This window comes from Zea mays, chromosome 1 (assembly GCF_902167145.1).
Source record: "Zea mays cultivar B73 chromosome 1, Zm-B73-REFERENCE-NAM-5.0, whole genome shotgun sequence".
Lineage (NCBI taxonomy): Eukaryota > Viridiplantae > Streptophyta > Magnoliopsida > Poales > Poaceae > Zea > Zea mays.
Genome location: NC_050096.1, coordinates 175,787,569 through 175,858,973, shown reverse-complemented (window position 1 = coordinate 175,858,973; position 71,405 = coordinate 175,787,569). Strand labels below are relative to the sequence as shown.

Genomic DNA, 71,405 nt, shown 5'->3' with positions numbered 1-71,405 from the left:
TAGCAACAAAGGCTGCAACAAGCTTATCCCTTTCTTGCTAAGGCTATCTCCAACAACTCTCCTATCACATTCCTTATCTCACATCATATTTTAAACTCCTCTTTGCAAACAATTCTATCTATAGTGCAAAACATTGTTTTTGCACGATCTGTTAGACACAACCTGAGCCTTCTAAAGCTCAACTTGTAATTGTTGAAGTAACTGCTCTAGTTTTGGGTTAGGGTTTGGTTATGCCTCTTCATGTGTTGGATGGTTTGCCACATGTGCTTCCTTCTCTTTGACCTATTCTTCTTCATGCATTCCAAAAGCATTGACATACACACTGTGATTATCACGCCAGGACCTTTCCCTTATGAAGGCCTTTATTTTAGGTGTCATTATGGGTTTGCGTGGGATCTAGCATGGTCAGTGCCAAATGTTCGGAAAGTCAATCCCAACAATAGAGAGACTGAACATGGGAGCATTGAGCCTTCAACGGCGAAGGTCCTAGGGTCATTGATAGTTAGGTCCTTTGCATGGACATGATTATTGAGGCTAATGTCTCTTGGTTTTTAGCCATAAAGATCATTGATTTATTGGAGTTTGAGTACTCCCTTTGTAGTGTATGATTACACACTTTCACTTGTACACTTTTTCTGTCACTATCTAGGCTATATCCCTGAATATTCCATATTTACCTCATTAAATTTAGTGAGGGCATTGAAGACTTTTCTATTCTAGGACCATCTCTAGTCATGGGCCTTATTAGAGCCATAGTGAGGGACCATTAGGCCTCCTTGAGATCATTTGGGTTCTTTGCACTAGAGGCATTGCTTCACCGAAGGTCGTCCACGCCCACCAAAGGTGTTGATTTGGTGTCCGTAGTTGGTGACCTCAAAGGCTCTTCCTGGCATCAAATCTTTGATGTCTTGATCAGACCTTTGAGTGCTCGGGGTGATGCCTTCGTGTTTGGGTCTCTGCTGAAGGTTTGCCTCGATGAAGGCTCTTCCTGGCATCAAATCTTTGATGTTTTGATTAGACCTTCGAGTGCTCGGGGGTGATGCCTTCGTGTTTGGGCCTCTGCTCAAGGTTTGCCTGAACAAAGGCTCTTCCTCGATACTGCCCTTCGTAGCTAGGTTTTTGAAGTGCCTCCCCCATAGTAAGGCCCACACCACCAACCCTGCATTCTTGAAAAATTTAGAGATCCTCGATAGGGTTAGCCAGAGAACCATTGGTCTAAGTCTTTGCTCTCCAACAATTGACAGGCTTCTGCTTGATAAGCAACATCAACAATGGCAAAGCATCCACAAGAGGATCATTGTACGACATACAAAAGTGTTGACGGAAATGAAGTGTGCACAGGCACAACAACAAAGAGCTTGATAGCCAGACAAATGACGCGACAACAACAAGCACACACATCGCTGACCGAAAGGGTAGGTAGCCCTTGAGCACCATGGCAAGGAATCTTTCAAGGCAACATCTTTAGGGGGTGTTTGCTTTCTAAGGACTAATTTGTGTTCCTCCATTTTAGTCCCTTTTAGTTCCTAAATTACTAAACATATGAACTAAAATAGAGATAATCCTGTTTTAGTCCATGTGTTTGACAATTTAGGGACTAAAATGGAGAGACTAAAAATTAGTCTATATAAACCAAACACTTCTTTAATGAGGGCAGACGACAACACTGCTACTCGTTCAACAAAGACTGTTTTCAATGAAAATATCCACAGCAAAAGAATAAAAGGTGCATCGATAGATGTCTCCAAGGATAAAAACGAGGAACGTGTCATGTGCATTGGTGTAACCATGTAACCAAGACACAAAGATAGAGATAAGATAATCTTTTTAAAATATTTAGAGAGAAGTGGGATGATTGTTTTTTTAAAAGAATATTTTAGAAAAAAATTCTCTCATATCTATCCTTATGTCCTGGTTGCACGGTGCAAACGTAGTTGCACCTGGTACGTTCCTATAAAAATGACATTCAAAGATGTCACCATCGTCAACCTCACATGAATAATATAAATATATATCTGATTCAAGTGCCTTTCAATAGCTTATATTCCAAAAATTCAGGAGTATATGGAATTCCTATGATTCATTGTAATCATTGAAGGCTGAGAAATAGTGACTTAGTATATAGAAGGCCAAATTTTTATCTTCAGCTGGACGGTTGGTATTGCTTAATTCTGTGTTAAGTAGTCTACCTATGTTCATGATGTCTTTCTTTGAGATACCAGTGGACGTCTTGAGGAAACTGGATGCTATCCGATCCAGATTCTTTTGGCAGGGAGGAAGCGGTAAAAGAAAATATAGGTTGGCTAGGTGGAATATTCCTGTCAATCAAAAGCATTGGGAGGTTTGGGCGTCTCTAATATAGCTCTACAAATTACTTAATGAGGATGGAATGTGGCAACAATTACTCAAAAATAAATACCTAGGAGATAAATCCCTTACTCAAATATCCAGAAGATCAGGTGATTCACACTTCTGGTCAGGTCTAATGAACATTAAGGATCAATTTATTAAATGGGGTCACTTTCAAGTGGGGGATGGTCAAAATACCAAATTTTGGCGGGATAAATGGCTAACCAGCCGTCCCCTTAGTGAGCAATTCCCGAACCTTTTTAATACAGTGCGTAATAAATCGGCCTTGGTTGCAGAAATTTGTCTAGATACAAATTTTAATTTATCTTTTCGCCGAACAATTATGGGAAGTAAATTAGTGGAGTGAAAAAAATGTTACACTTGCTAACGACGGTTAGGTTCAGCCCATCTAAAGACAAATTTGTTTGGGATAGTCATAAGAATGGAATTTTCTCAGTCCAATCTATGTACCATTTGTTGATATACAATCCCAACAATAATCGGAACAAGATGATTTGGAAACTTAAACCCCCCTGAAAATAAAAATGTTTTTGTGGAATTTAGGTCGGGAAGCGATCCTCACTAAAGATAATTTAGCCAGAAGACAATGAAAACCACCTCTTTTTGATTGCTATATTGCCAAAAATGTTTGGAGGATAATTTATCTTGCTCTAAAAATAGAAACGCCAGTCAACATTAATCATATTATCGGGTCTTGGGCAAGTAATTGTGGTCTAGTATACAGAAAGTTACTACTTACTGGAATATCAACTTTATTTTGGTCTATGTGGCTTACTCGAAATGAGGTGGCTTTTAATCAAAAGCCAATACCATCAATTGTGCATGTCATTTTCAGAGGTACCCACTGGTTCAGGTTCTGAAGACTCCTACAAAAGGAGAATTCTTGTCGGCGTTTCGAAACCCGGGGGGTCCCTGGACCGACGAGTAAATTATCGCCGCGTGCCCCAGCCCAGATGGGTTGGCGCGAGACGGAGCGCGAAGGGGGGAAGAAGCCGGAGGGAGACGGGCGTGAGAGGTGGAATCCCGCGGCCTTCGTGTTTGTCCCGCGCCCAGGTCGGGTGCGCTTGCAGTAGGGGGTTACAAGCGTCCACGCGGGAGGGAGCGAGTGGCCTCACGCGAGCGCCGTCCCGTCCTTCCCCGCGCGGCCAACCCTCTGTAAGAGGGCCCTGGTCCTTCCTTTTATAGGCACAAGGAGAGGATCCAGGTGTACAATGGGGGGTGTAGCAGTGTGCTAACGTGTCTAGCGGAGGAGAGCTAGCGCCCTGAGTACATGCCATCGTGGCAGCCGGAGACGTTTTGGCACCCGGTTCGTGTGGTGTCGTGGCCGTCGGAGGAGCGCTGGAGCCCGGCGGAAGGACAGCTGTCGGGGCTGTCGAGTCCTTGCTGACGTCCTCTTGCTTCCGTAAGGGGGCTGAGAGCCGCCATCGTCATAGAGCGTGCGGGGCGCCATCATTACTTGTCTAGCGGAGCGAGCCAGATGGGACGTCGGTCTTGTTCCCCGTAGCCTGAGTCAGCTTGGGGCAGGGTAATGATGGCGCCTCCTGTTGACGTGGTCGGTCCATGCCCTAGTTTGGGCGAGGTGGAGGCTCCTCCGAGGTCGAGGTCGAGTCTGTCTTCCAAAGTCGAGGTCGAGTCCGAGCCCCCGGGTCGGACGAGGCGGAGACCGTCGGCTGATGCCAGGGCTGAGTCCGAGCCCTGGGGTCGGGCGAAGCGGAGTTCGTCGTCCTTCGGGGCTGAGTCCGAGTCCGAGCCCTGGGGTCGGGCGAAGCGGAGTTCGTCGTCTTCCGGGGCTGAGCCCGAGTCCGAGCCCTGGGGTCGGGCGGAGCGGAGTTCGTCGTCTTCCGGGGCTGAGCCCGAGTCCGAGCCCTGGGGTCGGGCGGAGCGGAGTTCGTCGTCTTCCGGGGCTGAGCCCGAGTCCGAACCCTGGGGTCGGGCGAAGCGGAGTTCGTCGTCTTCCGGGGCTGAGCCCGAGTCCGAGCCCTGGGGTCGGGCGAAGCGGAGTTTCCCATGGCGCCTAGGGCCGGACTTGGCTGCTGTCAGCCTCACTCTGTCGAGTGTCTCAGCAGTCAGTGCGGCGCAGGCGGCGCTGTCCTCTTGTCAGACCGGTCAGTGGAGCGGCGAAGTGACTGCGGTCACTTCGGCTCTGTCGACTGGAGGGCGTGCGTCAGGATAAAGGTGTCAGGCCACCTTTGCATTAAATGCCCCTGCGATTTGGTCGGTTGGCGTGGCGATTTGGCCTAGGTTGCTTCTTGGTGAAGACTGGGCCTCGGGCGAGCCGAAGGTGTGTCCGTTGCTGGAGGGGGGCCTCGGGCGAGACGTAGATCCTTCGGGGTCGACTGCCCTTGCCCGAGGCTGGGCTCGGGCGAGGCGTGATCGCGTCCCTCGAATGGACCGATCCTTGACTTAGTCGCACCCATCAGGCCTTTGCAGCTTTGTGCTGATGGGGGTTACCAGCTGAGATTTAGGAGTCTTGAGGGTACCCCTAATTATGGTCCCCGACAGTAGCCCCCGAGCCTCGAACGGAGTGTTAATACTCGCTTGGAGGCTTTTGTCGCACTTTTTTGCAAGGGACTCCTCCGAGGTCTTAATGCCTCGCGCAATGCTTCGGCTGGTTTGGTCGTTCTCTCATGCGAGCTGGCCGTAGCCCGGGTGCACGGTCGGGTCCCAAGTTCTCGGGCTGGTATGTTGACGCTGTCAACGGTTTGGCCGGAGCCGGGTTTGCGAGAGCAGCCCCCGAGCCTCTGCACAGGGCGAGAGGACGGTCAAGGACAGACTCGACTTTTTTTACATACGCCCCTGCGTCGCCTTTCCGCAAGGAGGAGGGGGGAAAAGTGCCATGTTGCCCTCGGAGGGTGCCGAACATGGTGTCTGCGGTGAGCTGCTGGCGGGTAATCCGAGTGGACGCCCGTGCCCCATTTGTTAGGGGTCGGCTAGAGGCCCGGAGGCGCGCTCCAAAAGTACCTGCGGGTGATCTGCCGGACCCGGTCCCCTTTCGACGGGGTCCGAGGGCTCGATGCCTCCCTCTGATGGGATTCCGTTACAAGATCGTTCCCGCTGGTCTCGAAAATGTCCTAGGGTACCTCGGGAGCGTAGCCCGAGCCTCGGTTATGTATCGAACGTACCCAGGGTCATCCCTCGCTCTGTGTCTGAGGCGGCTGTGAACCCTTCGAGGGCCAGCCTACGAACCCCTGATCAGTAGTGGGCGCGGAGCCCGAGTGGCCTGAGGCAGCCGTTGAACCCTTCCGAGGGGCCGGCCTTCGAACCTCTGACCAGTAGTGGGCGCAGAACCCAAGCACTCTGAGGCGGCTGTTGAACCCCTCCGAGGGGCCAGCCTTTGAACCTCTGATCAGTAGGGAGGCTCGGTGCCTGTTTCCTTCACGGAGAAGGATCCTTTTCGGGGTATCCCCCTTTCCCGGTCCCTGTTGTAAGAGAGAGAAAGAGGAAAAGGAAAAGGATACAAAATCGAATGACGTGGCGTACCTTTTTTGACGCGGTCATTATGGCAAAGGCGAAGCGTCGCTCGCTTCTCCTGCCAGAGGCGCCGCCTGTCCCGCCGCGGAGTTAATGCGACGGGGCGAGTGGTTCGCGAGGTGGCCGTTGCGCGTGCGCGAGCCGTTCGAGGAACGGTCGTTTCGCTTTGAGTCTTTGAATCCCGCGGCGGGTTCGGGCGATGCGTTGAACGGGTCTCGCCTTGGTCTTTATATACTCGGGGGAGGGTCTGGTGACGGTTCTTTGCTCCGCTTCTTGCTTCCTTCTTAGGTTTTCGCAACCTGAGAGTTTTAGCCAGAGAAAAGGAAACCGCCCACCCAGTCCTTTTCGCCGCCACCCCTTCTCCTCGGTGATGGCCGACCGGGTGACCATTGTCTCGCCGTGCGACCCATGGCCTTTCTCCACGGTCACGGCGGATGACCTGGAAGACCTCGTTGCTGAGGGTTTACTTCGCCCTCTCTCTGATGAGAGGCAGCCGGAGTGGATTCCCCCCCCCCCCCGAGCGGAGCCGCCCCGTCCCCGCCGCCGGGGTACGTCGTGAGCTTCGTCTCCTTCCACGAGCGGGGATTCGGTGTGCCTGCAAGCCGCTTCATGCGGGCGATCCTGCATAACTACGGGGTGGAGTTGCACAGCCTCAGCCCCAACTCCATCTCGCAAGCCGCCATCTTCGTAGCGGTGTGCGAAGGATACTTGGGGATCGACCCCCACTGGGACTTGTGGACTCATTTCTTCTCCGCGGAGCTTTTTGCTTCGCCGACGTGGGAGAGAAGGGTCCGCGCGGCAGTGCGGGCCGGCAGCTGCATCCTCCAGCTGAGGCAGTCGCGGGCGTCGCAGTATATTCCCGCCGTCCTTGCGTCCTCGAATAAAGGGTGGCAGCGCCGGTGGTTCTATCTCCGGAATGACGACGAGAGGCTCCCGTCGTTTTCTCAGCGAGTGGTCACCGTCGCCGCCGATGCTTGGAGCTACGGGACCCCGCACGACAGACAGAAGAATCTCGAGCCCCTTCTCAAGGCCCTGGAGGCGTTGCGGAAAGGAGGGCTCACTGCCGCGGGAGTGATTGCCGCCATTCATCGCCGGAGGGTGCTTCCCTTGGCGGAGCGGCGGTTGCCGCTTTGGGAGATGACATCGGAGGCTGACTTGCAGGGCTCGTAGATGTCCTCGGATCCCCTTCCCATCGACGTTCTCCACGGGCGGGTGGCCGTCGCGTTGGGAAAACCGGACGCCAGCGCCTTCTCTCAGCACTTGATGCGCCTCGACCACGGGTGTGTGTCCCTGGTGAGTGTCCGCTCCTTCTTTCTCCTTGCGTCGGATTGCCCTTGGTCCTTACGGTCGAGACTTTTCATCTGTCTCCAGGAGGTAGGGTGTCACAAGCCTTCCCGGCCACGGGTCCCGGAGGACGCGGTGGACCGAGCGGCGCGGAGGAGAAGAAGAAGAAAAAGGACGCGAAGAAGGCTTGGGCCCGCGAGCGGGCGCGGGCCCGAGACGCCTTGGAAAAGCTCCGTCGTCGGCAGGAGAGGGATGGACTCCCGAGGGAGCCGTCGCCGGAAACGCCTGACGACGACGACGATGATGAAGACGATGACAAGGATGACGACATGGCTGCCCGCCTTGGCCTCAGCCCGGGTTTGAGGCTAGGCCAGGAGTCGTCAAGCCAGCCCCCGAGCGGGCTGGCGCCGTCAATCCCCGGGGTCGGGACACCGAGGTCCCAGCCCGGAGAGCGGGGGCAGACCGAGGGGGTACTCGACCCCTCGGCTGGGGAAGTTGAGGTGACCCCGGGGAGTCAGGCCGAGGCGCCTGTTCCCCGAGAACCGTCGCCCACGCCGGCAGCGTAGGAGAGCGACCCTCAGGTCGCCGTGGCAGCGCCTGGGCAGTCCGTCTCTCGGGCGTCCAAGGTGCCCAAGGCGAGGATGGTACCGAAGCTGGCGGCGAGGCGGACCTCGGCGGTACCTTCGGGGGTCGAGATCCGAGAAACCTCTCCTCATGCACGGTGGATCATGGCCCGGAGCGGGTAAGTACCTTAGAACGTCTTCGTCCTGGCTCCTCATTTGTATGTCCCGACCGCGACTTTCCTTTCCTCCTCAGCAAGCGAAGCCATGGCCTGACCGATCTGGCTACCCGGAAAGTCCTTAAGACGGCGTCGGCTTCCGCAGCCGGTGCCGCGCCGGGCCTCGCCGTTAAGCTGACCTTCTCGCAAGGCGCCCCACAACGGGGGGGGCTCAAGCGGCACCAGTTGCCGTGGAGCGAGTTCCCAAGGCCCGGCTCTTCTGTCGAGGTGGCCGTCGCGCTCGGGGAGGCGGCTGGCGCGGACGTGGCCTCGGGCCCACCAGACATGCCGCCGGCGCTGGCGCCAGCTGCTGCCGAAGCCGCTGCCGTCCCGGTCGGGGAGCGACCTGACGCCGCCGACGCTGAGATGGCTGAGGCATCGGCACTCGGTGCCTCGGAGGAGGGGGGCGTGGAAACGCGGCCCGTCCTGCCGAGCGGCAGCCTTGTCCCTGCGCGGCGGAGCTCCGAGGGGCAGCGCCAGTTGCTCCGGATCCGGATCCGTGAGGCTTCGTATCCCTTCTTCGTTCTTGACGATGAGCGGGAGGAGCAGTCTTGGGACGAGCTCCGCGAGTGTGCCAAGTCGTCGTTCATCCGCCACGAGGTCAATGTCTGGGGCTCGCTGCGATCCCTGAGGACCTCGCTCGTCGGGGCTACCGCGCGCCTCTCCCAGCAGGGTGCCGAGGTGACGGACCTTCGGTTGCTCTGCGCCGATCTGAGAGCAGAGGCAGCGGCGGCACGCGCAGAGGTGCAGCGACGGCAGTCGGAGTTCGACCAGGTCGTCGATGAGCGAGATCAATCTCGGGGCCGGGCTGCCGAGGATGAAAGCCGGGCCGGAGCCCTTGAAGCAGACCTAGCCGTAGCCCAAGCCACAGCCTCGGAGCAGCGTGCCGGAGCCGGAGGTATGTCATGGTTGTTTTCGGTTTTCGTTCCAGCTTGTTTCCTCCACTTGTGTTTGAGGCCTTGCGCTCTGGCCGTTCGCAGAGCTCGAGTCTGCCCTTGATGAGTCCACCAGGGCGCTTGCCGAGGCGGCCGAGCAGAGGGAGGCCGACCACGCGGCCATGTTCGAGGCCATCTCGGACTTCTGCCGGGTCTTTGGCTTCGGCGACGTCCCCTCAGGAAGCTCCCCTCAAAGTCGCCTGCAGCCCTTGGGTGACCACGTGCGCGGCAGACTCCGTGAGGCGCTACACCACGGCGTCAGGCGGGCCTTCGCCGTGCTTGCTTCCCACTACGTCCTGGATCTGGAGCGGGTCAGCGAGGGGTATTGCCTTCCTGACGAAGATTAAGCCGCCCTGGCCGAAGTCCAGAGGCTCGACGCGGCCGCCGCGGGCCAGAGCACAGTGCTGGCGGCCACCTTCGAGGCGGAGATCCTCCCGCCTGCGCTGTCGTCCGAAACCGGGGTGGACTTTGCCGAAGGCGGGGACGAAGCCGAAGGCGCGGCTCCTTCCCCGGGCGACGCCTAACTCTGCCGGAGCAGTTTCCTTTGAATGCACGTGTGTCTTTTGCGGCCGCTGAGGCCCGAACACTTTATTATCGTAGTATAAAGTTGTGCCCCTTTTCCTTTCATTTTGCGTGTCCGGCCCCGTTCGTCAGTAGCAGGGTGGCTTGCCCAAGTAGGAGTCATTTTTCGTGGTAGGTGACGAGTGAGGTATCTGTAACCCAGAGGCGTAGGAGTCCCTCGGCTCGGTCAGCCTTGCCACTTACATGCACCCGCGTTCGCTTCTTGGGGTCCTGCTACCGACATAGCCGGGGGAACGCGGAAGCCTTTTTGATTGAAAATTTTGACGCAGAGGGGGTTCCCCCCTTTTAGCCCCCGAGGGAGGGTCGGGCTTTGCCGAGGCAAGGCTGACCCTTCCTTAATGACCAAACTTTGCGTGGGAACGAGGTATACGAACAACTTGAAAACATCTTAAGGGTAGAAGCGACGTAGCTGTTGGATGTTCCAAGCGTTGCTGTAGACCTCGCCTTGACTGTTGGCCAGCTTGTACGTTCCAGGCTTCAGAACTTTGGCGATGACGAACGGCCCTTCCCAGGGAGGCGCGAGCTTATGCCGCCCTCGGGCGTCTTGTCGCAGTCGAAGCACCAGGTCGCCCACCTGGAGGTCTCGGGACCAAACCCCTCGGGCGTGGTAGCGTCGCAGGGACTGCTGGTACCGCGCCGAGTGTAGTAAGGCCATGTCCCGAGCCTCTTCCAGCTGGTCCAGTGAGTCTTCTCGATTAGCTTGATTGCTTTGGTCGGCGTAGGCCCTCGTCCTCGGGGAACCGTATTCTAAGTCTGTGGGCAAGATGGCCTCGGCCCCATAGACTAGAAAGAACGGTGTGAAGCCCGTGGCTCGGCTCGGCGTTGTCCTCAGACTCCAGACCACCGAGGGGAGTTCCTTCATCCATCGCTTGCCAAACTTGTTGAGGTCGTTGTAGATCCGAGGCTTGAGTCCTTGTAGAATCATGCCGTTGGCATGCTCCACTTGCCCATTCGTCATGGGGTGAGCCACGGCGGCCCAGTCCACCCGGATATGGTGATCCTCGCAGAAGTCCAGGAACTTTCTGCTGGTGAACTGGGTGCCGTTGTCGGTGATGATGGAGTTCGGGATCCCAAAGCGATGGATAATGTTGGTGAAGAACGCCACCGCCTGTTCGGATCTGATGCTGTTTAGGGGTCGGACCTCGATCCACTTGGAGAATTTGTCGATGGCGACCAACAGGTGCGTGTAGCCCCCGAGTGCTTTCTGCAAGGGGCCGACGAGGTCCAGACCCCACACAGCAAAAGGCCAGGTGATGGGTATTGTCTGCAGGGCCTGAGCGGGCAGGTGGGTCTGCCTTGCGTAGAACTGACACCCTTCGCAGGTGCGGACAATTCTTGTGGCGTCGGCCACCACCGTCGGCCAGTAGAAACCTTGTCGGAAGGCGTTTCCAACAAGGGCTCGAGGTGCTGCGTGATGGCCGCAAGCCCCGAGTGTATCTCTTGTAGGAGCTCCTGACCTTCGGCGATGGGAATGCATCGCTGGAGGATGCCTGAGGGGCTGCGGTGGTAGAGCTCCTTCCCATCTCCCAGCAAGACGAACGACTTGGCGCGCCGCGCCAACCGCCGAGCCTCGGCTTGGTCGAGGGGTAGCTCTCCTCGGTGGAGATATTGCAGGTACGGGGTCTGCCAGTTTCGATCAGGCGTGACCCCGCTCCGCTCCTCCTCGACGCGCAGTGCCTCACCCTCGAGGGCCGAGGGTACCTCGGGCCGAGCCGAGGGTACCTCGGACTGAGCCGAGGGTGCCTCAGGCTGGGCCGAGGCCTTCTCAGGCTCGGGCGTGTCGTCGGTCTTGACGGAGGGTCGGTGCAGGTCTCGGGAGAAGACGTCCGGGGGAACCGTTGTTCGCCCCGAGGCTATTTTAGCTAGCTCGTCCGCAGTCTCGTTGTAGCGTCGGGCGATGTGGTTGAGTTCGGGCCCGTAGAACTTGTCTTCCAGGCGTCGAACCTCATCGCAGTAGGCTTCCATCTTCGGGTCGCAGCAGTGGGAGTTCTTCATGACTTGGTCGATAACGAGCTGCGAGTCACCGCGAGCATCGAGGCGTCGGACCCCTAGCTCGATGGCGATGCACAACCCGTTGACCAGAGCCTCGTACTCAGCCACATTGTTAGACGCCGGGAAATGGAGGCGTAGCACGTAGCGTAGGTGCTTTCCGAGGGGCGAGATGAAGAGCAGGACTGCGCCTGCTCCTGTCTTCATCAGCGACCCATCGAAAAACACGGTCCAGAGTTCCGGTTGGATCGGAGCTATTGGGAGCTGGGTGTCGACCCGTTCAGCCACGAAGTCCGCCAAGACCTAGGACTTGATGGCTTTCCGAGGGGCGAACGAGATCGTTTTGCCCATGATTTCCACCGCCCACTTTGCAATTCTACCCGAGGCCTCTCGGCACTGTATGATCTCCCCCAGGGGGAAGGATGACACCACAGTTACCGGATGAGACTCGAAGTAGTGTCGCAACTTCCGCCGCGTCAGGATCACCGCGTATAGTAGCTTCTGAATTTGTGGGTAGCGGATCTTGGTCTCGGACAGTACCTCGCTGATGAAGTAGACTGGCCTCTGGATGGGCAATGCATGCCCCTCTTCTCGTCTCTCAACCACAATCACGGCGCTAACCACCTGAGTGGTCGCGGCGACGTAGATCAAGAGGGCTTCTCCGGCAGCGGGGGGCACCAAGATGGGCGCGTTCGTGAGGAGCGCCTTCAGGTTCTCGAGGGCTTCCTCGGTCTCAGGAGTCCAAGTGAAGCACTCGGTCTTCCTTAAGAGGCGGTACAGAGGCAGGCCTCTTTCGCCGAGGCGCGAGATGAAGCGGCTCAGAGCCGCAAGGCATCCCATGACTCTCTGTACGCCTTTCAAGTCCTTGATGGGCCCCATGCTGGTGATGGCTGCGATCTTCTCTGGGTTGGCCTCGATGCCCCGCTCGGAGACGATGAACCCCAAGAGCATGCCTCGGGGAACCCCGAAGACACACTTTTCGGGATTGAGCTTCATGCCTTTCGCCTTGATACATCAGAATGTCACTTCAAGGTTGGAAAGGAGGTTAGAGGCTTTCCTCGTCTTGACTACGATGTCATCGACGTAAGCCTCGACTGTTCGGCCAATGTGTTCGCCGAACACATGGTTCATGCACCGTTGGTACGTCGCACCCGCATTCCTCAAACCAAACGACATGGTGACATAGCAGTACATGCCGAAAGGTGTGATGAAAGAAGTCGCGAGCTGGTCGGACTCTTTCATCCTAATTTGGTGATACCCTGAGTAGGCATCGAGGAATGACAGGGTTTCGCACCCAGCAGTGGAATCCACTATTTGATCGATGCGAGGCAGAGGGTAGGGAACTTTCGGACATGCTTTGTTTAGACCAGTGTAGTCTACACACATCCGCCATTTCCCTCCTTTCTTTCTCACAAGCACGGGGTTGGCAAGCCATTCGGGATGGAATACCTCTTTGATGAACTCTGCCGCCATTAGCTTGTGGATCTCCTCGCCTATGGCTCTGCGCTTTTCTTCGTCGAATCGGCGCAGAGGCTGCTTCACGGGTCGGGCTCCAGCTCGGATATCCAGCGAGTGCTCGGCGACATCCCTCGGTATGCCGGGCATGTCCGAGGGACTCCACGCGAAAACGTCGGTGTTCGTGCGGAGAAAGTCGACGAGCACTGCTTCCTATTTGGGATCGAGCTCGGAGCCGATCCGGATCTGCTTGGAGGCGTCGCTGGTGGGGTCGAGGGGGACGGATTTAACCGTCTTCGCTGGCTCGAAGTTGCCGGTGTGGCGCTTCACGTCTGGCACCTCCTTAGAGAGGCTCTCCAGGTCGGCGATGAGGGCCTCAGATTCGGCAAGGGCCTCGGCGTACTCCACGCACTCCACGTCGCATTCGAACGCGTGTCGGTACGTGGGGCCGACGGTGATGACCCCGTTGGGGCCCGACATCTTGAGCTTGAGGTAGGTGTAGTTGGGGACGACCATGAACTTCGCGTAGCATGGCCTCCCCAGTACTGCGTGGTAGGTTCCTCGGAACCCGACCACCTCGAACGTGAGGGTCTCCCTTCGGAAGTTGGAGGGCATCCCAAAGCAGACGGGAATATCGAGTTGTCCGAGGGGCTGGACGCGCTTCCCGGGGATGATCCCGTGGAAAGGCACAGCGCCTGCCCGGACCGAGGACAGATCAACACGCAGGAGCCCGAGGGTCTCGGCGTAGATGATGTTGAGGCTGCTGCCTCCGTCCATGAGGACCTTGGTGAGCCTGACGTCGCCGATGACGGGGTCGACAACGAGCGGGTATTTCCCCGGGCTCGGCACGCGGTCGGGGTGGTCGTCTTGGTCGAAGGTGATGGGCTTGTCGGACCAGTCTAGGTAGACTGGCACCGCCACCTTTACCGAACAGACCTCCCGACGCTCTTGCTTGCGGTGCCGAGCCGAGGCGTTCACCGCTTGCCCACCGTAGATCATGAAGCAGTCGTGGACCTCGGGGAACTCCCCTGCCTGGTGATCTTCCTTCTTATCGTCGTCGCGAGCCCTGCCACCCTCCGCGGGTGGCCCGGCCTTGTGAAAGTGGCGCCGAAGCATGGCGCACTCCTCAAGGGTGTGCTTGACGGGCCCCTGATGATAGGGGCACGGCTCCTTGAGCATCTTGTCGAAGAGGTTGGCACCTCCGGGGGGTTTCCGAGGGTTCTTGTACTCGGCGGCGGCGACAAGGTCCGCGTCGACGGCGTCGCGTTTCGCTTGCGACTTCTTCTTGCCTTTCTTCTTGGCGCCGCGCTGAGTTGATGCCTCGGGGACATCTTCCGGTGGGCGGCCCTGGGGCTGCTTGTCCTTCCGGAAGATAGCCTCAACCGCCTCCTGGCCAGAGGCAAACTTGGTGGCGATGTCCATCAGCTCGCTCGCCCTGGTGGGGGTTTTGCGACCCAGCTTTCTCACCAGGTCACGGTAGGTGGTGCCGGCAAGGAACGCGCCGATGACATCTGAATCGGTGATGTTGGGCAGCTCGGTGCGCTACTTCGAGAATCGTCGGATGTAGTCCCGGAGAGACTCTCCCGGCTGCTGTTGGCAGCTTCGGAGATCCCAGGAGTTCCCAGGGCGCACGTACGTGCCCTGGAAATTGCCGGCGAAGGCTTGGACCAGGTCGTCCCAGTTGGAGATCTGCCTCGGAGGCAGGTGCTCCAACCAGGCGCGAGCGGTGTCGGAGAGGAACAGGGGGGTGTTGCGGATGATGAGGTTGTCATCGTCCGTTCCACCCAGTTGGCAGGCCAGCCGGTAGTCCGCGAGCCACAGTTTCGGTCTCGTCTCCCCTGAGTACTTTGTGATGGTAGTCGGGGTTCGGAACCGGGTCGGGAACGGCGCCCGTCGTATGGCGCGGCTGAAGGCCTGCGGACCGAGTGGTTCAGGCGAGGGACTCCGATCCTCCCCGCTGTCGTAGCGTCCCCCACGCCTGGGGTGGTAGGCTCGGCGCACCCTCTCATCGAGGTGGGCCCGACGGTTGCGGTGGTGGTGCTCGTTGCCGAGGCGACCTGGGGCCGCAGGCGCTGTGTTGCGCGTGCGCCCGGTGCGGACCGAGGCTTCCCGCATGAATCGGAAAGTCGCGACGCGATGTTTCGAGGGGTACCCCTACCTTCGGAAGGCGGAGCTTTCGGCCCGTCGGACCGCGGCGTCCTCCAGGAGATTCTTGAGCTCTCCCTGGATACGCCGCCCCTCGGTGGTTGATGGCTCCGGCATCGCGCGGAGAAGCATTGCCGCTGCAGCCAGGTTCTGGCCGACTCCACTGGAAGTGGGTGGCGGCCTTACCCTGACATCGTCGGCGATGCAGTGCTGGATACCCTGGGGTAGATGACGCACTTCTCCGACCGGAGGTTGGCCCGCCCATTCCTGCTCGATGTCCCGGCGGATCGGCTCAAGTGTTCCTGCTCCCTCGTCGAGCCTGGCCTGCATCTCGCGGATTTGCTCGAGCTGTGGGTCATGACCCCCCGCCGGAACGGGGACCACAGCTAGCTCCCGTAGGATGTCAACGCGAGGCACAGGCCTAGGGAGATCACCGTTCTCCGGCATACCAAGATGGTTGCCTTCGGAGGGACCCCCTAGATCGACATGGAAACATTCACGACTTGGGCCGCAGTCCTCGTCGCCGAGGCTGCGGCTACCGTCAGAACAGTCGGAAAGGCAGTAGTCGCACGCGGTCATAAAGTCCCGCATGGCACTGGGGTTACCAAGTCCGGAGAAATCCCAACAGAAGTCGGGCTCGTCATCTTCCTCGGACCCCGAGGGCCCGTAGGTCGAGACGTCCGTCAGCCGGTCCCAGGGTGACCGCATACGATACCCCAGAGGGTTTGGACTCGCCTCTACGAGGGAGTCCACCAAAGCGAAGTCGCTTGGTGGGTCGAGGCTGAATCCAAAAGGCGTGAGATGGAAATCGGTTGGTACCTCTTGGTCGACGGGCGGTGACGAAGTCACGTCCGGAGCAGACTGCACCGCCGTCTCAGGTACGAGGGTGACGCCCAGCAAGTCCTTCGCGAGCGTGCTGGCGTCGTCCGTTTGCTTGGGATTGGCGTGTTGCGGGGAGACGGCGCTCGTCTTCGTCTCAGACGCGAGGTCGATGCCCGACGTGCCCCCCGTTGGGGCGCCGGCGCCGTCGACTCGCTCGACAGCCGACGAGGTGCCGCCTCCTGCTTGGCCTTGGTTGCCCTGCCTCCTCCTCCGTCGGCGGGGGAGGGGACGGGGCGAGCTCGAATGTTGTACTTCCACCACGCGGGGAAGACGTCGTCGATTCCGCCGCCGGCGGGCGGGCTGTCGGCCGCCATTGTCGCTGTCGCGCGGCGGGGGAAGGAGTATCATGTCGTAGCTGCCGTCGAGGGACATGAACTCAAGACTCCCGAAACGGAGTACCGTCCTCGGCTGGAAAGGTTGCTGGAGACTGCCCATCTGGAGCTTGACGGGAAGCTGTTCGTCAACACGTAGCAGGCCCCTACCTGGCGCGCCAACTGTCGGCGTTTCGAAACCCGGGGGGTCCCTAGACCGACGAGTAAATTATCGCCTCGTGCCCCAGCCCAGATGGGTCGGCGCGAGACGGAGCGCGAAGGGGGGAAGAAGCCGGAGGGAGACGAGCGTGAGAGGTGGAATCCCGCGGCCTTCGTGTTTGTCCCGCGCCCAGGTCGGGTGCGCTTGCAGTAGGGGGTTACAAGCGTCCACGCGGGAGGGAGCGAGCGGCCTCATGCGAGCGTCGTCCCGTCCTTCCCCGCGCAGCCAACCCTCTGTAAGAGGGCCCTGGTCCTTCCTTTTATAGGCGCAAGGAGAGGATCCAGGTGTACAATGAGGGTTGTAGCAGTGTGCTAACGTGTCTAGCGGAGGAGAGCTAGCGCCCTGAGTACATGCCATCGTGGCAGCCGGAGACGTTTTGGCACCCGGTTCGTGTGGTGTTGTGGCCGTCGGAGGAGCGCTGGAGCCCAGCGGAAGGACAGCTGTCGGGGCTGTCGAGTCCTTGCTGACGTCCTCTTGCTTCCGTAAGGGGGCTGAGAGCCGCCATCGTCATAGAGCGTGCGGGGCGCCATCATTACTTGTCTGGCGGAGCGAGCCAGATGGGACGCCGGTCTTGTTCCTCGTAGCCTGAGTCATCTTGGGGCAGGGTAATGATGGCGCCTCCTGTTGACGTGGTCGGTCCATGCTCTAGTTTGGGCGAGGTGGAGGCTCCTCCGAGGTCGAGGTCGAGTCTGTCTTCCAAAGTCGAGGTCGAGTCCGAGCCCCCGGGTCGGACGAGGCGGAGACCGTCGGCTGATGCTAGGGCTGAGTCCGAGCCCTGAGGTCGGGCGAAGCGGAGTTCGTCGTCCTTCGGGGCTGAGTCCGAGTCCGAGCCCTGGGGTCGGGCGAAGCGGAGTTCGTCGTCTTCCGGGGCTGAGCCCGAGTCCGAGCCCTGGAGTCGGGCGGAGCGGAGTTCGTCGTCTTCCGGGGCTGAGCCCGAGTCCGAGCCCTGTGGTCGGGCGGAGCGGAGTTCGTCGTCTTCCGGGGCTGAGCCCGAGTCCAAGCCCTGGGGTCGGGCGGAGCGGAGTTCGTCGTCTTCCGGGGCTGAGCCCGAGTCCGAACCCTGGGGTCGGGCGAAGCGGAGTTCGTCGTCTTCCGGGGCTGAGCCTGAGTCCGAGCCCTGGGGTCGGGCGAAGCGGAGTTTCCCATGGCGCCTAGGGCCGGACTTGGCTGCTGTCAGCCTCACTCTGTCGAGTGGCTCAGCAGTCGGTGCGGCGCAGGCGGCGCTGTCCTCTTGTCAGACCGGTCAGTGGAGCGGCGAAGTGACTGCGGTCACTTCGGCTCTGTCGACTGGAGGGCGTGCGTCAGGATAAAAGTGTCAGGCCACCTTTGCATTAAATGCCCCTGCGATTTGGTCGGTTGGCGTGGCGATTTGGCCTAGGTTGCTTCTTGGTGAAGACTGGGCCTCGGGCGAGCCGAAGGTGTGTCCGTTGCTGGAGGGGGGCCTCGAGCGAGACGTAGATCCTCCGGGGTCGGCTGCCCTTGCCCGAGGCTGGGCTCGGGCGAGGCGTGATCGCGTCCCTCGAATGGACCGATCCTTGACTTAGTCGCACCCATCAGGCCTTTGCAGCTTTGTGCTGATGGGGGTTACCAGCTGAGATTTAGGAGTCTTGAGGGTACCCCTAATTATGGTCCCCGACAATTCTCGATGTGTCTTAAGCTTTAGAAGTGGTGGCGATAGAAATCTTTGTGATTCATGGATGACGATTAAATACAAGACTTTAGTGTGCCTAGTGTTTTTCATAGCCATGTTATTTGGTTTCGTTGAGTTAGTTTCATTTTTCAAAGAACTGTCAATTGAATCAATAATTGATATGTAATGACAATGTGCGAAAAGCTGGAACTCTTGTTTCCATTATAAAAAACAAAATGCAGCACTTGCAGGAGTATATGCAGCACTTGCTAAAGTTATCGGTTTATCGAGAGGTTGATGACAACTGCAGGTGCCCGACCGACCTGGAAGCATCGTCTAGCCAGTGTCAACAACAGGCGCCTCAGGATAGCAAACCAACATCTGTGCTCTTAGTTCTAACTACTTTCGAGAGAATTGTTCTATGAACGCCCTGCGTGCATCCCTGCTGGATCCGCCACTGCTCCAGCACCAATTTCCAGGTGGCCACCCTGTTCGTCTGTAGACCCTCTTGATCCACACCTTGGTCCCAGTGATCTCACAAACTGCATCCGGGACTGGCATGCTACTACCACGGACCTCCTCCTCCTCCTCCGCCGTCCCCTTCGATCTTTTCTGCGATGATGCAGTCACAACCAGCCCACCTTCTTTCTCAGCTTCTGCGCTGCCAGAATCTGCCTTTACTGTACCTTTTTCGTCTCCGGCGCCGTATGAACATGAGTCTGATTCTGATACGACACGGCCTGCCTCCTCCTCGTTCCACTCTGCAGCACTGATGCCTTCTTTTCTCTTAGCAGCAACATCTGCCTCTGATGCAGCTTCATCCGGCCTGGCACTTCCAAACTCTTGCAGCAGTAGCTCTCTTATTCTCTGCCTTAGACCGGATGCTTCTTCAGGCTTGAACCAACTGCGATTAAACTGTGAAACACACAAGTCCGGCCGGTGTCAAACATCTCAGACGCAGTACTTCTTGAAAGCTCAAAGAAACAGCATGCATGGCAAGAAATGAACAAGTAGAGAAAGCAGGTGGCAGCAGCCAGACTAACCATGCCAAGTTTATCGGTGGTGAACCTTGCCGGTGCCTTCTTTATAAACTGTTCAATGTAATACAGCATGAAGATACCGCAGTCGTACGCATTGTTCTGCTGCGGAACCTAGCAGTTGTTGAAACCCATGTTATATATATTGATTTACGAGTGAACTGTAGCAATCTAGTAATCGCAATTAATTTCAGCAGATATTTAAGGCAAACGACATCTGGAAAACCTATATACCAAGAGGAACTTGAAGCAATTTGTAATGTCACTTTGCAGCACTGTTAAACTGTATGTATGTATGTACCTGGACAGCTTCCTTGCGTATATCATTCAGAAGACACGGCCATGCAACGGATAAGAAGCGCCACTCCTTTTCAAGGTACCTGCAACATGTATAGCTGATGCTGTAGTGTTGTGCAGAGTACGTACAGTAGGTCACCTACGCTAAAGCTCATCAGCAGCAAGCAATCCTGCCATATTTTTAGAAATTCTTGTTTTTGAGTAGCAAGAGTGAAAAAAAAATATAGCTAAAATCTAGCTGGATAACTGTAGCTGAGATTGTCACTTGCCTCCCAACCGTGTTCAAGATCTTAGTGCTGGGATGCATGCCTAAGGAGTCCAGATGAAGTATAATGATCGGTTCTGAAGAAGTCCTCTCTTTTGGAGGAAGGCAAATGATTACCAAGCTCCAGTGCTCCCTGGTTTACAAATAAATTAATTGCAAGCAGGAAGGTCTCCATAAAATATGCTATATACAAAGGTACAGCATGAGAAACTTGATTGTATAGGTCTCAAAACGCATTCATCATGTGCTAAAAGGCATCATTTCAGGTGATAAAAAAAGGTTTAACAGCAATGCAGGGATCAGGAGAACATTAGGAACCTCTGGCCACATTTCTGATCTGATAGAGTTTAATATGGATCCACATGATAACATGAACCATGAGACTTGCCAACAAGCTAATCACAGTGTAAATGTCTCATCCAGTACCAACTTACTTCCCATGGATCGGCAAGATGATGTATGCGTTATTGAATATATTGACACCTTTCGACCACCTTCTCAACTTTGGGAAGTCACGCTAGAACAAAATCCAACGGAGAAAGTAAATATTGTCATCATATAAGATATAACATGTTTAAGGCAATAAAAAAGATGATGAACAAACAACAAGTTGCAACGGAAGATAAGATGATCAAATTCTGTGAAGGACTGAAATGCGGTTGAATAAAACTCATGGGTGTGTTTAATTAGTTGCCTTCTTAAACATGAATTGTATATCCTGAATGTCTGGAAGCATGATGAGTGGATGCAGTGAACTAAAAAGAAGGGTGTTGTTTGGTTTAGACGTTGTTAAGGGAATGGTAATATGATCTCTTACCGGCGTTAATGGTTACTAGTTGTTGACGCTTTTTCGGAGCGCCAAATACTCAAGAAGAACCGGCGGCGGTGCTCTCTGGTCAGGCGCGGACGGTCCGCGACCTGGCGTGAGGCGGCGGTGCTCTCTGGTCAGACGCGGACGGTCCGCGGCACAGGGTCGGACGGTCCGCAACCTGGTGCAGGAGTTCGGGTTCCCTGCCTGACGGCCGGACGGTCCGCGCCTTAGGGCCGGACGGTCCGCGTGTGCGCAGGGGCGGCGGAAGATCGCCGGCGGCGCCTGGATCTCGCTCCCGGGAGGGACCCCGTCGGGGAGGAGAGATCCTAGGAGTTGTCTAGGCTCGGGTCGACCGACCTAGACTCCTTTAATCGGCGTAGAGTCGAAGAGAGGCGAAGAATTTGGGGATCGAGAGGCTAAACCTAAACTAGAATAGAACTACTCCTAGGATAAAATGCGAAATAGAAGTTGTATTGATTCGATTGATGATTACAAATCGGCCGTAGACCTCTCTTTTTATAGAGGAGGGGGGCTGGACCCTTTACACGACTGGATTCCGAGCTAATTCCGCAAATCTAGCCAACAAACATAGAACAAAACTCGGAACCCTAAACTGCTCTGTGCATGCGCGAACCGTCCGGCCCACAGGCGCGGACTGTCCGGACCGCGGACCGTCCGGCCTCAGGGCCGGACCGTCCGCCCGCTCAAAATGAAGCTCAACACTAGTTATAATTGGATTAAATAGTAGTACCTAGTATTACTAGAAATAGTTTAACCAAACAGAAGTATCGGCATCCATTTCCCTATGTAATCCATTTACGTTACATTTTGACGAACCAAACACAACCAAAGTTCAGTCTGTTCCATTTTGAGCTGTACCGTGCTAAGATCTCTTTTGTTTGGATAGTGTCTCTCTCGGACATGTCGCATATGCACGTTTAACTACCCCTTAACTATTTGAGTTAGGCCACGTTTGGTTACATGGATAATCTTTAGTATCTAGTTTTAGTCTCTTTTTACCAAACAGAAGAACTGAAGTAAAGACTAATTGGCTTTAGTCTCTAGTCCTCCACATAGAGAATCTGTACGGTACATCGACAAAATGGAGAGGGTCGGCCCCGTTTGGTTCCATTGGTCCTAGGACTAAAATTTAGGACTAAACTTTAGTCCTTATCCTGTTTGGTTGTAGGGACTAATGTGATATATTGGTACTTAGGATGGTGATATCATGACCCAAGGCTTAATAAAATTAATAGAGTAACCATACCAACAAGGTGCATCTTCTTTTTCGGAAGCCTATCTCGAAAGAACCTCCAAGCTAAGTATGCTTGGTTTGGAGTAATTTGGGATGGGTGACCGACCGGGAAGTTTTCTCGGGTGCGCATGAGTGAGGATAAAGTGCACACAAAAGACCCGTGTTGGTCTGTGAGGACGATATATGATCCTAGAGAGCTGATAGGAGTAAGCACCGCCGGTCTATGAGTGGACGGGGTGTTACAAGTGGTATCAGAGTCGACCCTCGTGGTTTCACGGGCGTGTGTGTTAGGGGTTCGCGTATATGGCGCATGGCGCATGTGGGCCCAGAGTGGTCACATGGCATGGCATATGACGACACTAGACACATAGACATGGCTAAGAGGGGAGGTTTCTGGATTGGGGTTGACCGACGAGGACGTCGGTCTTCTAAGGGGGTGGATTGTGATATCCTGGCCCCTGTGATGGTGATATCCTGGCCCAAGGCTTAATAGGATTAATAGAGTAATCATACCAACAAGGTGCATCTTCTTTTTCGGAAGCCTATCTCGAAAGAACCTCCAAGTTAAGTGTGCTTGGCTTGGAGCAATTTGGAATAGGTGACCGATCGGGAAGTTTTCTCGGGTGCGCATGAGTGAGGATAAAGTGCGCACAAAAGACCCGTGTTGGTCCGTGGGGACGATATATGATCCTAAAGAGTTGACAGGAGTGAGTACCGGTTTGGTCTGTGGGGATGATATGATCCTAGAGAGTAGACAGGAGTAAGTAATGTCGGTCCAGGATTGAACGGGTGTCACAACTAAACATATTTTAAATACATTACATGCAACACATAAAGACCGAAATACCTCTTTTTTTGTTTTCTGTGTATGACACCAATTTTGTAGGCAAGACCAATTGGAGTAAATGTTACCCTTTAGTCTCTTTTAGCACCCATATAAGGGAATAGAGACTAAAGCTTATTAGTCCCTACTTTAGTCCTTCAGTTTAGTAAAATAGGGACTAAACGGGACTAAGGCCCCGTTTGGTTCCTTGAGTCAACTGACTAAAGTTTAGTCACTAAAATACCCTGTTTGGTTTAGGTGACTAAACTTGACTAAAGAACATTAATTACTGCACAAAAGAACCGCATTACCCTTATTTACTACCAGCAAGAGCATGCTGCCTGAAGCAAAAAAGGCAGGTGGGCGTGGAGGGTATTAATGAGGGAGAGGGTAAAAGTGGTAAAAATCCACTTTTAGTCCCTTTAGTCACCCCTTTGTGACTAGAGGACTAAACTTTAGTAACCCTTTTTGGCTCTTTAGTGACTAACTAAACTTTAGTCACCCTGAACCAAACAGGGCCTAAAAACCAGGGACTAAAGATTAGTCACTTTATTTTAGTCTTATTTAGTCTCTAAATTGTCGAACGGTGGGACTAAAATAGGGACTAAACTATTTTAGTCTCTAGTCCCTCAAGGTGTGACTAAGGCCCTGTTTGGTTCCTTTAGTCACTAGATTAAACTTTAGTGACTAAAGTTTAGTCGTTAAAGCACCCCCTTTGGTTCCGGTGACTAAACCGGACTAAAGAGCATTAATTGCTGTGAATAATTACTATATTACCCCTATTAATTAGTGGATGTTTGCTGCAAGAAGAAAGTGGAAAGAACAAATGAGGTAAAAATCATATTTTAGTCATTAAACCCTTGGTGACTAAAGAACTAAAGTTTAGTCACCCCACTTTAGTCACCATATTTGCTTCTTTATGGACTAAAAGTGACTAAACTTTAGTCACTCCAAATCAAACGGGGGCTAAAAGGAACTAAACCATATTAATTTCACTTTTTATCTCTCATTTATTTTAGTTGCACTAATTACAGAAGAATGCTAAGGGATATTTTGTTCTTCTTATGAATTATTTAATGTGCTCTAAATACTTTTAGTTCATATAATCAGACAGGATAGAGACTAAACTTTAGTCCCCTAACCAAACTTTATTCACTCGACTAAAGTAACCAAACATACATTCAGGCCCCATTTGGTTTGAGGGACTAAAGATTAGTCACTCTATTTTAGTCACATTTAGTCCCTAAATTGCCAAATGGTAGGACTAAAATAGAGACTAAACCGTTTTAGTCTTTAGTCCCTCAAGGGGTGAATAAAAGAGACTAAACCAGGCAAATTCCACTGTTTGCCCCTCCTTTATTTCAGTTGCACTAATTAACGCGTTTTGAATACTTTTAGTCCATAGAACCAAATAGAGTAGGGACTAAACTTTAGTCTCCTTGCTAAACTTTAGTCCCTAGACTAAAAGAACCAAACGGACCTTTAATGTGTTTAGAATTTATTTAGTCACTGAAACCAAACATAATAGAGACTAAATTTTAGTCATAGAACTAATGGAACCAAACAAGACGTTAGAGTGTGTCGGTGTCCGTTTTTCCTTCTTTGCATTTGGTTTGGTACTAGTGATTCATTCCTTCTTAACAAGGGGATGAGCAGCTCTCTTGACACAGTTTGCAAAAAAAATGATGTAAACCAATTTGAAGACGTTCATGCATGTATTATGCGTACCCAAAATAGTGTAATTATCCCAATTTTAAGCAAAAACAAACATAATGCATGACATTTGGTAAGAGAAGTACGACTTCATGACATAAAAGATGCGTACCGGCCGACGCAATGCTTCCTCAAGCTTTCCATAGAAGTATGTGTTAAATATGTAGAATTTGTCTCTGAAATTTTCATCGCACAATCTGGTCATTTTGATGTACCTGCACAACGATATCACAGAAGGAGCCGTCTTAATACCTCCCTGGAAATAGCATAGCTCAGAGTTCACATAATACTGCTTTACAAATGTTGGAGTTCATTAGGCTTGGTCGATTTACTTAACAATAATTTCTAGAATAAATCTGAATTTTGTCTTGCACAATAAGTTAGGAACTAAATCCATTATATCGTGGAGACCATAACTGAGTCAGTTGCCGATTTTGCCTACGCGACAAGTTTAGAACTGGATCTATCAGATTGTAGAGATCGTAACCGGTTTCATTTTTCTATTGTTTTACGTGTATAATTTTTTTTTCTCGAAACACGCAGGAGAGCTGCGTGTAAGTTATATTAAGAAAGAGAAAGGTCTGAGAACAGACCAGGATACAGACGACTCCTTACGGAGGTCGAAAACACAAATACAGAAACACACTCATCCCTTATCTATGACACAACAGCAGGCCCTCCTAGACTTAAGGCCATAAGCCCTTAAGCCCTTTAGCCCCGGCCATACCCCACAGCGTAGCATCCTCATGGATGTGCTGCAGGATATCTCTAGTGCTCGGGGAAGCTCCCTCGAAGACACAAGTGTTTCGATGTTTCCACAGCCACCAAGCCACAAGGATTACCAACGTGTTAAAACCTTTTCTCTTCTCTTTAGGAACCTGGCCTTCAGCATTGCTCCACCAATCTTGGAAAATCATGTCCTCAGGCCCAGGTGCCAGATGTTGCATCCCCACTTTACACCACACCTGCCACCAAATGTTTCTAGAGAACACACAAGAGAGCAAAATATGCTGGACTGTTTATTCATGTTGATCGCAAAAGAGGCAAATGTCATGATGATCCATACCTCGCCGGGCCAATCTGTCAGCCGTCCAACACCGGTTGAGAGAGGCTAGCCAAATGAAGAATTTACATTTGGGAGGAGCCCAACTCTTCCAAATTCTTTTAGCAGGCTCAAAGGATGTTGTACCGTTCCAAAAGCTGTTATAAGCCGTCTTAGAGGAATAAAGGCCAGAAGCGGAAGGCACCCAAATGTGGACATCAGGAACTCCTGTCTGTAAATGAATATCCTGAATTAGATCCCAAACCAGAAGGAACTCCCTGATGACAACAGCAGTCAGACCCCCAGAGATATCCTGAATCCAACTATTATCAGCAAGAGCCTCCTGCACCGTACGTCCTGTCCTGACCCTACTTGGAATACGACTGAATAGGTAAGGGGCAAAAAATGCAATGGATTGTCCTTGAATCCATCTATCCATCCAAAAGAGGGTTGTGGCACCATCCCCCACAGAAGAGTGAACTGAGGCCCGAAAGAGAGCTTCAACATTTGGATGAACTTTTATGTCAAACTCAGTCCATGGTCTCTCTACCTGTGTTTTTCTGAGCCAGAGCCATCTCACATTAAGAGCCCAACCAAGGATTTCCAGGTTGTGAATACCCAAGCCGCCGAACTTAAGCGGACGACACACCCTTGTCCATCCAACACCACAATGGCCTCCCTTGATATCTTTTCTGCCCTTCCAGAGGAAACCCCTGCGAATCTTGTCAATGGCTTTGATAACCCATTTAGGGCATAAAAGGACAAGAAGATGGTATATAGGAATGGCAGTGAGGACAGCCTTAACCAAAGTCAGTCTTCCAGCATTGGTGATCAGGGCAGATTTCCACCCTGGCAATTTGTCAGCCACCTTGTTTACGTGTATAATCAAAGAGAGTGTTCTTCTCATAAGGCACGAAAAACAATCAATCTAATACATGTTAGGATTTTAGACAAGGGAGTCATTGGTGCGACCTGATTTCAGGCTCCTTCATCCCTGAAGTCACAAGAGAGCAATATCTCCAAAACCTTGCTTAGTTGTAGAACGTGCACGGGTTAGGACAAATCAGGGTTTTTAGGCAGCAACCACGCAACTACTCATCGAGTTTATCTGTACTACGACATCTATGAACTTCAGCAATACCACAACCCAGCTTCGACCAGGCTAGAGCAATTCTCAATGCTAGTAATGATGAGTTCATCGCTCTTGTTTCTGCTAGATAATTTGGCGATAGATTTAATCTACTACGTGGAATATGCTATTATTTGCTATGTGTTGTTTATGTAGGGATTGCTTTAGTAGCAATTTAATCTTAAAAGTAGGCAATTATCTAACAACAAATTCTTCAACTAAATAGCCCACACTGAATAGTTTGGTGGTGTTTAGGACAATATAATGCGAAGCAGCAGTAGAAGACCAAGCATTATTTTTTAAAAAGAGAGCATGCATTAACACCTAAATACTCCCATAGTAATTCTTCCACGGATTACTTCCTATTTGTTTGATGTATAAGCGATACACTGAAGCAGTTTAAGAAGAAGAAAAAAACCATAATATAAAGTTGCCACTTACTTGATGTAGAAATTGATCACCTGTGACGACAAAAATACTTCAGGATCAAGACATCTGATATCAGATCTGGTGAGCTCGACAACTTCTTGATCATCTCTGTTCACATAATAAAGCCAACGGAACGTGTAAAATGAACACCGATAAACCATGCATGAATTCGGAGAAAAATGCACAATATTCACCTTGATGGGTAGTAGATCTTTGGTTCATTCCTGAAAAACACAATTGGTCGAGTTGAAACATAAACTAAAAGATAAGCTAACAGTGTACATGATGAATACAACGCTCGAGAAGAGCTTACAGTCTGTCAGACATCTCAAGTTTTACTTCTTCCTTAGGTTCGATATCTTCATCATCCAATAGAACCACATCTTGAACCTTAAAGTCAACTCATATAAATAAATGTATAAGGTCAAACTTACATGTAAAAGTGGTAACATGATCAAAGTACTATGAGAAAGCATGGTAGAGCGCCCAGTAAACGGCCTGGCTCATGACAATGTGAACCAGATGAGAGATGAGGGTGCAAATAGCTTAAGAGCGCATGATAACAACTGGTAGGGGTGCATATATGGTGAAAATCTAGTTTAAATTACTAATTTTGTAAAATTTTGTCAATGGAATGGAATGTATTCAAATAATGCTAAGAAATGTCCACATGGTAAGTTGTCAATGGAATGTATAGCGGTATCAAGCCATCAATAATGCAAAGAAATGTCCTTGGAGGTAAACAGCAACTCACTATACGATCTCTTTTGTTCTCATGACCACTGAACAACGTGTTGCATGCGATAGGATTGCACTGAAATGCAAGATAATATAGTTTTCAAATTTAGCAGTTCATCCAAAATGAGGATAGTGTGACTTCAACATTCAAGCAACAGGAAAACATGGAAGATGAAGAAATTAAATTAGTATTCCCAAAGTACTCTTCTTGGTATAGCTTAATTAAGATAGGAAGAATAAATTCTCTATTATTGTTGTAGGCCGTTCTTATGCACCAGTGAGTGTACATACAAGGAAAGAATCAAAGTTATCCTCTAACCTAGCCTAATATTAATACAGGCATGCAGATATGATCTTCTATCAGGGTATGTACAAACCCAATTAAACGAGTGGCCTCTAAAGAGCTAAGTGACAAAAAACAAGCACGAATCTCTATACATATTATGTCTTAACTGCATTTATGATCTAAAGACTCAGAGTTATATTATGTAGTCTTTTAGTTGTCTCTTATAATTGAAAAATCGATTCAAGTGTTTAGGGTTGTACATGCTCTTAGGCCATCTCTAGCAGATCCCCTATCACATCCCCATCTCTATCTCATTTTATATTTTAAACTTTACTCTACAAATAGTGTAAAATAATGTCATCTACAATTTTACGTCCCTATTTTACACTGCCTACTGGAGACAGTCTTAGAACCAATCATTAATGACGGAGATTGGAAAATACTGACAATGCCATTAGAGCATCTCCAACAACGTGACATATAAAAATGCCCAATAATTTAAAATGAATATATTTTATAGAATTTAGGGCACCAACAAAACACTCCACTCCAACATTAAAGCCCTAAATCTAGATTATAGGACAGCCCACTACGGTGTAGTATATTTGAGGCACTTGAGAAGGTGCCCTATAATTTTTTGATCAAATTTTATAAAATAAGACACTGTTGCCTGTTGGAGTAATTTTTCCTGTATAGAGCCCTATATTTAAATTTGTGGCACTAGTTTGAGGTATTGTTAGAGATTCCTGTATAGAGCCCTATATTTAAATTTGTGGCACTAGTTTGAGGTATTGTTAGAGATGCTCGTATAACAGCCTCCGTGGTGTCAATCGGGAGTAGAGTGGACTCGGTTAAGAGTAGAAAACCCTTTGGTTAAGATTGGAATGTTGCGCCGGATCTGCGCAGAGAACTGCACTTTCGTTGTCACTGTAGACAAATGTAGATTTCTGTAGAGGACGACAGACTTTAGTGAGCAGCTGGCCCAACCAGCAAACTTCGGCGATAACGTTGACACTTGACAACCCCCATTGTACTCGGTTTTCTTAATGGAGCAAGGCACTGAATGTTGTCATTTAGAAGAGCAATGAATGAGGTTCTCTTCTCACCAAGAAATTAAAATACAATAAAACTGTCTCCAGTGGACTATGTAAAATAGAGAACGTAGAATTATAAATAACATTGTTTGACACTATTTATAAAAAGAAGTTTAAAATAGAAGTTGTGATACAGGATCTACTATAGATAGCCTAACCAGATGTGGGTCGTCGTGTATCCAGACAACTGGCTCAATCAACATAGGAGTACACTGTGAGGGTGTTGATAGAGCAACGAGAGAGCTGAAGACCATGGGGTGCCAGCCTTTCACGTATCACAGCAGTATTCTCTTGAGTACATAAAAATAATGCTCTTTGGGGGTCGACCATATGCAAACACGCTTGCTGCATAGCATGCGTGATAATTGTTGGAATTATTTTAATTTTAGAATAATTTCTAGAAAAATCTCAAATGTCCATTCATGAAGAGATGCATGTCAATATTTAGAGGAGTGTGGAAACATTCTTATATTTCTAATTGAGGTGGAGAGTTTTACATGGTCTCGTATATGTTGGGAGAGAGGTAGAAGGTCGCTCGCCTCGCTAGACCGGGCAGGCCGAAGCCTTATCTGGTGTGAATCCTTATCTTATATGATGTGAATCCTTATTATTTGGTGCGGATTTTTTTTGAAATCGAATGTGGTTTCCTCCGATAAATACCTACGAGTGTTGTCATCAAATCACACAGTAGTAGTCATCACATCTAGTCTTGTGGCTTCCTGCCTACTATATCGCCACGTACGCTACTTCATCTCGATCATCGCCACACACCGACAAACAGGTCATCAGGTCTCAGGTCCTGTCATCCTCAGCAATCCAACATCGGGAGAGGGTGAATTAGGTTTTTGGGAAGCAATCCATGTGACTGCTCGATCGCTTCCTCGTCGTGTTCAACCGCGTTGCCACGACTCGTCTTCCTCCTCGTCACGTGGATGTTTCACGTCATTGTCAAGAACGAGATGGTGTTGAACATCAACATTGTCTTCTCTATCCCATCGCTACCAAGGAACAAACGTACAACCATCTCTCTCATCATGTCTTTCATGTTGTTTTTTCTAATCTGTTTAGACATAGTTCTACTAGTTCATGTTTTAATCTTGATTGACATGATGCACATGTTTAGATCCATTTGCTTTATGTACATGTTTGTCGTTATGGTTATGCTTTATTTTTGGATTAAATTAAAACCAAATGTCTCCAACAAACCAAAAACCTTATTCTAGGAATTTTGGTTTTATAGCTAGATTTGTTGATGCTCTGAGGTCCAAGAAGTTTTCTAGCGTGAACTTTAAGAGATGGCAAATGTGATGCTATGGCTCTCTGCCATGCAAGTCCTTTGAATATCCGAAGTCAACCCAAAGGGTAATCTTACGTAGTAGGAGAAGGCTTGTACGGACTAACACTCTCTTTATGGGTGGTGTGATTGGTATACTTGTAGATCGCCTATGGGATGTGTACTTGCGTCATACAAACACTAAGGAGTTGTGGGACGTCCTAAAAGCCAAATATGGCATCACAACTGCCGATGCTGAGTTGTACATGATGGAGCAATATCGTGACTACAAGATGACTGCTGGAAAGTTTGTAGTCGAGCAAGCTCATGAGATACAGTGCATGACAAAGAAGCTTGAGCAGCTAAAGATCAACCTACCTGACAAGTTTGTGGCTAGTGGCATCATTGCTAAGGTGCCTCCTTCATGGAAGGATTTCACCTAACTCTCAAACATAAGAGGACATATATATCAGTTTTAGATTTGATTGCATCTCTTGATGTTGAGGATAAAGCTCGAGTCAAGGACGGACGATCTAAGACTATTGAAAGTCAAGCCAATGCAGCCATGCAGTAGATATCTCAATCTCATGGCAATGAAAAGGCCATGCAAGGGAAAGAAAACCAAGCCCAAACTTACCATTTCTTTCAAGAAGAAGAAAAAGAAGGGTAAAGGCTGCTTCATGTGTGGTACTACTGATCATTGGGCAAAGAAGTGTCCTCACCCAAAGGAAGAAAGCCTCCACCAAAGTAGAAGACTGCGAACATGCCAATGCTGGAGCGGAAACTAGTGGGTATAGTAATTCACCCTCTATTTTTCAGTGTTTCAGTCTATTACTTTGTGGCTTGATACTAGTGCAACTGTTCATGTTTGTTCTAATACAACTCTATTTTCTTTTTATTGGATCGCTCGGAATTCTTTCATGATGATGGGGAATGGGTCGCATGCTACTGTTCATTGTGTTGGCACGATCGATCTAAAGCTTACTTCGGGAAAGATGGTGTCGCTCAAGGACGCACAACATATCCCTACTATGAACACGAATTTAGTTAGTGGCTCCCTTTTGTGTAGGGATGGTTTTAGAGCAGTTCTTGAGTCTGATAAATTTGTCATATATAGGTGTGGACAATTTATTGGTAAAAGCTATGAGTGTGGAGGAATGTTCCACTTTTGATGTCTGATTTCTGCAATATGCATGTGAACTTTATTTCTAATGGCGTTAATGAAAGTGATGCCAGTGTTTGACATCACATTTATGATATATTTATTTTGTTTTGATGTTTCAACTTTCCACCATGAGTTTAATTCCGAATTTCGCCATTATCAAATGCTCTAAGTACCATAGTTGTGTGCAATCCAAGAACCCTCGAAAACCTCACAAGGTAGCTGAGTAGAGACACTTGGTACCACTAGAACTCATTCATTCAGATATCTGTAAGATAAATGGTGTGTTAATAGATGGTAGAAAAGGTTATTTTATGAGCTTGATTGACGACACGTCTAGATTTTGTTTTGTGTACTTGCTAAAAACAAAAGATGAGGGTTTAAACTACTTTGAAATCTATAAGGCAGAAGTAGAAACCAACTTGAGAAAAATATCAAAATAATTAGGTATGATCAAGGAGGTGAATATTTATCTAATAACTTTGACTTATGCTATGTGAAACATGGTATTATACATGATATGCCTCCCTATTTGCTCTAATCAAACGGGGTCACCGAAAGGAAGAATCACACATTGAGTGACCTGGTTAACAACATGTTAGACACTAATGTATTATCTAAGGCATGGTGGGGGAGACAGTATTGACTACATCTCATGTCCTAAATAGAGTTACCCTAAAGAATAATGAGAAACAACCCTATGAGGAGTGGATTAGGAGAAGACCTTCACTCTCTTACTTAAGCACATGGGGTTGTTTGGCCAAAGTGAATGTAGCAATAAACAAAAAGTGTAAGTTGGGACCTAAAACTGTGGATTGTATCTTTTTGGGTTATGCTCATCATAGTATTGCCCATAGATTTTTAATGGTTAGATCTAAGGTGTTTCTTTGCTAGAGTCGTGTGATGTTTCTTTCTTTGAGAACATATTTCCTATGAAAGATTTGTGTATCATGTTTAGATTACCTTTGAATGAAACTACAAATGCAACACCTATGTCTACTAAATTGTCTAAGCATGTTGAACATACACTTGGACTAGATCATAAGGAGATTCATAGTGAAATCCTAAGAGGAGCGAGAGACAAAGGACTACAAAGTCTTTTCATGATGAGTTCACTATTTATTTATAGATGATTCTCCCAAAATGATCATTGAGGCCTTCTCATCTCCTGATGTGGATGATTAGAAAGAAGTTGTATATAGTGAGATGTATTCTATTATTTCCAATGGGACTTGGGAGCTTGTTGATCGATCGTATGGTAGCAAACCTATAGGTTGCAACTTGCAAGTGGGTGTTCAAGAAGAAGCTTAAGCTGAATGGTACTATTGATAAGTACAAGGCATGTCTTTGTGGTCAAGGGTTATACCCAGAAAGAAGGCAAAGATTTTTTTTGATACTTACTCACATGTTGCTAGATTGACTACTATTTGTGTTCTACTCTCCCTGGCTACCTCGCATGGTCTTTGATGGTCGTTAATATAGCTTTCTTTAATGTAGAGATAGAAAGGGAAATTTACATGACACAGTCTGATGGGTTTGTAGTAAAAGGTCATGAAGACAAGGTTTGTAAGTTATATAAATCTATGTATAGCTTGAAACAAGCACTTAAGCAATGGAATGAGAAATTCTACTTGACACTTATATCAGTAGGCTTTAGTGTTAATGAGGCTGATCTATGTGTGTACAACTATCATGGTGGCGATCGAGTCATATTGTTCTTGTATGTTGATAGACATACTGATCTTTGGAACACGCCTTGATGTGATCAATGAGGTCAAGTCTTTCTTGTGCCAAAGTTTTGAAATGAAGGATCTAGGTGAGGCTAATGTTATTATGAACATCAAGCTGATCAAGGGAAATAATATGATTAGTCTAACACAATCTCATTATGTGGAGAACATGTTGAGTCATTTTTGCTATAAAGATAGCAAACCATCTCTAGTACCCAATGATCCTAGTTTGATCCTTTGTAATAATAATGTAATGGTAGAGACAAATTAACACATTCACATATCATTAGGTCCCTCATGTATCTCGATGGTGCTACGAGGTCTAACATCTCTTTTGATGTCACCAAATTGAGTCGGTTTACTAGTAATCTAAGAGGTGATCACTGGCGTGCACTAGAGCGTGTAATGAATTACTTGGTGGGTAATATAGATTACAAAATTCTTTATTCTAACTATCCCACGGTACTAGAAGGACATACTGATGACAATTGGATATCCGATGTGGATGAAAAGTATGCCACAAGTGGACATGTTTTCACTTTTGGAGGTGTTGTTGTTTCATGGAGATCAAGGAAACAACATATTGATGAGGTCTACTATGGAAGGATAACTTGCAGCACTAGACACAACTGTAGTGGAGTCCGATAGGCTTCATGAGATATTGATGAACTTACCTATTGTAAAGATCCCATTGTAGTCAGCCATTCTTATTAAATGTGACAATCAAACAATGATTACCAAGGTAGACGGTTCTAAGTACAATATGAAGTCATCAAGACACATCAAGAGATTGTTAAAAACCTGTCAAAAAAATTAGAAACTCTAGAGTAATTATCGTAAATTACATCCACATTGAGAAAAATCTGGTTCATCCTTTCACTATGGGGTTTGTCATGTAATGTGATAGACGCCACATCCAAGGAGATGGGTTTGAGACTCATATAATCTATTCCCAAGTGGTAACCCAACCAATGTGATTGAAGATCTTATGAATTAAGTTCTAGGAAGAATAAGCTAGAAGTTAGCATGACAGTAACCTAATTAACTCACTCAACAAAGATGCAAGACTCTCAATTCATGTATGGCAGGTTGGCAATAGCCTTAACATATTTTGTTGGCTTTAAGTAGCAAAGACGTTGTCCTGTAGAACATTCTTGAAAGAATACACTTATGTGAGCCTGATTGTTGGACGGTCGCAGTCTGTCAGATTTAAGTTATTATCTTTATAAGCTCATGAAGAGACTAGAGAGAGTACGACCTATATGCTCCAAACGGCGAAGTAGCCTACTGGAGGTCAAGTATTAGTTGACTATAAGTGAAATTTGTTTGCACAAAACTTGCAATTTAAGGCTTAATCCATTGTTCAAGTTGGTGAATGAGTGTAGCTTACTGTTGTAGGTGGAAGCTCAACTTAACACTGCCAATGGGTGGGTGTGGTGCTCGTCGAGGAAACACACCCATGTTGACACCCGGCACATCAAGCCACACCCACACCCATAATACCTAATGAGTGGATTTTTACACCAATCTCTGCACCCGCTAGGTACCTGATGGTTGTTGGGCATCCTTTGGGTGATCTATAATTGGAATTAATTAAATAAAAGCATCACAAATAATAAGGAAATCTTATATAAATCATGTGTGAACAATTACTCAAAATTAGTATTTTGGGGCCCATCTGGCACCCATGGGTGAAAAGTGACACCTAGACCCCAACCCATCATTTTGCAAGTCGGGTCGGGTGTAGACCCATGGATGGAATTTGACACCCAAAACCACACCTGATGGGTGTGAAATCCGTGGGCACCGGCACCCGATGGTGTGACTGCCATCCCTACTTAACAATCTCCATTGAAAATATTATTATATTAAACAATAATGGGTTGAGGCAAAGTCATGATGGGACTTTGAGATTTGGTGGGGTTGTTGGAATTATTAGGCCTAGCCCACTTTAATTTTAGAATTATTCCTAAAAATCTCAAAGGCCCATTTATGGATAGGTGCATGGAAACATTTAGAGGAGTGTGGAAACATTTAGTTCCACCTTACTAGTTGAGGTGGAGGGAACTCGAATCAAATACTTGAATCGTCTCTATGGTCTTGCATGTGTTAGGTGAGTTATAGAAGGAAGAACACACGCGCTCTCTCGATCATCTCATTGTGTTGGGTCAGGTGGGTAGGTTGGGGCGAAGGGTGTGGGCGCATGACATGGTCGTGAATGCTCCGCCGAATTCGACGACCAAGTCTTGCGCGCCCGCGGCTTCCTTTTGTGGTTTTGTTTTGCCACATATTCTAGGGTCCTTATATGAAAAGCTTATTCTAGAGTCCTTATCTGATAAGGATCATCAATATCCTTATCTAGTGTGAATCCTTATCTGATGCGGATCCTTATCTGGTGTAGATTTTTTAGAACCGAACATGGTTTCCTTCTATAAATACCTATGGGTGCTGCCAACAAATCACACAACAACTACCATCAAATTACACCATGATGGGTCCTTTGCGCTGGCATTAAAGCCGAGCCAACGGGTAGGATGCACGAGTCATGCTCCTCTAAAAACCTTTTAGGAAGAAGACTTGTAGATCGATCCTCATATGGAAAACATGATCCATAAAAACAACATGATATAATCATGCAACCGTCTTTTTTGCTTTTTGGCCTTTTTGGGAAAGTTTTTCACAAGTATGCCCTTTTTGTTTGAATTCAGAAAATGGACCCTTACCTCGGCGCCATCACTATTGGCACCGAGTTTACACGTCTCGGGGCCAAAATAGATGGCGTCGAGGTCTCACTCCGGAGCACTGATGATGGCGCCAAAATAAATAGACCCTTTTTTGGTTTGAATTCATAAAATGGACCCTAGCGTACCTCGGCGCCATCACTATTGACGCTGATCCCCGACGCCTGCAAATGGCCGCTCGACCTCGGCTCGCGCGTGTGTGCGTTGATAATTTATATAGATATGTATGCCGCTCTAAATGCAGTAATTTACGAGGTAGTACTACATAAAGTATGGCGCTACGGTCCCTGATAACATGGGAGGGAAAAAGCATAGAAGTGTGGCCACGTTAAATTGATATACATGTTTAACAACCGGAGGCCAAGAGACCCATAGATAGAAAAAGCATAGAAGTCTCGCCACTAAATTTTCAGAATATATTTTATAAAGGGTAGTCGATTCAACATGTTGATGTTTTCGTGAACTAGAGGTAAGGGTAAGTAAATAAATATTATAATGTTCTCTCTGTCCCAAAATATAATTCGTTTTAGACTAATAACATATACATTAAGCAACATATAAATGTGGTTTCCACATATGTCTATATTCATTATCATTTAATGAATGTAGACGGAAAAAAGTAGGCTAGAAAGAACTATATTTTGGGACGAAGGGAATACCTCCGTTTTCGAATATTTGTGGCTGACTAGTTTATTTTTGAACTAAACCGCGACAAATAAAAAAGAATGGAAGGAGTATATCAATAGGTGGGATGAAAGATAAAGCCAAGTATAGATTCATTTTTAAGAAAAAAATTGCGCTGGCATGAGAGGCACTAAAACCTAACTCTAGAATCACTTTGGAAATTAAGAATTTCAAACGGACTCTATCTTTTTGTGTGTGTGTTAGAGACGTGACTGAATTTTTGTGCCATAGTATAGTATACACAATAAACATATACTAGTATTACCGCATCGATCTCCTTTATTTGGTCGAGTCTTTGCTTATCTGAAAAGCACCTTATATCTATATAAATTATCAACGCATGAGCCGAGGCAGACGCCGGGGGTTGGCGCCAATAGTGACGGCGCAGACCCTTGCCACATAGACGCCACATCATCGCTCCGGAGCAAGATCTCGGTGCCATCTATTTTGGCGCCGAGACGTGTAAACACGGCGCCAATAGTGATGACGCCGAGGTAAGGGTCCATTTTCTGAATTCAAACCGAAAAGGGCATACTTGTGAAAATTTTTCCCAAAAAAGGCCAAAAAGCAAAAAAGACGGATCATGCAATTAGTAGAGAAATCAAAGTGGTAGTATCCTTTTTGGTTTGTTAGGCATCTGGTAAGGATGCACCTAGACCGAGGAACAAGTTTGTGGGGAATTGTGGATGAAAAGTTAGGATAACATCGACATCCAAAACCCAATGGCAACCATATGATGGTGTTGACCCAAATAGGGCTTCACTAGTTGTTTGGAAATTTAAGATTTTAGTGGTTGTAAGAAGAGCTTCAACCCAAAACTCCGGAGGTAGACATACTTAGAAAGGCTTGGATGATGTTATATGTATTTCTAGTGATGTGCTCGGATTGAGCATTTTATTATGATGTATAGGGACGGGAAAAAGCAGCTATCTGTCAAGGGTGATGTGAGTGTGTTGCCAAATTCTTTTTCATTATTGCATTAGATATATGAGGTCCAAGTATTGTGGTGTGTAGAAGCATTGACACTGAAATGCCAATTTTTGTACAAGAAGGAATGTCTAATTGTGCGTGTAATGATCTATTGCACGAGATAGTTTGTGGTGGCATGGTGTTGAAGAACAGAAGTTCCAGCATGAGCAAGGTGACGGTGCTAGTGTGTGCTATTGAACGTTGGCATAATGAAGGCATGTGGCATTGCTAGAGGGATAGGGTACGGTTCGTCGGTGCTATTATAACAAAGCATCACTATTTTGGTTTGAAAATCCTTCATAGAGAGGCCAAAAGGGTAAGATTTTATGTAAACTTTATTATCGGACGCAAATTTACAAATAAAGATTATATTTTTTATCAAACACGTAGGAGGTCTATGTATCATTATATTAGTAAGTAGAAAACAGATCAAAAATGCATGTCGATTCCACAATTTTAATTAGGCTTTTCACTTACACCCTTTTAATTAGGTAAAACAACATAGCTTTACTAATGTCCTAGAAAAGATCCCAATGCCTTGGTTCCTATCATCACCTAGAGGTGACCTTGGTCATGCACCTCATGCAACACTATCGCCTTTAAGAGCGAGGTTTTGTCAAACACGCATCAATTCTAATGTTTCCATATCACTCAAGCAATGATGATGACTAATGTGTTTAGTCCTTTCTTGCCACCTTGGGTGCCCTCCATGTGCTTCAGCGCCACCAAGATTGGAACTTGTCACCTTGTGAAGATGCAAGGACATTAAGTCCTAGATCATGAAGCACATAAATCACACTTGGCAAGAGAACACGCAAGGTATCAAGACATGTAATAGTCCTCCTATGTGTGAGAAAGATGTAGGGGATCCTGCCTAGCAAGGCCCCTCTTTTGTAAGACTTCTCCTCTCTAATATGTAAATACATGTAGTTCTCCTATGCGTTCGAGAAAACATATATCAAGACATGGTCAATAGTCTCATTCTCTTGGTCACATATATAAAGGGCACCATGGAGGGTGATGCAAGCCATGACGAGCCATGTGGTCTATCGTCTAGTAGCGCTTTTGTGTTGCCATCTAGAGAAAGAACTTGCATTTCAATGGTTCCAAAGTCTTCCAAATGTGCTTGTGAGGCTCAAAAACAATAGCACAAGTGAAGAATCAATAGTAGGTGAATTTGGTGGTGTGCTAACCAGAGCTCGACGGAGTCCATAATTGACCTCTTCTTGGTTCGCATGCAACTCATTGTTCTAAAGCAACCTAATGCTATAGATAGTCGACAATCACCGCAAACGCGAGACCTCCAAAAATGTTGTGAACCCAAGTCTAGTCTTAAAGTGGCCTAATCATATTTTGTCATACAACATGCCTTTTGACAAAACCGATTAGAGTCGACTCTAGATCTTAGTCGGAATTGTCCAGGAGCGATCATTCTATCCAGATTTCTTGTGTTTTGTAGAAGTGATCGAGATTGCAAACATGGATTTGGTGTAAGCATGCACCGCAACATCAAACTCAACCCACATGACTGCGTATGAATAATCTTGCTCAACCATAACTAACACATTTCGGGAGCCCATCCCAAGGTCTCCAAGTTGTGGATGCCTAAGCCTCCCAACACAATTAGCTTGCAAGCCCTTTAAGAAGGATTCGGGAAGTGCCTCCACTAGCACTCCAATGTCCCTTCTAGAGGAATGCTTGATGACGTTTGTCAATGTGTGAATCACCCATTTGGGAACGCTTTGATGACGTTTGTCAATAATCAATAGTTATAACTATCAACATGTAGATTGGTATGGCGATGTACACAAGCTAGATGAGGATGGATTACCCTATGGTATTTAGTAGAGCAGCCATCCACCTAGGTTGCATATCGAAGGTCTTATCAATGATGGTTTGTGATTCTGCCATCATCCACTTCCTTATCGACAACAAAAAACCAAAATATTTGCATGGAAATTCCTTGATCTCATAGAGAAGGGTCATGGCAATCATTGAGAGCTCCTCACCCTAGTGTCGTATTGGGACCATAGAGTTGTTGTACACATTTGTTTGTAGCCCTGATGCATCTCCAAACAACTATAAGATGGACATGGTCATTGATAAGTCCTCTAGTGTTGGCTAAACGAATAAGACAACATCGTCAACATACAATGAGATGTGATGCTCAATGTGGCAGCTACACAATGGTTGTAGAGATGATGAGACAAGAACATTGTTTAGATGAAGTGGTCTATGAAGACAAGGTTGGAATAGAGTTAGAGGTAGTACTAGGCAAGTGAGACACACCACCCACCATGAGTTCAAAAGAAGGTATAGATTGAGTGAACAGACTACAGAGTCATAGAGAGATGCTAAGAAGCACCTGAGTCCATGTATACCATGGAGAGGTGGCCATAGAGTTCATGGGGGAAGAATAGCACCAATGGATGCAGTTGGATCTACTTATGGTTGTTCATCTATGGTAAGTAAGAAAGGGAGGAGCGGGAAGGGAGAGACTAGATTATGAATTAGAGTGATATCATGAAATAATATAGAGGGAATAAATTCTGTATTATTATAGGGTGTACTTATACAATAGTCAGTGTACATGCAAAATAAAGAATACAAAAATATTCTCTAGCATAATTATTATAGGCTATAAAATTACATACATATATGGTCTAATATTAGGGACGGAAATGATAAATAGGAATACTAGTAATGTCCAGCATAATGTCATTCTAACAATTAGTATCAGATACCAACCTTTCGAGAATAAATAGAAGATGATTTTTGGAGTTGTTGCTTCCTCCTGTGTAAAGGATGAAGGATTAGAGTTGATGATGGTTCGTACTTCTAAATGGAGCAAAATGATAAGATATATGTATTATAATGGTACATCATACATGCTAATATATATGACCATATGTGCACAATATGCTAATATGGTACATCATATATATGGTACAATATGCTGCTATGATACACAATATGTATGGTACATCATACTACCACCGTTCACAAATATATGACACCATTGAATTTTTCGAAAACTTTGACCACTCGTCTTATTCAAAATATTTATTCAAAAATGTAAAATTTTAAGTCAAGCACAAACTATCTTAAGTGATAAAACAAATCACAAAACAATAAATGACACCTCATTATTTTTTGAATAAGACGAGTGGTCAAAGTTATTTTTTAAAGTCAATGGTCTCATATATTTATGAACGAAGGGAGTACATGCTAATATATGAAACATAACTATTAACTAAGGAAGATAATATCTTTTGAAAACATACATATTTCCATATAAGGTAAATTTTCATTAACCTAGATGGTTGTACAAAATGCACAGATAAAATCATAGAATTACTAGTTGGAATGGTAATAAATAACTTGTCTATGAACACAAGGAAAATGGGCACCTACCTCTTAGAGAATTTACTGGGAAGTGAACTTTGATGATCAGGCTCCTTTAAATCAATGGCATGAGTTGTTGAATTTGGTTGGCTTGAGTAAATCTTGGCCACCGGTATAGATTTCCTTTTTCCACCATGGCCTTGACTTTTCTGTTTGCTCAAGGGTACCTACATTCACAATTCCATCATAATAGTGTCCAATATAGTGATGCTTGTGGACCAACAAAACAAAAGACATAAAGGGGTTGAATTTTTTTATCTTACCTGGCCATAATTCTTCTTCTCGCTAAACTTGGGAGATAACTTAGAATAGTTTTTGTCATGGACATGTTCCCCTTCTTTGTCATCATTTATTGGACCTACACATAAATCAAACTTAACAAATTGGTGATAGCTTTGTCATGTTGATCTCATCCATTTTATCAGGGGACCGAGTCGAACACCATGCTCATGTCCTAATCAGGGGTGTAAGAACATGTTGGTTGCGCCCTCCCTCACACCGTATTCATAAATAGGCATAGGACTGACATGTGAACCAATGCTTGCCATACCCTCTCGCCATACACACTCACACCGAGATCTGATGTAATATCTACGTTGCTAGTGAAGGGAAAGCCACCGTCATTGTCTCCATCTACTCCAATCACTGGACTAATAACCGCATGGTGTCACTTCCCAATCCTGAAGGTATACTTATCAATTCTATATATTCTAGTGGTTAGGGTTATGAGATAATGACCTAGATACCTAACAGTGGTATCAGAGGCATGGTTTTAGGCTTGGACCCAAATCCTAGATGCTAGAATACCTTCGTTTTTAGGATGAATCCAAGTAAACCCCCTCTAAAGTCTCAGGTTCGTGTTTCCTACCTAGTTAGAATAGTACTAGTTAGTTTCTCGTACATTGCTACAATTTCTATGTACCATATAGGTATGCTTCTCTTAAATGAGATATTTATTCAAACAAGATTATTTTTTAAAAAGTTTCCAATTACATATACATGCATATAGTATCTCTCTTTAGCATAGCACAAAAAACACTTGTGTTGTAGTGGTCAACACTGCTCGTTTGGATCAAAAATATCACGTGTTTGATTACCCACATGTGTGTCCTACATTTTTTTCTCTTTCCGCATGTAGGGCAGGAAAGCACGCTCACGTGCGGGCGGGCTCTTGGCTAAGCGCTGAAATAGTGGGCCTAGAAGGTAGAAGGGGGACAAAGGGACATGCTCCGGAGGATGCACGAAGAAGATTCACACTTAAATATAGTAGAGATGTAGAAAATGGGAGAAAGAACCCCTAACCCAACATCCCTATTTTCCCAAACCCTAACACTAAGAAACCATAATTCCTGATCACTCAAGCACACAAAACAGAGGAAGGGGAAGAAGCATATAGGGCTTACCTAGCCATCTATGATGCTGCCAGATCGTGGGAAGTGGCAGCGCGACCAACGATCTTAGGCACAAAGGTGTGTTGCGGGCCTTAGGGCACTGCCACAAGGGCACTCAACGGTGACACGATCTCCCCAAGTTGTCCACAGACCAGCGAGGGGCCACGTGGGTAGTTCCAACACTTAGTTGTGCCTCTCTCGGCAAAGACAGGGAACAGGGCAAGGGAAGGAAGAGCGCTTAGGGGGAGAGAGGGCTATGTGGAAAGAGGAGAAGAATAAACTAGGGTTTCACATTGTGATATCCTGGCCCAAGGCTTAATAGAATTAATAGTGTACTCATACCAACAAGGTGCATTTTCTTTTTCGGAAGCCTATCTTGAAAGAACCTACAAGTTAAGCATTCTTGTCTTGGAGCAATTTGGGATGGGTGACCGACCGAGAAGTTTTCTCGGGTGCGCATGAGTGAGGACAAAGTGCGCATAAAAGACCCGAGTTGGTCTGTGGGGACAATATATGATCATAAAGAGTTGCCAGGAGTAAGTACCATCAGTCTGGGAGTGGACGGGGTGTTACACACATGTCGCCTAATTTTTGTTTGGGTTTTTAAACATGCATATTTTTGGTTTAGATTGTTTTGGATGGCCAAGATCACAGTGAAGGTGCTGAGGCCTCTTTGGGCCTAGGCGGAACAGTGAAATCTTGGCCTAGACCTAGGTTGTGGTCTAGGACGTGAGTTCGTGCGTGAGGGGGTAGACCGTGTTGGACCTAGGTTGGCAATTCTGAGCTAGACCAGATGGGCTAGTTTATCAATAATATCATATGTTTCCTTTTAATATACTCTTTACTGAAAGGGAAATGGCCTCAACATTTCCTATAATTGATTTTGGTGTTTGACGACCATCACAAACCTTATGGACTAACTAGTTTGCCCAGTTGATCATTTGTTAGGTGGATAAGTTTCATCTACAACCACTCTAAGTCGACAGTCTAGAATACTGTAGATTATTCTGGATAGGAGAAACTTTTTGGAAAAAAACACCTATGTGCAGACCGTCCGGGCCCTTGCGGCGGACTGTCCGTGACACCAATGTGAGCCTCGGACAGGAACACTGCAAAAACATGAGTTAACACTATGGACCGTCCGAAGGAGAAGCAAGCACCGTCCAAGACCAAGCACGGACCATCCGCCCTCAGGGGCGGACCGTCCGGTCGTTGAAAACCCAGAAAAACCCGAAGGTGACGAGTTCGGTAAGATGTATTTTTAGCGTTTTCGCGGACGGTCCGAGGTGCACGGCCGGACCGTTCGCGACTACTTTATCTGACATATAACGACGCATTAAATGCACTATAGCCATTGATATAGCGGTTACTGCTGACCGTTGCAATTCCAGACGTGGATGTGCAGGGGCGGACCGTCCGGACAGGGGGCACGGACCGTCTGCAGTCTGCAGGAAAGGAGCAACGGCTAGGAAGTGGTTGGAGGCTATAAATACAACCCCAACCACCTCCATTCACTTCATCCAAGCACTCTACTCATTCACATTTCAATACAAGAGCTAGCAATCCATTCCAAGACACATTCAAAGCTTCCAATCTCTCCAAGTCCCACAATTAAGACAAGTGATCATTAGTGCTTAGTGACTTGAGAGAGTGTGATACGTGTGTTATTTGTCGCTCTTGTTGCTTGGTTTTTGTAATTGTGCTTTCTTCATCTCTTTCTCAACCTTCTTAGTGAATTGTAAAGCAAGCAAGAGACACCTAATTGTGTGGTGATCCTTGCGGGGTCTTAGTGACCCGTGTGATTAAGGAGAAGCACTCGACCGGTCTGTGTGACCGATTAAGAGAGGGAAAGGGTTGGAATAGACCCGGCCTTTGTGGCCTCCTCAACAGGGACTAGGTTCTTTGGAACCGAACCTCGGTAAACAAATCATCGTGTTCATTTGTGTTGATCTCCACTTGATTTGTTTCTCCTCCCTTCCTTTCTCTAAAGTTCCCTTGCTCATATTGATTTGGGTTTGCTTCCAAGGTTATCTGCATTGATTGAGCAACTCGTAGCAAGGAGAACTACCTTCCGCACTCCAAATTATTTCTAACACTAACCCTGGGCATAGTACGTGTTTAAAGTGTAAATTTTAGGTTTCACCTATTCACCCCCCTCTAGGCGACTTACATTTACTTTTTATTTTTTCTTAAGTGCAACAATTAAGTAATATAGTATTATTAAGCACTATTCGAGCATATAGTTAACGATAAAAATGAGTTGGATAAATTCTTAAGTTCGAGTTCAAGTTTTAGACATGTTTTTCTGCTACAAGAAATTGTTTTATTCTTAACTAAATTGAAATTAACTTGAATATTTATATGGAGAATATTATGGATTGTTGATAATAAATTGTTTTAAAGGCTATTATATTCTAATTCTACTTAATGGTGACCTACAATTGAAATATATTTTTGTTGCTCCAATATTATGCTAGATTCGCAACATCTACTTAGCCCTGAGGATCCTCCCACACTAGAGGTTTCGAGATTTTTTAAGCTCCTAAAAGATTACGAAGAGTCGTTGCATGAACAAACAAATGTTAGTATACTCGCTTTTGTGACATGGCTCATGGCCATCAAGTTCAAGTACTTTTTCTTAAACAATTGTTATTTTCGGTACCCCAAGATTGGGCTACCCACTCCTGCTAGGTCGAGGCCGGACCCATGTGGCTATCTGTAGCAATGTGATTACGGATGATCTATCCCGGCTCGGAGTCTGGGCCCGTCCGATGGGGCCACTGGCCTCCAGGCTGGTGTCACCATGTGCCTCGTCGATGGAATTGCACGATAACTACACCCTAGGGTCGGACCCCTGTGGGGCAGCCTCGAAACGTTACTTATGCCGTCTGGACCTTCTTCTAGAGGAGGTCCGATGCCGCCATGTGTCCAGGACATTACGGGTGGAGCCCGGGCCTGCACAAGTGCCCATCGGACCCCTAGCAAGGGGAGGTCTGTGGTGCCACGTTTGCATGTGTTCCTAGCCCCTGCTCTCTATTCAGGCAGAGATTCTGTGCTGGCATGTGGCCTATGGTGCATGGCGAAAGCCACCAGGCGTGGCCCAACGCGTGGCTCTGGCGTGGAGGCCACACACATTGAATGTGGGCAGGATGTGCGCCTCTCCACACCAGTGACAAGCGGCGCGCGCAGTCCACAAGGCATGGGTCATGCTAGTAACCCGTGCATTACCGATGCAAGACCATTGACTCTCTGTGCCATGCATGGGCGGCCCTCATCATGACTTCTATAGTTCCCGCTACAGAGAGAGGCGGAGGGGATAGGACGACACAGTCCATGTACCCCTACGCACGTCAGTGTGCCAGTCTACGCTGTAACCTACACTAGAGCATTCGCCCTCATGCCAATAAGACATGACAAAGGTAAATTCGGTCATAGAATCCACACGGTGACCAAGCAAAGATATCTTCCTATCGCAAGAGAAGACTTTGCTCCACCAAGCTTTGTTCATTGTTCCACGCTTCATATTTATTATATCACTGGGCCCACTTGTCGGGGTCCAGGTCCCTTGTAATGTGCCCTCCTTGGACTATAAAAGGAAGAGCACATACGCTGCAAGGGGGGACGACGCTCGAGCCCATTCAAGGACTCGAGGGAGATATACACTTGAACTCCCATCGAGGCATCTTCATCCAGACCCAGGCTTTCTCAAGCTCCCAGCAATACAACTCACAGTGAAGTAGGGTATTATGCTCGGGTGGCCCGAACCACTCTAAACCTTTGTATATTCTTGTGTTTGTCCATCTCATCAGGAAAACCTTAGGCTGCCCCATGTCGTTTGTATTAGGCGGGTGCATTCTGCCACCTGGCTGGAGTTTACACTCTGGCCTTTAGCATGCCAGGTAGGGGACATGTCAGCGTTATGGTCTCCTCTACCTCCCGATTGATTTCAGGAAGGAGGCCAACGAGGGCTACACCTTCGTCAACTTGACCTCGCTGGAGGTGGATCGCCAGTTGCAAGGCCCCATGGGGGCTACCACATGCACAAGTGAGCTTTCAAGGGCAGCGCTAAGACCTCTGCGATCCTATGTGTCGGCCACCGGCTAGGCTCCATGGCGTTCAGGGCTGCTGTCATCTACCACCGACCAAGCTCTGGCCTCGACCCTAACGGAGGCAGCGCAGGACGCTGCTTGACTAAGGAGTCTGCGCTTGACGTCGCCTGGGCGGTTAGGTCAGCCCCATACCTTTTACCTATAAGTTAGCATAAGCATGAACTCTTCATTTGTAATAAGATAGTATTTATCTATGGTCTAACCTGGTGAGGTCCACCCTCATAAACTCGGTCTGGCTCGGTGAGGTCCGCCCTCATAAACCTGTTCCGGTCCGGTGAGGTCCACCCTCATAAACTCGATCTCTAGTGTCCATCACACAGATCTCATGTATCCAGTTATAAAGAAATAATTTGCTCTCAGTTCAATCCTTATGTATCAATTCATTTTCCTGTTTACATGTCTTCTACCCCTCACGCGAGTCCAAACTGCTGTTGTTCGTGACCGATGGCTTCACACCTTTTGGTCAAATGGCATCATCATACTTATGTTGGCATGTCTTTGCTATTCCATACAACCTTCCACCTTCTCTGTGTATGAAGTATGAATTTATGTTTCTAGCATGTACCATCCCGAAAAGAAACTCAATGCCATGTTACAACCCTTGATTGAAGAGTTAAAGGGGCTTTGGAAAGGAGTCAAAGCATATGATGTTTTCAAAAGGTAGAAAATCAACCTTCGAGTCTCGTATTTGTGGTTGGTGCATGACTTCTAGGTGTTCGGTATTTTTTCCGATCGGAGTACGCATGGTAGATTGACATGTCTGTATTGCGGTTCGAATACAGATTGCTTTCTCTTGTTCATGGTCTGAAGATGAGTTACTTCAATTATCATCAACGTTGAATGCCTAGGAAACACCCCTTTAGGAGTAATAAGAAAAACTTTATAAAGAACAATCTGGTCACGAAAGGAACACCAAAATGTTTGAAGGCAACCAAAATTTATGCTCAATTGAATAACCTTGTCTTAAATGAAGAAGGGAACAAGTACCAAGGATTCAAAGTTGAGAACAACTAGACACATAAATGTGGTCTGTGGGAGCTCCCTTATATGGTGTCGTTGATTCCTATGCACAACATTCATGTCATGCACCAACAAAGTAGTGTTTCCAAAACCCTCATACACATGCATGCATTTTGAAAAAAAACAAAGGATGATCTGAAAGCTCGAATAGATCTAGCAGAGATTTGCAACCAACCAACCATGGTGCTCATGGCAAGCCGCCACGTGCCTTGTTCTATCTTACCCCTAGGGACAAGATCGAGGTGATGACATGGATGAAAAAACTAAAATTTCCTGATGGTTACACTGTAGGCTTGAAGCGAGCTGTGAATTTGAAAACGGGAAAACTAATTGGGTTGAAGTCATGACTTCCATATACTAATGGAGAGGGTTGTCCCTGTCATGTTTCATGGTTACATGCCCGACGCCATGTGACAAGCAATAGCTGAGCTAAGCTATTTCTACAAGCACATCTATGATAAAGAAATTAGTAAAATTTGATGGAGAAGTTGGAGAAAGAAATACTGGTGTTCTATGCAAGCTAGAAAAAGATTTCCACTAGGATTCATCAACCCGATGCAGCATCTACTTATTCACATTCCATATGAGGCAAAGGTTGGTAGCCCTATACAATATAGGTGGTTGTATCACATTAAAAGAGCACTCCAATACTTGCGAGCCATGATTAGAAATTACGCAAGAGTAGAAGGATGCATCGCCGAACCTTTTTTTGCTAAAGTTGGTTTCATAATTCACGAGCGTGTATTTTGTTGATCGGTTTCTAGATCATGTAAACTCTTTATATCCCTTAGTTTGATGTCATTTAACCTTTTTAGGGTTAGTTTGGTAACCATATTTTCCCATGGTATTTTCATTTTCCCTTGGGAATATGGAAATCCCTTGGGAAAATGGTGTTCCCAAACTAGCCCTTAGTGAGGTAGTATTTGTCATTTAACTCCTTATCATTTGCAGTGCACAAAGACCCCTAACATACACGAGGATTTGAGACAGCTATCTTATGGGATGGTGACTTGTAGAACTTTAGTTGATACAATGTGAATGGCTTTTGTTTTCGTTCTACCCAATACGAAGATTCTCGTCCTCGTGTAGCCACATGTAATACTGGAGTTGTGATTAGGGCAGTCGATGCACAAGGGAGAGACACTAATTATTATGGCATCATTCAAAACATCCTGAGTTTAATTTTGTAGGGAACAAAACTCTAAAAGTAGTATTCTTTCTGTGTGATTGGTTTGATACCTGTAATGGGATTAGACAAAATCAATATGGCATAGCTGAAGTCAAGCACAAGGAACAACTTCAAGTCCATGATAATTTTATCCTTGCACACCAGTGCGAGCAGGTGTACTACATGTCGTACCCAAGTCCGAAGTTAGAAGCATGGTGGGTAGTTCACAAGGTTAACCCTAGGGAAAGGTTACATAGTCCTTGCATTGTTGGTTATCAATTTGAAGATGACCAGGTCGATGTGGTTTATCAAGAAGAAGAATTGCCAACCTCTTTTGTTGTCGATGAGGGTGTTTCTCTCAACTCACTAGTCAGAGACCATGATGATATCACTATCACCGAGAAACAAAAACGACTAGCAAGTAAGAAAAGGGCCACATGGCAAGCTTTGGGTCGAAGAAGACTCCTTGATCATGATGCCGATGAATTTTGATGTGTAATGCATATTTTACTTGTAGTTGCTTTAAATTATTTATTTATTATTTTCTTTTTTATTAACTATATTTAATTTTCTAGGGCTAATACTTTTAATGATTTTCTATTGAACAGGATGAGTAGTAAGAAAACTAGGCACACGACGAGAGGGTTCCTCAGTGTGGAAAACAACATACTCCCTACTGCACGGGGTTCCCTCTTCCAAGGGAGTTCTAGCCAGAGCAGATAGGAGGTGTTGCTGAGACACGCCCGACTAGAGCTATGTGATAGACATATCGCGCTACAAAGAAGTGTTAAGGTAAATGTTTATACAATTACTCTTATTTGTCATTCACTTATATATAAGTGTATCTTACTTATCTTGGTTTCATATCCATAGGAAGAGCAGGAGGAGGGCACAGATGCCGGGGTGCAGGGACATGAGGAGGAGCTGCGGCCACATATGCCGGGGTGCAGGGCTATGAGGAGGAGGCCACGACCACAGGGGAGCAGGGCCATGAGGAGTAGGTCGTGGAGTATGACAAGGATGAGGCCATCAAGCCTCCTGTCTTTCAACGGATGGGACTTGGAAGGGCCACTTTGTCCTGCCTCTATCAGCGCGTGCCCAATCAGAAGCTCGCGTTCTGATCATCAGTTGGTGATAGGTATTCACATTTGGCTGTTAATGTTCTTACTTATTTCCTTATTTTCTTGTACATTATACATATCACATGAGTTTCTTGTTTTTGTCTTGTAGCTAATGGGAGGACACGTCTTTCGATGGTAGAGGTCACCATAGACATGTTAATCAAGTCTTAGGTAACCTCTGTCGTCTACATAATCTTGGAATTCTGATTGACTCGAAAGGGGTGGTGGTTCCTTGCACTAGATGGTCACACTTCGCACTAGCTCCACATGCTACATATGAAACAGCTCAGGGCGCCATGAAGCACGACTTTTGGGTAAGAGTATTATTTGATACTAATGTTATTTTTTATGTTGGATAGATATGCTATCATGTGGAACCTGAGGCTCGAGAACATGCAGACCGAGTATTAGAAAAAAAAATGTGAAGAAGGTGTGCAAGGATGCATTTTCCAATGCTTGTCTACAGGTTGTGAACGCGTACATAAAGCGTTGAGGTCATTCTAACAACAACTTTTGATAGTATTTAGATGTCAACTTAAGTGTGGACCAGTACATGGAGGTAAAAAAAACTAATCTACCAGTCATTCAGATGTGAATGTTATGTGCTAACACTTAGAAGCAGGATTGCAGGTAACTCTTCCATGGATGAAACATCGGGCATAGGCTTATATGGCTTTGTGTGAGATATGGACTTCGCTAGAGTGGATTGCAAAGTCAAACATGAATCGACATAGACAACGCCATCAACAGGATGAGGACAAGGATGAGGTCATAGTCAACCATACCTAGGGGGCTGATCGACATATTCGATTGGCGAAACAAATGGTGAGTATGTCATATTCTATTTTACTCAGAAAAGAAATCAATTTAAACTCATATATTTGCAAGAGGCTCAAACTAGAGTTGTCCCGAGCCCAGTTGATGTTTATAGGAGAGGGCATGGGGGGAACAGTGAAAACCCTGATGAGCTATACAGTCAGGCTGTCGCTGAGCGTCTGGTTAGTAGTTATTAAGATTAATGTTATCTTGTCATATGGCTATACATTATATATGTGATGAACCTTAATATTGTATTGCAAGAGACTGACGGGTGGGAGATGGTTAGGAAGCATGGTGAAGACTATGATTGTCGAGGAGCGCCTACCATCGATGCTAAAGTTCTGTATTCTATTGGAGGAAATGCCCATGGACGGTATGAACTTGTGTTATTTTTTCAATAAGATTGAAATTATGATCCAATAATTAATTTTTCTTATTTTTGAAGGTATTATATGTTTATCAGTGTGATCGATTCAACGGAGTTGCGCTCTCATGAAGGCTCTTCGTAGCATGCAGGTTGTGGTAGCAGTCGTGGTCAGCGCTCGAGCATAGAGCAGGCAACGAGGGATCGTGAAGAAAGGCTTCGTGAAGAGATCTGAAACATGCAATTGGCTTTCATCGACAACAAGAGTACATGGCTGCTTACACCTCATAGGCGCAACAAGCACTTTTGGTGAGTGTCTCATTTATTCTCAACACAGTCGCATATATATCATATACCTAATATATTTTATTTGCAACACAGATATGGTTTCTAGAGCACACACAACAACAATCTTTCGTTTCCCTCAATTTTAGTCGTTCATGCCTCAATGCTGAATACATGCTCCAACACCTCCGCCAACTCAGGTGTGTCGATAAGTTCTATACTTTAATTTATTATGAACTATAACTCGGTATGAACCAGCTTCGGTGCGCTGTTCAAGTTCAATTTAGTTTAGAATTGTCGTTTCTAACTAACCTTTTGAATCTTGGTTTACCTTTCTTTAAATCTTGAAATTTAGTTTACCTTGATTTTGTAGGGATTGGGGGTTATGGACCACAACATGTATAATACTCCACCACCAGTGGTAATAGCACCCGGAGCTTCTGGATGGGAAGAGATTATACAGAGGAGGTTAGTTTAAGAAATAATTCATTTGAATAGTGGTGAACTTAAAACTTTAGTTGTTAATTTATTATTTTTTCTAGACTCCAAACCAGATAGATGACTTCGTAAACAACTTCTTCGCTTCTAAAGGTAGTGGGCACAACTCAAATGACCTCCATATGTGATAAATGTGTATTTGGTAGGCTTGAGACATGGATAATGTGTTGAATTGACTTTCGTCGTGAATTGTGGATTTGTGATGGATTTGTGATGTATTGGGATGGATTTGTGGTGGATTGTGATAGATTTGTGATGAAATGTGTTGTTGTGATATTTGTGCTATGGTGAAGCTGATATTTATTATTGAATTTGGTGTTAATATCATTTATGCATATTTTTTGCCCTGAAATTGACTATTTTCGGTGGCATTAGGGAGGCTAAAAAAATAGACCATAGCAATTTTCTGCGGATTGGAAAACAACCGCCAAAAATAAAAACAATATTTTCAGCGGCTAGTGTGCCGATCGTTGAAAATAGATTCTAATTTTCGACGGCAAAGATATTTTCGCGGAAAATATTATTTTCGATGGATAGGGCGCAGTTACCGAAAATTAGCCCTTATTTTTGGGTTTTTTGCGGCCAGAGGCTGTCGAAAATAGGACCTATGTCGCTAAAAATAGGTTGTTTTCGACGTAGGCCTTATTTTCAACGTCCTCTGGCCACAAAAAATAAATCTACCTCCGGTTGTGCATGATTAATTGTTATAACACTTAATCTTGGTGTGCTAATCTATTGAGAAGTAGGAACTAGAGATGATAATGGGCCTCGATCCTCGATTCTCCATGGAATTCATCCATTAGGGCTGATTTGGTGACCAGGGATTTGGAAGGGATCCTAGGGGTAAAACCCCCTTCCTAATCAAATTGAATAGAAAGGGGCTTTCTCCTCTACGAATTCCCTTCAAATCACTAGTCACTAAATCAGCCCTCAAAGGATGGGGATGGAAAAGTTTCTTCCCACAGAAACATGGAAAATTCTTCTCCCAATGGTAAAAGGGGATGGGGGTGGAGAAGCATTCACATCCCCATTCCCCATGGGGACCATGCATGTGATGATGTTTTTGTGTAGTGGTTTATGATAAACATAAATAATTACCTTATCAAGAGGTCACTCATTATATAAATATGTTTATATTTATATACACATAAATATTTCTTACATCTGACAATATGTACAGGTAACAATTTTTTGCATTAATAACAAACAATTTATGTCCTAATTATAATTTGAGCGGGGACGGAGATCCTCATCAGGGATTTATCTCAGCGGGGAATGTGGATGGGAAGAAATGTCTTCCCGCAAGTATTCGTGGGATCCATGCGGGAAATTTTTTTCGTCGAGGTAACGAGGATGGGGAGCTATTCTCCGACAAGGAATTTCTCATTGCCATCCCTGGTAGGAACTAAAAGTTTAAAAAAGTAGTTAAGAAATTAAGTTTTAAGTATAAACCCGTAAGTATGATGTAAGCGGGAGAATCTTGAGTTGATGCCATCCAACTGGGTTTGACGACCATGTAGGACACCATGATTGCACCATAATCGGAAGTACAATAACCTGTTGGTTGCAGCTCCTTTCATATCGTGTGTGTGTATATATATATATATCGGCGTTTCGACCCGGGGGGTCCCTGGACCGACAAGTAAATTGTCGCCGCGTGCCCCAGCTCAGATGGGTCGGCGCGAGACGGAGCGCGAAGGGGGAAAAAGCCAGAGGGAGACAGGCGTAAAAGGGGAAACCCGCGGCCTTCGTGTTTGTCCTACGCCCAGGTCGGGTGCGCTTGCAGTAGGGGGTTACAAGCGTCTGCGCGGGAGGGAGCGAGAGGCCTGTGCGCGCGCCGTCCCGTCCTTCCCCGCGCGGCCAACCCTCTGTAAGAGGGCCCTGGTCCTTCCTTTTATAGGCGTAAGGAGAGGGTCCAGGTGTACAATGGGAGGTGTAGTAGTGTGCTAACGTGTCTAGCAGAGAAGAGCTAGTGCCCTAAGTACATGCCGTCGTGGCAGCCGGAGAGGTTTTGGCACCCTGTTCGTGTGGTGTCGTGGTCGTCGGAGGAGCGCTGGAGCCTGGCAGAAGGACAGTTGTCGGGGCTGTCGAGTCCTTGCTGACGTCTCCTTGCTTCCGTAAGGGGGCTGAAAGCCGCCGTCGTCATGGAGCATGCGGGGCGCCATCATTACTTGTTTACCGGGGCGAGCCACATGGGACGCCGGTCTTGTTCCCCGTAGCCTGAGTTAGCTTGGAGTAGGGTAATGATGGCGCCTCCTGTGACATGGTCGGTCCGAGCCCTAGGTTGGATGAGGCGGAGGCTCCTCCGAGGTCGAGGTCGAGTCTGTCTTCCGAGGCCGAGGTCGAGTCCGAGCCCCTGGGTCGGGCGAGGCGGAGACCGTCGGCTGAGGCCAGGGCTAAGTCCGAGCCCTAGGGTTGGGTGAGGCGGAGTTCGTCGTCTTCCGGGGCTGAGCCCGAGTCCGAGCCCTGGGGTCGGGCGAGGCGGAGTTCGTCGTCTTCCAGGGCTGAGCCCGAGTCCGAGCCCTAGTGTCGGGCGAGGCGGAGTTCGTCGTCTTCCGGGGCTGAGCCCGAGTCCGAGCCCTGGGGTCGGGCGAGGCGGAGTTCATCGTCTTCCGGGGCTGAGCCCGAGTCCGAGCCCTAGGGTTGGGCGAGGCGGAGTTCGTCGTCTTCCGGGGCTGAGCCCGAGTCCGAGCCCTGGAGTCGGGCGATGCGGAGTTCGTCGTCTTCCGGGGCTGAGCCCGAGTCCGAGCCCTGGGGTCGGGCGATGCGAAGTTTCCTATGGCGCCCGAGGCCGGACTTGGCTGCTGTTAGCCTCACTCTGTCGAGTGGCACAGCAGTCGGAGCAGCGCAGGCGGCACTGTCCTCTGGTCAGGCCGGTCAGTGGAGCGGCGAAGTGACTGCGGTTACTTCGGCTCTGTCGACTGAAGGGCGCGCGTCAGGATAAGGTGTCAGGCCATCCTTGCATTAAATGCTCCTGCGATACGGTCGGTCGACGTGGTGACTTGGCCAAGGTTGCTTCTTGGCGAAGACTGGGCCTCGGGCGAGCCGAAGGTGTGTCCGTTGCTGGAGGGGGTCTTCGGGCGAGACGTAAATCCTCCGGGGTCGGCTGCCCTTGCCCGAGGCTGGGCTCGGGCGAGGCGAGATCGTGTCCCTTGAGTGGACCGAGCTTTGACTTAATCGCACCCATCAGGCCTTTGCAGCTTTGTGCTGATGGGGGTTACCAGCTGAGATTAGGAGTCTTGGGGGTACCCCTAATTATGGTCCCCGACAGTAGCCCCCGAGCCTCGAAGGGAGTGTTAATACCCGCTTGGAGGCTTTTGTCGCACTTTTTTGCAAGGGGACCGGCCTTTCTCGGTTGCGTTTTGTTCCAGTGGGTGCGCGCGAGCGCACCCGCCGGGTGTAGCCCCCGAGGCCTCGGAGGAGTGGTTTGACTCCTTCGAGGTCTTAATGCGTTTCGCGATGCTTCGGCCGGTCTAGTTGTTCCCTCATGCGAGCTGGCCGTAGCCCGGGTGCACGGTCGGGTCCCAAGTTCTCGGGCTGGTATGTTGACGCTGTCAACGGTTTGGCCGGAGCCGGGTTTGAGAGAGCAGCCCCCGAGCCTCCGCACAGAGCGAGAGGACGGTCAAGGACAGACTCAACTTTTTTACATACGCCCCTGCGTCGCCTTTCCGCAAGGAGGAGGGGGAGAAAAGCGCCATGTTGCCCTTGGAGGGCGCCGAACATGGTGTCTCCAGTGAGCTGCTAACGGGTAATCCGAGTGAACGCCCGTGCCCCATTTGTTAGGGGTCAGCTAGAGGCCCGGAGGCGCGCTCCAAAAGTACCTGCGGATGATTTGCCGGACCCGGTCCCCTTTTGATGGGGTCCGAGGGCTCGATGCCTCCCTCTAATGGGATTCCGTTACAAAATCGTTCTCGTTGGTCTCGGAAATGTCCTAGGGTACCTCGGGAGCGTAGCCCGAGCCTTGGTTATGTATCGAACGTACCCAGGGTCATCCCTCGCTCTGCGTCTGAGGCGGCTGTGAACCCTTCGAGGGCCAGCCTACGAACCCCTGATCAGTAGTGGGCGCGGAGCCCGAGTGGCCTGAGGCGGCCGTTGAACCCTTTCGAAGGGCCGGCCTTCGAACCTCTGACCAGTAGTGGGCGCGGAGCCCGACCGCTCTGAGGCGGCTGTTGAACCCCTCCGGGGGGTCAGCCTTCGAACCTCTGATCAGTAGGGGGGCTCGGGGCCCGTTTCCTTCACGGAGAAGGATCCCTTTCGGGGTATCCCCTTTCCCGGTCCCTGTTGTAAGAGAGAGAAAGAGGAAGAGGAAAAGGATACGAAATCGAATGACGTGGCGCACCTTTTTTTGACGCGGTCATTATGGCGGAGGTGAAGCGTCGCCTGCTTCTCCTGCCAAAGGTGCCGCCTGTCTTGCCGCAGAGTTAATGCGACGGGACGAGTGGTTCGCGGGGCAGCCGTTGCGCGTGTGTGAGTCGTTCGAGGAACGGAACACGGGCGCGCCGTCTTCACGCCGTGGGAGAGGGCTCTCTCGCTGTCCCAGGAGGGGACGTGAGCTTGGCTGACGACGTGACCGCTGCTTCCGCCCGCCTGCCACCGCCATTAGTGCCGGCCCATTTCTGGCCATATCGACCGTCGCGCCTTCTCCCGCGGCTGACTGACCCGTGACCGATGTGCCTGGTTGGCACTGTTGGGTCATACGCAGGGCTGCCTCGAGTCGCGGTACTGGTTCCGCAGTCGAGGAGGCACGGTAGTGGCGCGAGTGGCGGTGCAGTTTCTTGCACGTAGCAACCGGCGCGCCGGTTACATGACGTGTGGGCCTGGGTCTCCATGTTGGACGCGTCGGAGTTGAAAGGGTGCGCCCCCTTGGTGCGGTTGCATGCCGCCTGCATGGTGGTCCGCCCTTTCACCCGCTGGTCCGGGCAAAAGTGGAGGGATGCTCGTAACCGCTGGGCAGTTGTGCGCACCGCGCGCGGCGATTTGGCTTCTTCTGCCCTGGGCCAGCTTGCATGACGCGTGGGACCCAGCCCCCGTGTCATAGGGGGAGGACCTTGGAGCGTGTTGGAGAAGACTCAGCCCGCGATGGCTGAGGACGCGAGTGGGGAGAGTTGCCTTTAAAAGGAGGGTGACCCCCTTGAAAGGCAACCATGTATTCGCGCTCCCTTCATGCATCGCGTCTTTCCACCTTGCGAGCCCTCGGATGGGGGACACTCGCAGTTCTTCCGCCCTGTCGTTGGAGGAACGCAACTTCGCGGAAGTTAGTACCTTTCAGCCATCGTTCGGCTTCAAGGATTTTGATCAGCCAGCCCGGCCGCATCCCCTCGCCGGTGGTCACCCAAGACGGTGACCACCAGCTCCTGGGTGGGGAGAAGCAAGCCGGGCTGCGGACTCTACCCCTCCCTCAGCTTCAAGGATGTTCATCATCAGTGCTGGGGAGGGGAGTGCGCCGAGTTGGGGTCGGTCTCCGCGTGGGCAGCGGCCCGCTCCTTCCCTCAGTGATCGGGGGGAAGGGCGTTCGCCGTTCGTGGCGCTGGTAGCTGCCGCGTGTCCGGCTCTCCGGTCCGAGCGGCTTCGGCGCTGCTTCCGGTGCCACCTTCCGCCGCGGCAGCCGGAAGAGGTTTCTCCGCCGACGAGATAGTCGGTGCCACCCGCGGACTGACCTATAACTCTACGGCCTTCTGCTCGTCCTCACCCCTCGAGTGGGGATGTGGGCGAGGGCTTTATGGCAGCAGCATCCACCCTGAGGTCATCGCTGCTGCTGTTCGGCCGCTCAGAGCAGAAGTCGTCGTCGCCGCTGCTGGAGCGGGCGGCGGCGAGCCATCCGTCGGCCTTCTGTTGCTCCGCAGGCCCTCCAATCGTGGGGGGTTGTTCGTACCTGCGGAGGCGGAACCAGAGTTCCGTTTGTAATGGCACCTTGAGTGCCGGTGTCTGTTCATTGTGGCTATCGGGGCCTGAACATGTATGTATTTTTGGCACGGAGCCATGTTTTTTCCTCATTTCGAGCACTAGGACTCGCCTGTCGGCTAACTGAACCGCTTAACCAAGTGTGAGTTGCCTCGTGTGAAGGCGACGAGTGAGGTATCCGTATCCCGGAGGCGTAGGAGTTCCTCAGCTCGGTCGGCCTTGCCGCCCGAGGTTTCTCTTGCTCAGTTAAAGGAAACCCTCGGCCGCTCTTCGCTGAGCCGAAGCCGAAGGCAGCGGCGTCAGTGTGGACAGAGGCGGAGTTGGCTCGAAAAGAAGACTTCGTCGGCTGGAGCCTGGCCGGGCCGTCCGCTGGCGGGACCGACGCCGGAGTCGAGTTGCCGAGGCCACGAGCCGGGCTGATGTCCTCGGGGGACAGCTGGCTGAGGCTTTGGGGTGGCCGGCCGAGCTGTCTGCTTGGGCCGGATTCCTGGAGAAGACCCTGGCGGTGATGGCCCGGGCGCGGTGCCGACGTCGTCCTTCGAAGTGCAGATCCTCCAACCGCGTTGCCGCCTGAGGCTCGGTCGGACTTTGCCGAAGGTGTAGTTGACGCCGAGGGTGCTGTTGCTCCCCCTCCGTCAAGGTCCGAGCCTGCAAGATTGGTCTGTCTTGTAGTGTGCGTACGTTTTCTGCGGCCGCCGAGGCCCAAACATACTGTCATCGTGTTGTAAAGCTGCATTTCTTTTCCTCTTGTTTCGGGTATCTGGACTTATCTGTCGGTAACAGAATTGTTTGTCCGAGTGAAAGTTACTTTTCACGGAAGGTGATGAGTGAGGTATCCGTATCCCGGAGGCGTAGGAGTCCCTTGGCTCGGTCATCCTTGCCGATTACGTGTACTCTTACTCGTCCATAGGATTCTGCCATCGATATAGTCGAGAAGGCCCGAAAAATCGTTTCGGCAGAAGAGTTTTCGAGCGTGAAGACTTGTTCGGTCCGCGGAATCTCCTATCCGAGCGTGAGTTACTTATCGCAGAAGGTGATGAGTGAGGTATCCGTATCCCGGAGGCGTAGGAGTCCCTCGGCTCGGTCAGCCTTGGCTGCTTACGTGTACTCCGTTGTTTTCAGGATCCCACTTTCGAAGTATTCGAAAAGAACGAAAGACGTTCTGACAGAAAAGATCTTTTCCGAGGAAAATTTTGACGCGGAGGGGGTTCCCCCCTTCTAGCCCCCGAGGGAGGGTCGGGCTTTGCCGAGGCAAGGCTGACCCTTCCTTGACGGTTAGACTTTGTGCGTGAATGAGGTGTATGAACGACTTGAAATCATCTTAAGGGTAGAAGCGACGTAGCTGTCGGATGTTCCAAGCGTTTCTGTAGACCTCGCCTTGACTGTTGGCCAGCTTGTATGTCCCGGGCTTCAGAACCTTGGCGATGACGAACGGTCCTTCGCAGGGAGGCGTTAGCTTGTGCCGCCCTCGGGCATCTTGTCGCAGCCGAAGCACCAGGTCGCCCACCTGGAGGTCTCAGGACCGAACCCCTCGGGCGTGGTAGCGTCGCAGGGACTGCTGATACCGCGCCGAGTGTAGTAAGGCCATGTCCCGAGCCTCTTCCAGCTGGTCCAGTGAGTCTTCTCGGTTAGCTCGATTGCTTTGGTCGTCGTAGGCCCTCGTCCTCGGGGAACCGTATTCTAAGTCTATGGGCAAGATGGCCTCGGCCCCATAGACTAGAAAGAACGGTGTGAAGCCTGTGGCTCGGCTCGGCGTTGTCCTCAGACTCCAGACCACCGAGGGGAGCTCCTTCATCCATCGCTTGCCGAACTTGCTGAGGTCGTTGTAGATCCGCGGCTTGAGTCCTTGCAGGATCATGCCATTGGCACGCTCTACTTGCCCATTCGTCATGGGGTGAGCTACGGCGGCCCAGTCCACCCGGATGTGGTGATCCTCGCAGAAGTCCAGGAACTTTCTGCCGGTGAACTGGGTGCCGTTGTCGGTGATGATGGAGTTTGGGACCCCAAAGCGATGGATGATGTTGGTGAAGAACGCCACTACCTGCTCGGATCTGATGTTGTTTAGGGGTCGGACCTCGATCCACTTGGAGAATTTGTCGATGGCGACCAGCAGGCGCGTGTAGCCCTCGGGTGCCTTCTGCAAGGGGCTGACAAGGTCCAGACCCCACACAGCAAACGGCTAGGTGATGGGTATCGTCTGCAGAGCCTGAGCAGGCAAGTGTGTCTGCCTCGCATAGAATTGACACCCTTGGCAGGTGCGGACAATTCTAGCGGCGTCGGCCACCGCGGTTGGCCAGTAGAAACCTTGTCGGAAGGCGTTTCCAACAAGGGCTCGAGGTGCTGCGTGATGACCGCAAGCCCCCGAGTGTATTTCTTGTAAGAGCTCCTGGCCTTCGGCGATGGATATGCATCGCTGAAGGATGCCCGAGGGGCTGCGGTGGTAGAGCTCCTTCCCGTCCCCCAGCAAGACGAACGACTTGGCGCGCCGCGCCAACCGCCGAGCTTCGGCTCGGTCGAGGGGTAGCTCTCCTCGGTGGAGATATTGCAGGTACGGGGTCTGCCAGTTTCGATTAGGCGTGACCCCGCTCCGCTCCTCCTCGACGCGCAGTGCCTCACCCTCGGGGGCCGAGGGTGCCTCGGGCCGAGCCGAAGGTGCCTCGGGCTGAGCCGAGGGTGCCTCAAGCTAGGCCGAGGGCGCCTCGGGCTAGGCCAAGGGTGCCTCGGGCTGAGCCGAGGGTGCCTCGGGCTGAGCCGAGGCCTTCTCGGGCTCGGGCGCGTCGTCGGTCTTGACGGAGGGTTGATGCAGGTCTCGGGAGAAGACGTCCGAGGGAACCGTTGTCCGCCCCGAGGCTATCTTAGCCAGCTCATCCACAGTCTCGTTGTATCGTCGGGCGATGTGGTTGAGTTCGAGCCTGTAGAACTTGTCCTCCAGGCGCCGAACCTCATCGCAGTAGGCTTCCATCTTCGGGTCACGGCAGTGGGAGTTCTTCATGACTTGGTCAATGACGAGCTGCGAGTCACCGCGAGCGTCGAGGCGTCGGACCCCTAGATCGATGGCGATGCGCAACCCGTTGAACAGAGCCTCGTACTCGGCCACATTGTTGGACGCCGGGAAGTGGAGGCGTAGCACGTAGCGTAGGTGCTTCCCGAGGGGTGAGATGAAGAGCAGGCCCGCGCCTGCCCCTGTCTTCATCAGCGACCCGTCAAAAAACATGGTCCAGAGTTCCGGTTGGATCGGAGCTGTTGGGAGCTGGGTATCGACCCATTCAGCCACAAAGTCCGCCAAGACTTGGGACTTGATGGCCTTCCGAGGCGCGAACGAGATTGTCTCGCCCATGATTTCCACTGCCCACCTTGCAATCCTACCCGAGGCCTCTCGGCACTGGATGATCTCCCCCAGGGGGAAGGATGACACCACAGTCACCGGATGAGACTCGAAGTAGTGTCGCAACTTCCGCCGCGTCAGGATCACCGCGTACAACAGCTTCTGAATTTGTGGGTAGCGGATCTTGGTCTCGGACAGTACCTCACTGATGAAGTAGACCGGCCTCTAGACGGGCAATGCATGCCCCTCTTCTCGCCTCTCAACCACGATCGCGGCGCTGACCACCTGAGTGGTAGCGGCGACGTAGATCAAGATGGCTTCTCCGGCCGCGGGGGGCACCAAGATGGGCGCGTTCGTGAGGAGCGCCTTCAGGTTCCCGAGGGCTTCCTCGGCCTCAGGGGTCCAAGTGAAGCACTCGGCCTTTCTTAAGAGGCGGTACAGAGGTAGGCCTCTTTCGCCGAGGCGCGAGATGAAGCGGCTCAGAGCCGCCAGGCATCCCGTGACCCTCTGTATGCCTTTCAAGTCCTTGATGGGCCCCATGTTGGTGATGGCCGCAATTTTCTCCGGGTTGGCCTCGATGCCCCGCTCAGAGACGATGAACCCCAAGAGCATGCCTCGGGGGACTCCGAAGACGCACTTCTCAGGATTGAGTTTTACGCCTTTCGCCTTGAGACACCGGAATGTCGCTTCAAGGTCGGAAAGGAGGTCGGAGGCTTTCCTCGTCTTGACTACGATGTCATTGACGTAGACCTCGACCGTTCGACCAATGTGTTCGCCAAACACGTGGTTCATGCACCTTTGATATGTCGCACCCGCATTCCTCAAACAGAACGGCATGGTTACATAGCAGTACATGCCGAAAGGTGTGATGAAAGAAGTCACGAGCTGGTCGGACTCTTTCATCCTGATTTGGTGATATCCTGAGTAGGCATCGAAGAAAGACAGGGTTTCGCACCTAGCAGTGGAATCCACGATTTGATCGATGCGAGGCAGAGGGTAGGGAACTTTTGGACATGCTTTGTTTAGACCAGTGTAGTCTACACACATCCGCCATTTCCCTCCTTTCTTTCTCACAAGCATAGGGTTGGCAAGCCATTCGGGATGGAATACCTCTTTGATGAACCCTGCCGCCGTTAGCTTGTGGATCTCCTCGCCTATGGCTCTGCGCTTTTCTTCGTCAAATCGGCGCAAAGGCTGCTTCACGGGTCGAGCTCCAGCTCGGATATCCAGCGAGTGCTCGACGACATCCCTCGGTATGCCAGGCATGTCCGAGGGACTCCACGCGAAAACGTCAGTGTTTGCGCGGAGAAAGTCGATGAGCACTGCTTCCTATTTGGGATCGAGCTCGGAGCCGATCCGGATCCGCTTGGAGGTGTCGTTGCTGGGGTCGAGAGGGACGGACTTAACCGTCTCCGCTGGCTCGAAGTTGCCGGCATGGCGCTTCACGTCTGGCGCCTCCTTGGAGAGGCTCTCCAGGTCGGCGATGAGGGCCTCAGATTCGGCGAGGGCCTCGGCGTACTCCACGCACTCCACGTCGCATTCGTACGCGTGTCGATACGTGGGACCGACGGTGATGACCCCGTTGGGGCCCGACATCTTGAGCTTGAGGTAGGTGTAGTTGGGGACGGCCATGAACTTGGCGTAGCATGGCCTCCCCAACACTGCATGGTAGGTCCCTCGGAACCCGACCACCTCGAATGTGAGGGTTTCCCTTCGGAAGTTGGAGGGAGTCCCGAAGCAGACGGGTAGATCGAGTTGTCCGAGGGGCTAGACGCGTTTCCCGGGGATGATCCCGTGGAAAGGCGCCGCGCCTGCCCGGACCGAGGACAGATCGATCTGTAGGAGCCCGAGGGTCTCGGCGTAGATGATGTTGAGGCTGCTGCCTCCGTCCATGAGGACCTTGGTGAGCCTGACGTTGCCGATGACGGGGTCGACAACGAGCGGGTATTTCCCCGGGCTCGGCAAGCGGTCGGGGTGGTCGCCCTGGTCGAAGGTGATGGGCTTGTCGGACCAGTCTAGGTAGACTGGTGCCGCCACCTTTACCGAGCAGACCTCCCGACGCTCTTGCTTGCGGTGCCGAGCCGAGGCGTTCGCCACTTGCCCACCGTAGATCATGAAGCAGTCGTGGACCTCGGGGAACTCTCCTGCCTTGTGATCCTCCTTCTTATCGTCGTCGCGGGCCCTGTCACCCTCCGCAGGTGGCCCGGCCTTGTGAAAGTGGCGCCGAAGCATGGCGCACTCCTCAAGGGTGTGCTTGACGGGCCCCTGGTGATAGGGGCACGGCTCCTTGAGCATCTTGTCGAAGAGATTGGCACCTCCGGGAGGTTTCCGAGGGTTCTTGTACTCGGCGGCGGCGACAAGGTCCGCGTCGGCGGCGTCACGTTTCGCTTGCGACTTCTTCTTGCCTTTCTTCTTGGTGCCGCGTTGAGTGGACGCCTCGGGGACATCTTCCGGCTGGCGGCCCTGGGGCTGCTTGTCCTTCCGGAAGATGGCCTCAACCGCCTCCTGGCCAGAGGCGAACTTGGTGGCAATGTCCATCAGCTCGCTCGCCCTGGTGGGGGTCTTGCGACCCAGCTTGCTCACCAGGTCGCGGCAGGTGGTGCCGGCGAGGAACGCGCCGATGACATCCGAGTCGGTGACGTTGGGCAGCTCGGTGCGCTGCTTCGAGAATCGCCGGATGTAGTCCCGGAGAGACTCTCCCGGCTGTTGGCGGCAGCTTCGGAGATCCCAGGAGTTCCCAGGGCACACGTACGTGCCCTGGAAGTTGCCGGCGAAGGCTTGGACCAGGTCGTCCCAGTTGGAGATCTGCCCAAGAGGCAAATGCTCCAGCCAGGCCCGAGCGGTGTCGGAGAGGAACAGGGGGCGGTTGCGGATGATGAGGTTGTCGTCATCCATTCCACCCAGGTGGCAGGCCAGCCGGTAGTCTGCGAGCCATAGTTCCGGCCTCGTCTCCCCCGAGTACTTTGTGATAGTAGTCGGGGTTCGGAACCGGGTCGGGAACGGCGCCCGTCGTATGGCCCGGCTGAAAGCCTGTGGACCGGGTGGTTCGGGCGATGGACTCCAATCCTCCCCGCTGTCGTAGCGTCCCCCACGCCTGGGGTGGTAGCCTCGGCGCACCTTCTCATCAAGGTGGGCTCGACGGTTGCGGTGATGGTGTTCGTTGCCGAGGCGTCCCGGGGCCGTAGGCGCGGTGTTGCGCGTGCGCCCGGTGTGGACCGAGGCTTCCCGCATGAATCGGGAAGTCGCGGCGCGATGCTCCGAGGGGTACCCCTGCCTTCGGGAGGCAGAGCTTTAGGCACGTCGGACCGTGGCATCCTCCAGGAGATTCTTGAGCTCTCCCTGGATACGCCGCCCCTCGGTGGTTGATGGCTCCGGCATCGCGCGGAGAAGTATTGCCGCTGCAGCCAGGTTCTGGCCGACCCCACTGGAAGCCGGTGGCAGCCTTGCCCTAACATCGTCGGCGATGTGGTGCTGGATGCCCTGGGGTAGATGACGCGCTTCTCCAGCCGGAGGTTGGCCTGCCCATTCCTGCCCGATGTCCCGGCGGAACGGCTCAAGCGTTCCTGCTCCCTCGTCGAGCCTGGCCTGCATCTCGCGGATTTGCTCGAGCTGTGAGTCCTGACCCCCGCAGGGACTGGGACCACAGCTAGCTCCCGAAGGATGTCAACGCGAGGCGCATGCCTAGGGGGATCACCGTTTTCCGGTATACCAAGATGGTTGCCTTCGCCGGGACCCCCTAGATCGACGTGGAAACATTCACGACTTGGGCCGCAGTCCTCGTCGCCGAAGCTGCGGCTACCGTCGGAACAATCGGAAAGGCAGTAGTCGCATGCGGTCATGAAGTCCCGCATGGCACTGGGGTTACCAAGTCCAGAGAAATCCCAACAAAAGTCGGGCTCGTCATCTTCCTCGGAACCCGAGGGCCCGTAGGTTGAGACGGCTGTCAGCCGGTCCCAGGGTGACCGCATACCGTACCCCGGAGGGTTTGGACTCGCCTCTATGAAAGCGTCCACCGAAGCGAAGTCGCTTGGTGGGTCGAGGCTGAATCCAAAAGGCTCGAGATAGGAATCGGTCGGTACCTCTTGGTCGACGGGTGGTGACGAAGTCGCGTCAGGGGCAGACTGCACCGTCGTCTCAGGTACGAGGGTGACGCCCAGCAAGTCCTTTGCGAGCGTGCTGGCGTCGTCCGTCCGCTTGGAGTTGGCGTGTTGCGGGGAAACGGCGCTTGTCTTCGTCTCAAACGCGAGGTCGATGCCCGACGTGCCCCCCGTTGGGGCGCCGGCGCCGTCGACTCGCTCGACAGCCGACGAGGTGCCGCCTCCGGCTTGGCCTTGGTTGCCCCGCCTCCTCCTCCGTCGGCGGGGGAGGGGACGGGACAAGCCCGAATGTTGTTCTTCCGCCACGTGGGGAAGACGTCGTCGATTCCGCCGCCGGCGGGCGGGTTGTCGGCCGCCCTTGTCGCTGTCGCGCGGCAGGGGAAGGAGTATCATGTCGTAGCTGCCGTCAAGGGAGATGAACTCAAGACTCCCGAAACGGAGCACCGTCCCAGGCTGCAAAGGTTGCTGGAGACTACCCATCTGGAGCTTGACGGGAAGCTGTTCGTCAACACGCAGCAGGCCCCTACCTGGCGCGCCAACTGTCGGCGTTTCGACCCCGGGGGGTCCCTGGACCGACGAGTAAATTGTCGCCGCGTGCCCCAGCCCAAATGGGTCGGCGCGAGACGGAGCGCGAAGGGGGGAAAAAAGCTGGAGGGAGACAGGCGTAAAAGGGGAAACCTGCGGCCTTCGTGTTTGTCCCGCGCCCAGGTCGGGTGCGCTTGCAGTAGGGGGTTACAAGCGTCCGCGCGGGAGGGAGCGAGAGGCCTGTGCGCGCGCCGTCCCGTCCTTCCCCGCGCGGCCAACCCTCTGTAAGAGGGCCCTAGTCCTTCCTTTTATAGGCGTAAGGAGAGGGTCCAGGTGTACAATGGGAGGTGTAGCAGTGTGCTAACGTGTCTAGCAGAGAAGAGCTAGTGCCCTAAGTACATGCCGTCGTGGCAGCCGGAGAGGTTTTGGCACCCTGTTCGTGTGGTGTCGTGGCCGTCGGAGGAGCGCTGGAGCCTGGCGGAAGGACAGCTGTCGGGGCTATCGAGTCCTTGCTGACGTCTCCTTGCTTCCGTAAGGGGGCTGAGAGCCGCCGTCGTCATGGAGCATGCGGGGCGCCATCATTACTTGTTTACCGGGGCGAGCCAGATGGGACGCCGGTCTTGTTCCCCGTAGCCTGAGTTAGCTTGGAGTAGGGTAATGATAGCGCCTCCTGTGACGTGGTCGGTCCGAGCCCTGGGTTGGGCGAGGCGGAGGCTCCTCCGAGGTCGAGGTCGAGTATGTCTTCCGAGGCCGAGGTCGAGTCCGAGCCCCTGGGTCGCGTGAGGCGGAGACCGTCGGCTGAGGCCAGAGCTAAGTCCGAGCCCTGGGGTCGGGTGAGGCGGAGTTCGTCGTCTTCCGGGGCTGAGCCCGAGTCCGAGCCCTGGGGTCGGGCGAGGCGGAGTTCGTCGTCTTCCGGGGCTGAGCCCGAGTCCGAGCCCTGGGGTCGGGCGAGGCGGAGTTCGTCGTCTTCCGGGGCTGAGCCCGAGTCCGAGCCCTGGGGTCGGGCGAGGCGGAGTTCGTCGTCTTCCGGGGCTGAGCCCGAGTCCGAGCCTTGGGTCGGGCGAGGCGGAGTTCGTCGTCTTCCGGGGCTGAGCCCGAGTCCGAGCCCTGGGGTCGGGCGAGGCGGAGTTCGTCGTCTTCCGGGGCTGAGCCCGAGTCCGAGCCCTAGGGTCGGGCGAGGCGGAGTTCGTCGTCTTCCGGGGCTGAGCCCGAGTCCGAGCCCTGGGGTCGGGCGATGCGGAGTTCGTCGTCTTCCGGGGCTGAGCCCGAGTCCGAGCCCTGGGTCGGGCGATGCGGAGTTTCCTATGGCGCCCGAGGCCGGACTTGGCTGCTGTCAGCCTCACTCTGTCGAGTGGCACAGCAGTCGGAGCAGCGCAGGCGGCACTGTCCTCTGGTCAGGCCCGTCAGACGGCACTGTCCACTAATCGGAGGTACAATAACCTGTTGGTTGCAGTCTCCTTGCATATATATAGCATATATATCACCGTACGTATCCTCTCGCCAGCTCGCCACACACACTTACAAAAAAAGTGTACTTTTTTGTTCTATGTTTTAGTGGTTAGAGTTACGAGCTAAGGTTCTAGACGTCTATATATTAGCAAGCTTGTGTTAGTGAATTCAACGACTGTTCTATTTTGATTGATACTCCACACGCACAGGTATAGCATGCATTCCCGCGGTACGTGATAAATTCAATACCCCATTGCTTGAGCCCAAATTCTCCCAATCCACCTTTAAAACCACTCGCAGACGTGCAAGGTTAAAAAAACGATAGCGACAGCAAGCGTAGGAGGGGATCTTACTGAGGTCATATACAACGTTAGAAGCAGAAGAAACATCCGGTCCCAAACCAACAGCAGCCTGCAAACCAAGCGAGAAATTGTACTCTGAGAAACTGATGGATAAAGCGAGCGAGCGAGAACAAAACCTACGCAGTACGTAAGCACAAAAGTAAAATGAGCAACAGAACGCGCACAGATAGTACAAACACCACAGCTCGTCCCCGTGACAAGAGCACAGGAGCGAGCAGGCGTGCGTTGCGTACCTTGGCCGCCGCACGGGTGACTCGGCAGTGCTGCGCCTGCGCCCCGCCATCAACCTGCGCGCCGGGGCGGCAGCACTTGCCGAAGCGCCGCTCCAGCTCGCTGCGCGGCTCCTCGGACCGTTGGTGGAGGCCCGGAGACCCCCGCCGTCGCTCGTCGTCGTCCGATGACGCCGCCATCGCGACGCCCGACGCCCGCGTCGCGGCGGGGTCGGAGGAGGCGCCATGAGAGAAGTAGGACAGAAACACGCTCTTCCAGTCGATGTCGTCATTCCTCCGCCCCATCGCCGCCGCAGCCGCCGATCGATCGGCCTGCGATGATCGGGGAGGGGGAGAGATTCAAATGGATGGAGGGGGTAGGTGGTATGGGACAGCCCGACTGCGGGGGGGTTGAGCTTTTGGGGAGGGGGGTTTGGCTTGTGCGAGCGAAACGCACGTAGGCAAGGCAAGGAGCGGGAGTGGAAGAAACACGGAGGTTTGCCGCTTCATTTTGTCGCATACGGCAATACCTGCGGCGTGGACGCGGGTTCGACAGTGCTGGGCAGTATGGGCCGGCGTCAGTTATCAGACGTTGTTAGTATGGCCCAGGCCCAGACCCGTTCCAAGCAGGTAATAATTACCTCATTTAAATCCAGACGAAATCCAGCTAATAGTTAGCTACTTATAACTACCTACTTCGAATCCAGACGAGATCCAGCTAATTGTTATCTAACTGCATGTATGACCCATATCTCAATATATATCTAAGGCTGTAATTGCAAAAAAAACACACACACAAGAAACGTATCTTAACAATGAAACGTCTATAGCACGTCTCTCTAAGATTAAGATATGGTTTCACATATACAACCCACATAAATAAACTGGATCTTGAGAGATTTTATTGAATAAGATACAATACTTATATATATTAGATTATATGAACGAGTTTTTAAGTGTATCTAGAGCTTAGAGAACCGCAACATGGTATCTAAGTTGTACATACTCTAATATATCCAATCAATAAGTATTTTATTAGTTGGACAAAACCAGCTCACTGTTAGCTAGCTAATATTCACTACGAGCTATTAGCATTTAATGAATCAAAGAGAACCTAGATATGCTAAAAGTGATGAATCCAAACGAGAACATTGTTACATGCACTCCATAAGATGAGTTTACTGCCCAAATAAACTAGAAAATCACTTGTAGATATTCTATCATCTATATCTCATATCCAATCTACATTAGAGATAACGCTGATAAGAAAATAGTGAATTCGACTTCTTTGATCCTAAACAAGTGATCTACTTGACATATCTCAATATCCCCTTTGATTGTTGTCCAGTAAATAGTAGAGATAGAGAACCATGTAGAAACTGACATACCTTATTTTGTAATATCCAACTTGTGGATAATAAAAGAGAAGACTTAATATCCTTATATGTATTGCCATCCATTCATTAGAACATATGCATAATCATATTTAAAGTGAACAAATTAACTAATGAAACATAAATAATCTATGCATCATGTTGGAGGTTATTTGTTTGTGCACTTAATAATAATAATAATAATAATAATAATAATAATAATAATAATAATAATAATAATAATAATCAATTAATGCTGAAATTGGAGTTTAACCTAAATTGAAATCGAGAATTTGAAAATGAAATAGAAAAGAAGAGAGGAGAAAAAGGGAAACAATGTAAACTACAAAGGAAAATGTGTAGTAGGGAAAATGATCCCTCATGCTGGTATTTTTATTTGTGTATTTCATCTAGGTATGAAACTTACAAACAAATTTGAAATTCAAAGACTAGATTTTGGAATGGAGAGTGTTGGAAGCCAAAAAAGGCCTTGCGGACGGTCCGGCCCTTAGGCCGGACGGTCCGCGGTCCGGACTGTCCGCGGTGGCGGCGCGGACGATCCGCGCGTGCGCAGAGACAGTTAGGGTTTCTAGTTTCTCGCGGGATTTGTTACCTAAAACCATGGGATTGACTCAGAAATCAGTTTGAAGCGGATCAAGACCTCCCCTTATATAGATGAAGGGCTACGACCGATTGAACCCCGCAACAATCGGTCAAATCAAATATATTCCTCGTTTTTACCTTACGCATTAGGAGTAGTTCTAGTTTAGCCCTAGTTTAGTATTCCAATCCCCAAATTCTCCGTTTCTCTTCGACTCTACGTCGATTAGAGGAGTCTAGGTTGGCCTGCCGAGCCTAGACAACCCCTAGGATCTCTCCTCCCCGACGGGGTCCCTCCTGGGAGCGAGATCCAGGCGCCGCCGGCGACCTTCGCCGCCCCTGCGCACATGCGGACCATCCGGCCTGTAGGCGCGGACCGTCCGGCCGTCAGGCAGGGAACGCCAGCCCCTGTACCAGGTCGCGGACTGTCCGGCCCCTGGCCGTGGACCATCCGCGCCTCTGCAGACGGCACCGCCACCGGTTCTCACGCAGTGTTTGGCGCCCGAAAAGGTGTCAACATACTTTTGGTGACTCCGCTGGGGACTAAGTGTCTAGACCTGCTAAAAATCGGCCCATAGATGGCCGGTTCTAAGGATCACACCAAGATCTCCACCACCAACATCATCAAGCTGGCCATGGAGGCGCTCCCGGCTGATGACCAAAGACCCTTTGAAGACCTTGTAATGCGTGATGAGAAGGAGGTGATGCGGCAATGGAACGAACAATGCGACAAGGAAGAGGCGGAACTGCTGCATAAACTCTCTGAACGGCGCAAGGAGGCGGCGGAAAAGTACTTGTCACACTTCATGGTGGATCGCCACCAGAAGATCATCCGTCAAGGGGAGATCGATATGGAATCTCTCCTACCTCCACTTCAGGGTCCCGCTGTAAGTACTCCAAATCTATCTCTTATGACTTTCATGGATCAACGAGGAGATCAGTTAAAGCAATATGTTGATGAATCTATTAAAATGCATCTACGTGAATACGAGAAATCATCTGCTCCTAGCTTTCCATCGCGAGAGTCTATTACAGAGCCACCCGCATCAAACACATCGGCTATAAACGGGTCACCCTTGACCCAGCCATCATATGGTATGCTGATGCACGCTTTCGTGTCACCATCACAGCCGCAACCACTAGGCACGCGACAGGTACTGGACGCGGCCGGACCGTCCGAGCATCATCTCAGACACTCCGGTTATACCGCGGACCGTCCGGTGTATTTCGCCGGACCGTCCGACCCGATGCAGGTCCGCACACAAAATGCTCAGGTCGCACCGTACATGGCCGGACCATCAGGGTACAACCCCGAACAATTCGGCCCCATCACAGACCGTCCGGTGCATCACACCGGACCGTCCGGATATGTTGCGGACCGTCCGCCATCTTACATCGGACCGTCAGGATATGGCATGAACCGGCCGACGTATTGAAAGGGAAATGTGCCCTTGGGCTATTTCTAAGTATTTTGGTGATTGAGTGTCAACACAAGTGCTTAAATGTGAATCAATGCCCATGGATGAACAAAGTGCAAATCTAGAGCAAAAGGTATGTTTCTAAGTCTTAGTACATTGGTTTTGTGTACTAATATATTTGTCTAAGTGTTAGAAACAGATAGAAGAAGAGAAGAGAAGACTTGGCTGTGTACAGCCAAGGGGCTGTTTCGGTCTGGGGCACCGGACTGTCCGATGGTGCACCGGACAGTGTCCGGTGCGCCAGGCTCCCTCGGCCGAAGAGCCCGCTCTCGGGAATTTGCTGAAGGCGTTCGGCTAAAATTCACCGGACTGTCCGGTGTGCACCGGACTGTCCGGTGAGCCAACGGTCGGCCAGGGCCAACGGTCGGCCGCGCGA

The 71,405-nt window shown here is 50.1% G+C and overlaps 1 protein-coding gene across 2 annotated transcripts; it reads right to left on the bottom strand.

The window, feature by feature from the left end:
• Positions 1–18,247: 18,247 nt before the first annotated feature.
• On the bottom strand, positions 18,248–68,033 carry LOC100382789 (uncharacterized). 2 transcript variants are annotated; one of them, NM_001175493.1, is made up of 15 exons: positions 67,603–67,952; positions 67,361–67,418; positions 41,199–41,293; positions 40,945–41,102; positions 40,279–40,324; positions 27,608–27,667; positions 27,167–27,243; positions 27,048–27,077; positions 26,866–26,961; positions 24,366–24,468; positions 20,086–20,168; positions 19,656–19,784; positions 19,391–19,469; positions 19,096–19,203; positions 18,252–18,967 (listed from the first exon to the last, which is right to left on the bottom strand). In NM_001175493.1, exons 1-15 carry the CDS (start codon positions 67,882–67,884, stop codon positions 18,452–18,454), a joined length of 1,920 nt encoding a protein of 639 aa, NP_001168964.1. In that variant the 5' UTR covers positions 67,885–67,952; the 3' UTR covers positions 18,252–18,451. The 2 variants fall into 2 exon arrangements, with proteins under 2 accessions (XP_008644224.1, NP_001168964.1); XM_008646002.4 differs by lacking the exon at positions 27,608–27,667 and having other exon boundaries at positions 18,248–18,967; positions 67,603–68,033.
• Between the last annotated feature and the right edge of the window lie 3,372 nt (positions 68,034–71,405).

Bases quoted from the DNA above. Each gene is read 5' to 3' on its own strand.
- LOC100382789 (NM_001175493.1), bottom strand. From the start codon at position 67,884: ATGGGGCGGAGGAATGACGACATCGACTGGAAGAGCGTGTTTCTGTCC. The intron at 41,294-67,360 runs GTAAGATCCCCT...ATTTATGTGTAG, and splicing joins TAACGTTGTATATGACCTCA to GTCCAATAAATGATGACAAA. The intron at 40,325-40,944 runs GTAGGTGCCCAT...TCCTTTACACAG, and splicing joins CCCAGTAAATTCTCTAAGAG to GAGGAAGCAACAACTCCAAA.